The sequence below is a fragment of the Schistocerca americana genome, chromosome 5, assembly GCF_021461395.2.
Source record: "Schistocerca americana isolate TAMUIC-IGC-003095 chromosome 5, iqSchAmer2.1, whole genome shotgun sequence".
Lineage (NCBI taxonomy): Eukaryota > Metazoa > Arthropoda > Insecta > Orthoptera > Acrididae > Schistocerca > Schistocerca americana.
Window position 1 is genome coordinate 109,449,362 of NC_060123.1, and position 72,089 is coordinate 109,521,450.

The following is a 72,089-nucleotide window of genomic DNA, read 5'->3' on the forward strand; positions in this document are numbered from 1 at the left end:
CAGCATTCCAGAGTCTATCTGGCAAACAGGAAGAGAATTTGTTTGCGAAAGGACTTGAGGAAGTGCGACAGCAGTTAGGTGCTGATTTAGAGCATTGGAAACAAATGATAGAAGAGTCCATGCGCGTTTCACAACAAGGCTCAGAACAAATGAATACAGGCCAGCAGCAGAAGTGGCCGGCGACTAAAGAGCCAGTTACTGCACATTCGCACACGATACCGACTTGTGTAAGTAACTCAAACATTAAATTGCCTCGAGCTAGTTGTTCGCGTGAAGTCTTATCTAACGGAGATTACGAAAGCCTTTGCCATGCCGAAGAAAAAATGATAAAGCATCGGCAATTCCAGATTTTTAACACTGACAAAAGGGGGGTCCATCCAATTGTTTTTATTCGAAGTTTCAGAGGAGTGCTACCCAGAAATTGGTCGGAGTGGCAGAAGATCAGTTTTGTTACAGGATATATACAAGGTACGGGGGCGATCTGGGCTTCGGACATGACTTCTGTTTGCTCGACATATGACGATTTTGAGAAGGCGTTTTTAGCAAAGTTCTGGTCAGAAGGGGTGCAGGAGCGCCTGAGGCAGGTGGTGCTCTATCCAGAGCCTTTCTCCTTTTCAAAAGGAAGCCTTAGGAAGTATTTTGAAAAATATATAAATAAAACAAGATACTGGGACAGACCTATGCCCTTGCCAGATATAATAAACATACTTAAGGCAAGACTACCAACCAGCATCCGGAATCAGTTGATTTACGGCAACGATAAAGACTTGGAGTCGTTCCTCACGACGTTAGACCATATAGATATTATCGAAGAGAACAACCAGAAAGCCCGTAATAACAGATTCCAATATAGGGAGATAGAACCTCCGCCAAACGATAGGCAAGGGAATGCACAGAGATCGTTAAATAGTGGAGAAACCCCTCAAAATGTCAATAGTAATACCGGCTATAGTCTTGCGAGGGGCTATCCAAGGAACCACAGGAATGGGAAAAGATACAATCCCGTGTGGGGGAACGAAAGGAATTTCAGACCCCAAGCCTGGAATAATAACAGTAATAGAAAGTGGAATCAACCGGGGGGAATGAATTCAAATAATCAACATCAGTGGGGACGGACATCTACGAATCAACCGGTAATTACCGAAGTGACGGACGATGTCAACCAGCAAACAAATCAAAATCCAACAAACTTGTAAGGACCCACTCGTGCCCCAGAGGAGCGGTCAACAATTGGTTGAGGGGCAACAGGATATGTGTACCCATGCTAACGTATAATGATGGACGATTGCTGGCAGATGAATTGACCGAGGACTTCAGGTGGCAGTAGCCGAAGTGCAAGTCATTTTGGAGACTGTACCTATAGCGGCGGTTTTAGACACAGCTGCAACCACAAATGTTATTTCGGAGGCACTATTCAACAAGATCAGAAATATAAGACGAGTACCAATTTTTCCAGTTCAAAATTGCAGAATAATAGGCGCCGTTGGGGCTAGATCGGCTAATGTAAAAGTGCAGTCACTACTTAGTGTAGAAGTCGGAAATGTATGCAATATTAAGCACATTCCTTGTTGTGAAAAATTTGGTGGTAGATTGCATTATCGGAGTCGACAGCCTACGCCAATACGGATGCAAAATAGATTTTAAAACAGGAAATATTTGGTTGAATGTTAATAAACAAGAAATTGAGTTGGAGTTGTTGAAAAAAGAAAGCCTCACGAGAAAATATAATTGTGGGATCAGTGTGCAAGTAATCAGGACGGCACAAAATTCTAAACAGCATGCAATTAGTGAGTTCCAAGTCAAAGGAGATTTCGGTCAATTAATGTACGACAAGTTAAATGAATCCGACTGCATTACTGAAGATCAGAAGAAGCAGCTAAATGAATTATTATTAGCGTATAAAAACGTGTTTGATGAAAGGCCAGGAGTTATTAAGGGATACATATGCCATCTCTACGTTAAGCCGCACGAAATGTATTGTAGAACTTTCTATCCTGTTCCCTGGAGGTTAAAGGCTCAAGTTCAGAAAGAAATAGATTGCATGTTGAAATGGGGTTAAATCGAACCCTCTACAAGCCCATACTGCTCCCCATTGTTGGTCGTGCCAAAACCAAATGGGACTGTGAGACTGGTACTCGACACCAGAGAAATAAATAAAATCATAATTCCAGTGAGAACACATCCGGAAAACATAGACGAACTTATACAACGGTTCCAGGATGTCCAATATTTGACGAGCATTGATTTGCGGAGTTCTTATTGGCAAGTCAAGCTGGATGAGTCATCAAGGAAATATACAGCTTTTATTTATTCCGGAAGAAGTTACCAATTTACTGTAGTTCCTTTCGGACTCAACATTAGTGCTGGAATTTTTATAGCAGCTGTAGATTATGCACTAGGCCCAGAACTCAGAAGCAGGATAACAGTGTTTGTTGATGATTTGCTTATAGCATCGAAGACTTGGGAGGAGCATATTACCTTACTGAGTCGGGTGTTGGACGTGTTCAAAACCATGGGAATAACTGCTAACCTACAGAAATCCCATTTTGCACTAAACAGAAACAAGTTCCTTGGGCATATAATTGACGCAAAGGGAATTTTACCAACCAAGGAGAAGCTAATTGCGATTAGTAAGTTTCCAACACCCAGAAATAGGAGGCAATTAAAAGGGTTTATGGGTCTTGCTTCATTTTTTAGAAGATTTATAACAAATCAGGCCATGAATGCAGCAGCTCTAAATAGTTTGCTGAAGAAGGATGTGCCCTGGCTCTGGACATTAGAGTGTCAAGAAGCATTCGAAGAGATAAAGAAGCAATTAGTAAATGCACCGCTTTTGTACCATCCGGACATGCAAGAAGAATTTTACTTGTCAACAGATTCGTCGAATGTGGGTCCTGGAGCGTGCCTTTTCCAAGTACGCAAGATAAATGGACAACTTAGCTTCTGTCCTGTTGCGTTTGCTAGTCGTGTTTTGTCCAACTGTGAACGAACTTACACGACGACAGAATTAGAGGCGCTTGCGGTCGTCTGGGGTTTTAAAAAAAATTCATTATTATCTATATGGGTCAAAGACTATCGTATATTGCGATCATCAATCATTAACGTTTTTACAAACGTGTAAACTGTTACACCCCAGACTGGCTAGATGGACTATCGCTCTGCAACAATACCAATTTAAGATCGTGCATGTCTCATGGCAGTAAAACATTATTGCTGACGCTCTATCAAGGTCACCGCAGGGTTTGACTAAAGAGATTGAAGTAAATAATAACTCTGGATTCCCTGTATTGCTGCTGCAGGAAAATCCATTTAAGACGTACTACGTCAATTTGTGTGCGCATATGGCACAGTTACAGAAAAGAGATGCTCAATGGGGAAGTGTCATTCAAAGGTTACAACACCAACCTTCGGATCAGATGGCAAATTATTACAAACTGGTAAATGGCGTATTATTTTTCCGCTGTGGGAGGCAAAACAAAGTCCGTTGGTGTGTTTGTATACCTGAGGCCCAAATAGAGAAACTCATATGGTTCACCCATTTAACCTGGGGACATTTCGGTGCGACAAAATGTGCAGACAAGATAAGTGGGTACTGTTATTTTTCCAACATAAAGCGCAGAGTGCATGAGGTCTTAAAGAAATGCATAATCTGTCAAAAAACAATACCGGATTCAAAAGGGAGTAAGAACCCATTATGCTCTATATTAGCCCAAGAACCAAAAGAATTAATTTCGTGCGATCTGTGTGGACCGTTACCTACTTCAAGAGGTGGTGTTAAATATGTGTTGGCATTTCTCGAAGTGTGTACGAAATACGTAAAGCTATACCCGATAAAGGCGGCTACAGCAAAAGTAATTGTATTAAAATTGATAAGGGATTATCTTCCACATGTTGGTACACCTAAGGCGATCATAACAGACAATGATAAGATATTCACGGGACTCCGATGGAAACAGGCTTTGTCTCAAGTCGATGTGAAACACATACTAACATCATTTTACCACCCACAAGGCAATTTGGTTGAGAGAATTTTTAGAGAGTTCAATCGATTTATGAGGACGTATTGCCATAATACGCTGACTGCGTGGGCAAATTATGTGGAAGAGTTTGAGCAGATATACAATAACATGCCCCTCTCCTCAACTGGATATACACCTCATGAATTGATGTTCGAAGCAAAAGAGGAAAACTTCTAGACTGAACATATGCCCAAAACTCAGGAAACTGAGATGCCTTGGGAAGAAAAAGTAAGACAAGCCATCATAAATATGATGAAAAAGGCTGATCAGAGAAAACAACAATATGACAAATTAATCAAGAGGGTACAGACATACCATGTCGGAGAGAAGGTACTAGTCAAAAGACATACCAAATCATCCTTAATGAAGAAAAGTATAAAGAAATGGGAGTTACTATATACTGGCCCATACATTATCCTGCAAATTCCGAATCCTGGGGCTTATCTATTAGCATACCCGGGACCGAACAAAATAAAAGGGTTATTTTCCCATAACGACTTGAAAAAATTTAATGAAGATTAGAAGATAGGGAGGAATGGTGTTGCGAGTGACAGAGATGAACGCTCGTAAAAAACATAACAATAAACTGTGTGTGTAGTGTTAGAAAACTTTAAATTGAAATAATTCATCAGAGACATAGACTATAGAAATAGTGACTAACTATTACTATCGAGTGTTGCAAAGAAGATAGTGGAGATAGGCTTCACCTGTGTTTGGGGGAACATGGAACTTTAGCATTGCTAATGTCATCAAGATTTATAAAGGATCTAACTGACCTTCAAGAACAATGAAATGTTTCCCGTAAATGACGCTGATTAATCAAAAGAGGTTCCGAATGAAGGTTCATATATAATTTCAAGTGCACGTTTAGATGTGTAAACGTGTGAAGGGATGTGTTGAGGCAGTGAATCATGAGTGACGGTTAACGCCGCAAAGATAATTTCCCGCGCAAAACAGTTGACGTCGGCGCGAGAGTTAAAATCGATATAGACGACACAGATATGCTTTGTAAGAGACTCGCATTAAACGCGAAGGTAAACTGATTCATGTTGAACTTTAAAAAGAAAAGGTGTTATAATTAGAAGTTAAGAGTTTTTAATTTATTAATGAATGATTAAAGAAAGTAATATTCATAGAATTAGTAGTTATTTAATGGTTCGTGCTCGTTTGGGAATTTTGTTTGAAAAATCCATTTCCATATATGTGCATGTATGAACGCCGTATGAATCAGAGAATAAATGAAAGAAGTGAATCCGCATTCCTCAATGCTAATAACTTTTACATTACAGCAATCAAGCGGAGAAATATATGTATTTAGAATAAAAAATTGAGTATAGATAAATTATATGACTTTTCAAGGAAATGATGGATTATGTTTTTGTATAAAATGAACTACACTTTCGATTATTCGATGATTTGAGTCCAAAATCTATTGTAAGTTGCATGAATCCATTAAATTACGAAGAACAAATCAGTGATAGAAAATGTGTCAGAACTTTTGGACTTATGAGCACAAGTGGGGATGCAAAGTCAAAAAGAGTAAATATGATGATGCTTTTGGCAACTTCATTAGTTAATGGCTAAATTCCTTGAAGTACGTCGTAACAAAAAGGATGCATGAAGCCATAAGGATTTTGCTTTCAAAAAGGAGAATCTTGGACGGTGCAACCTAACCAGTTCTCTTACAGGAAGAGTTTCCCTTTTGGTCATTGCTAATTCTTTTGGAATGAATGTTGCATGTGAATTCGAGTATCCCTGTCCCTTCTATTCTTCCCATTGTGGGCCGCGTAGAAGACCGACTACAAAGTGGGCCGCGTAGAAGACCGACTACAAATGTGGACGTCGGGGACATGCAAGACCCGGGGGAGTTTTAGCACCGCAAGATATTGTCCTAGGAACAAGATTGTAAAACGAAAATTCAAGTTATTTATTGTAAAATGTGTTTTTTTTTTTTTTTTTTTTTTTTTTTTTTTTTGCTAGAGGCACAAATCACTCTTCTCCAAATCGTGATATAAATTGATCCCTGTCTTCCCTTTAGAGATCTATTTCAAAAATATTTTTTTTTCTTCTATAGGCTTTCCTATCTTCTATGTACCGTAGGCTGGGGGTCTAGGCTTAAGAGGTTTTCCAAGGTTTCCCTGCTGAAGAAAGTTCCCGAATGGGTAGACCCTGATAACAGTTGCATTAAAGATCATCTTCCTTGGTTGTGCACAGCAGACTTAACACCTTGATGCTCGTAAAAGCAATACAGCCGCGGTACCTGTCTCTTCATTTCTTCCGTTTTCAATATTTCTTTTCTTCGTCTGTCTTAAACACAATATTCTTTTTCAGTCGGAGGACTGACAATTATCACTTCCGGGTTATCCACAATAAGAGATAGCTCGCGAAGTGTGTTCGGTAAATCAAAATTGAGCTCACAAACTTCGCTCGCTGCGAGGGGCATTGTAATCTCCCCACGGAAAATTACCCTCTACCACGCAATTATTAATAATGGTCAATCAAATCATCCACAATTATTCGCTTTTGAAAACCATCTGATCGGATTTCCTAGTAATATATGCGCCGACAACTCGTCGACGCCAAGGTATTTTCCAGTACGTTTATTCTTTGGAATAACAGAGAGACATATATGTATTCTCCATGGTTATTATAGACGGGTGAGGAGGACAGCTTCGGAAGTATCTGTTGGAAGATTGTCGGGTTTCTAAAAGAGACATATTTGCTCTTCTTCTTGCTAAAGCGAGCTATTAACGTTTGTGCCACTAGCGGGTTATTCGAAGAGAGAGAAAAACTGTAAATGCAAATTAAGTAAGACTTGGAATCAACAGAAAACGGAATATGTAATGGAGAGGGATTGAATATACAATTTTCCTCAGAAATAAGGTTTGTGACCCTTTTATTCTAGAGTGAATGACGAATGAGTTCTTTGTCTGAATCATTGATTATTGTCTTGGCCCTGTAATTAGTGGGGAAGTTTCAGCTGTGACGAAGAGAGCCTGCAATCGACAAGTCTTTATAAAATAGTCCAAAAAGGCTTCGGACACATCTGAAATTCGAAATCTGTCGTAAAAGGAACGAATTGTTCAAACGATCGATTTTCCCAACTGAATGCAGCGCTTAACAATAATAATAGATATAAAGATCTTTTACAGCAGCCATCCGCTGAATGTTAAGACGAAGGGCTCCACCAGAGATTCTATTGGGCTGATTTCACGTAATGAAATATTATATTTAAAATTGTACATAGATAAAAGAGAGAGAGAGAGAGAGAGAGAGAGAGTGAATGAAATTAGAGAAAATACTCAGAATCCTCCATTAGTATAATTGTTTGCCTGTCTTATCACGGATCAGCCTAAAGACAAAACAGGAGGCCCTTACTTTACTGTACAGATTTATGTGTGAGAGTGAAGGAATCATAAAGGCAACAAATACACGTCTTTACAGACAAAACATTACACCAAGTTAGCGGCAAGCTGTATTCCCAATAACATTATATAATTCACTATAACCCGCTTAACAGAAAATGAATCCAAAGACATTAACTCGTATTTCCTTAAGTAATATCCTAGCTATAATTCTATCATAATCCATAACATCATAATTATCTTTTATAGCATATTACATGTGTTTAATTAGGGTGGATGACTGCTACAAAGTTACACTGACCGTTCGTTTGGGATGGGCCTAATGAAGAAAATCTTATTACACAACCATCACGCAATGGCATCTTTGCACAAAACATGCAGTTGTTATTGCAAACTATTAATACTAATTAGGATGAAAATCTAAGAGCATATTAGCAGGTAATATGAGAAAACGTTTAAGCCCATTCAGGCAGTTGGGAGATGGGCGATAAGATTCTGGTACCCAAATAAAATAAACTAACACACAGTATGAATTTGTCAAACATATTCTATATCTTAACAGGTTACCGAGGTCCCTGATTAAAAATTTAGCCTTATGTACAACTCACAGGCAGTCTAAGCTTAGCTAAATTTAGCTGGACTTATTAATCTACAGTCATGAAGCAAAGATTATTCTACCTTCAGATATCAGTAGTAGTGGCTGCCTTGAACTTTATACAAAGACATGCATTCGGTTACATTCAAATGGCATGAAATAACAATGGAAAAGTGAAAAATCATTAATTTAAAGAAAACCAAAATTTAAAAGGATGGGAAATACACATTTGACGGCTGCTCCAAAATTTACATCAGGCTTGTAGAAAAAGAAATTCTTAACACAGCAACCGATAGCATAAGATTTACTAGTTCAAAACCAATAATATGAAAATGCCTTAACGAGCAATATGGAGACACTGATACAAGTAAGTTTTGCCTACAAAAGCTCCTTCCGCCCTAAGAGCTAACAATAAGCGCTTATAATCATTACGTTTTTCAGGTGCTTTAAATGGTTTTTAATAGGTGAATGATTATCTGGAGAGTGATTTCCAAACAGAAACTGAGGGAATTGAGTCAATGTAGAACTTTCCACTGTAGTTTTGTGTACGACAAAATTTTGCGGGATTGACAGCTGATTTAACTAAACAGGGTAACATTTAATTTTAGAAGTGAATTAATCACTCAATTGGTAAGCGTAACTAATGTATTAACATTAATAAAAAGATACAAGTGAATATATGAAACGAACATGTGGGAAGCAGGAGGTTAAGCCTCAACAGAAAGTATAATACAATCAGACAAAGTATACAAATATAAGGCCTCCGTTTTCCGCTTCAGAAACGCCTGGTGGGATGTATTAAACATAATATCACAAAAGGGAGTGGGTTTGCCTGAGAAACAATTATCAGTGTTTAACACGGTTTATTAAAATAAACCGTCATACTAAAAAATTCACAAGACAATTGTAAACTACGATCTGTCGTTGCCTGTTTCGTTGCTGTTGTTGTTGTGGTCTTCAGTCCTGAGACTGGTTTGATGCAGCTCTCCATGCTACTCTATGCTGTGCAAGCTTCTTCATCTCCCAGTACCTACTGCAACCTACATCCTTCTGAATCTGCTTAGTGTATTGATCTCTTGGTCTCCCTCTACGATTTTTACCCTCCACGCTGCCCTCCAATGCTAAATTTGTGATCCCTTGATGCCTCAAAACATGTCCTACCAACCGATCCCTTCTTCTAGTCAAGTTGTGCCACAAACTTCTCTTCTCCCCAATCCTGTTAAGTACCTCCTCATTAGTTACGTGATCTACCCACCTCATCTTCAGCATTCTTCTGTAGCACCACATTTCGAAAGCTTCTATTCTCTTCTTGTCCAAACTGGTTATCGTCCATGTTTCACTTCCATACATGGCTACACTCCATACAAATACTTTCAGAAACGACTTCCTGACAATTAAATCTATACTCGATGTTAACAAATTTCTCTTCTTCAGAAACGATTTCCTTGCCATTGCCAGTCTACATTTTATATCCTCTCTACATCGACCATCATCAGTTATTTTACTCCCTAAGTAGCAAAACTCCTTTACTACTTTAAGTGTCTCATTACCTAATCTAATCCCCTCAGCATCACCCGATTTAATTTGACTACACTCCATTATCCTCGTTTTGCTTTTGTTGATGTTTATCTTATATCCTCCTTTCAAGACACTGTCCATTCCGTTCAACTGCTGTTCCAAGTCCTTTGCTGTCTCTGACAGAATTACAATGTCATCGGCGAACCTCAAAGTTTTTACTTCTTCTCCATGAATTTTAATACCTACTCCGAATATTTCTTTTGTTTCCTTTACTGCTTGCTCAATATACAGATTGAATAACATCGGGGAGCGGCTACAACCCTGTCTCACTCCTGTCCCAACCACTGCTTCCCTTTCATGCCCCTCGACTCTTATAACTGCCATCTGGTTTCTGTACAAATTGTAAATAGCCTTTCGCTCCCTGTATTTTACCCCTGCCACCTTCAGAGTTTGAAAGAGAGTATTCCAGTTAACGTTGTCAAAAGCTTTCTCTAAGTCTACAAACGCTAGAAACGTAGGTTTGCCTTTTCTTAATCTTTCTTCTAAGATAAGTCGTAAGGTTAGTATTGCCTCACGTGTTCCAGTGTTTCTACGGAATCCAAACTGATCTTCCCCGAGGTCCGCTTCTACTAGTTTTTCCATTCGTCTGTAAAGAATTCGCGTTAGTATTTTGCAGCTGTGACTTATTAAACTGATAGTTCGGTAATTTTCACATCTGTCAACACCTGCTTTCTTTGGGATTGGAATTATTATATTCTTCTTGAAGTCTGTGGGTATTTCGCCTGTCTCATACATCTTGCTCACCAGAAGGTAGAGTTTTGTCATGACTGGCTCTCCCAAGGCCATCAGTAGTTCTAATGGAATGTTGTCTACTCCCGGGGCCTTGTTTCGACTCAGGTCTTTCAGTGCTCTGTCAAACTCTTCACGCAGTATCTTATCTCCCATTTCATCTTCATCTACAGCCTCTTCCATTTCCATAATATTGTCCTGAAGTACATCGCCCTTGTATAAACCCTCTATATACTCCTTCCACCTTTCTGCCTTCCCTTCTTTGCTTAGAACTGGGTTTCCATCTGAGCTCTTGATATTCATACAAGTGGTTCTCTTCTTTCCAAAGGTCTCTTTAATTTTCCTGTAGGCAGTATCTATCTTACCTCTAGTGAGACAAGCCTCTACATCCTTACATTTGTCCTCTAGCCATCCCTGCTTAGCCATCTTGCACTTCCTGTCGATCTCATTTTTGAGACGTTTGTATTCCTTTTTGCCTGTTTCATTTACTGCATTTTTATATTTTCTCCTTTCATCAATTAAATTCAATATTTCTTCTGTTACCCAAGGATTTCTATTAGCCCTCGTCTTTTTACCTACTTGATCCTCTGCTGCCTTCATTACTTCATCCCTCAGACCTACCCATTCTTCTTCTACTGTGTCTCTTTCCCCCATTCCTGTCAATTGTTCCCTTATGCTCTCCCTCAAACTCTGTACAACCTCTGGTTCTTTCAGTTTATCCAGGTCCCATCTCCTTAAATTCCCACCCTTTTGCAGTTTCTTCAGTTTCAATCTGCAGTTCATAACCAATATATTGTGGTCTGAATCCACATCTGCCCCTGGAAATGTCTTACAGTTTAAAACCTGGTTCCTAAATCTCTGTCTTACCATTATGTAATCCATCTGATACCTTTTACTATCTCCAGGATTCTTCCATGTATACAACCTTCTTTTATGATTCTTGAACCAAGTGTTAGCTATGATTAAGTCATGCTCTGTGCAAAATTCTACAAGGCGGCTTCCTCTTTCATTTCTTCCCCCCAATCCATATTCACCTACTATGTTTCCTCCTCTCCCTTTTCCTACTGACGAATTCCAGTCACCCATGACTATTGAATTTTCGTCTCCCTTCACTACCTGAATAATTTCTTTTATCTCGTCATACATTTCATCAATTTCTTCATCATCTGCAGAGCTAGTTGGCATATAAACTTGTACTACTGTAGTAGGCATGGGCTTTGTGTCTATCTTGGCCACAACAATGCGTTCATTATGCTGTTTGTAGTAGCTAACCCGCACTCCTATTTTTTTATTCATTATTAAACCTTCTCCTACATTACCCCTATTTCATTTTGTATTTATAACCCTGTAATCACCTGGCCAAAAGTCTTGTTCCTCCTGCCACCGAACTGCCTGTTTCGTAATATATTAAATCACTTCTATCATTATTATATTCAGTGCTATGCTACATTGCTGTGATAAATGAAAAGCAAATCCCAGGCGCGCATGTGAAAAGATCATACAAACATGCACGATTCACATACTAGAATAGAAATTATGAGAATTCGCTCCATCACAATAAGTAAAATTCTGAGAGGTCATCCCTGTCGCTATGACTGGATTGCTTTTAATACTAATACAATGGGAAACTTTCGCACGAAGAAATTTTTCTACATCACCTTGCACGTTAAACTAAGGAATCCTAGCATGAAACACCAGCAAATACTGTCAATATTCATGAAAAAAGCCAACTTGCTAAGACTGATGAAGACCTCAAGAACACAAATGTAAACCGTACACACACAAGTAGCAATGAAATATCACGCGGAAGTAAAAGTGAATCATATTCAATATGGTACTGAAACTACACTGGTGAATCACCACCAAGTGGTGAAAAAAGTTACACGATCTTTAAACTGAGTTGAAATGAGAAGTAGAAGAAATAACGCACACATACGCATACACACACACACACACACACACACACACACACACACACACACACACACACACACACACGCGCGCGCGTACTTACACACACGAGGAAACATCCCTTAACCTTTCATAGCTCGGTCGATGAGACAGTTTGTAGTTGCAATACAGTAGCCAAAATCATGACAAGTCGCTCAGTCCTATCGAGTTAATGTCCTAGATTGTTGTTTAACAAAGACACGTGCTTAACCGGTATAATGCTCCATCAGAAGGCTCCAGATCTCAACTGTAATTAATCATCCTCCCAAAACAAAACGAAACACTTTGCTTAAAGAGAGATTAAAACAGTAGACCAAGAAACATACCTTTGGTCAGGCTACCACCCACTGGAACTAATTCTTACACTGTCTCGTATTCACGCCACTTAGATAATAAAGCGTTAACAACGAGGCTGTTGTCTATCTTAGTGCATTTAACACAACTTAGCCGTAATTGAAACATACAACATGGCAGTTACCGAACTATTCAAGATATAACGGTACACACTTGTCAAATCCAAAGGAAAAACTTAACAACAAATTGTCTAACACCTTAGGATTTTTATCACTTCCTGGAACCTCACAGCTCTATAACCGGCTACCTTGCTTGATCCTGATCCGTACCAAAACATTTGACTAACAGACATAATACATGAAGTTAGATTCAATGGCGCGACGCACACCTCGTTACATAGAATAATGTAGAAACTATAACCGGTACACAGTCTGCCTACAACAGAAACAGAAAGAACGTTAAATCTCAGTAGTTCAATACACAAATTCAAATGCACCAATTGGAAAGCCTTACTTGTGAACTGCCACTGACATAAATCAGCGCACATGGTAAAGACAATTACAATTATTAACTACCTCCCCCAATTGACAGGAAATTAATGCATCACAACAATTACCAAATACAAATCCGAGCTCTGAATTACAGCGTGCGCGATCTGCCGAATCATTCATCATTCATTCCGATCTCACTGAATAAAAGCTCAGTAGGCTTGTGGTAATTTAACAGGTACTGCCAAGGGCCAAAATGCACTCACTCTAGCTGAGAGCCTAATGAACACAACCCAACACAAGTGCCTCGGCTACAAAAATACCAAAATTTGCATAATCTCTATGGAAGGCTGCAACTCAACGGTAAATTAACGCTCAACTGCCGTCTGTTGTAAGACGGCTGTACCGTGTGATTGTAACGGCGCGACAACCGTCTGCCTATTCCAGTATCCGCCGCCTCCTTACGAACTCTTTTGGTCGATATCTCATGTGCTGCGCTCTGCCTGGCACACTACAATGTCCCTCTATATGTGTCGCCATACGTAAACACAACTTCTCCCTGCTCACGCTGCTTGAGCAATCTATATCCATGTTTCCGTCAGCTCACGGCCGTCTCAACTCAACAAATTCCAAGGGCAAAACCAGGAAACGGCACTTGATCCACCGACCGCCGGTGCTTCACCAGAGAACATGCGTGCCTGGCAGGCACATGAATAGTAAATGTGTTTACTTTGCTCTTGATAGGAAGAACAAATATAATAAATAATGTCTAAAATATGTTACAACCTATCCCCTCCCCAAAATACACTTCTGGAAATGGAAAAAAGAACACATTGACACTGGTGTGTCAGACCCACCATACTTGCTCCGGACACTGCGAGAGGGCTGTACGAGCAATGATCACACGCACGGCACAGCGGACACACCAGGAACCGCGGTGTTGGCCGTCGAATGGCGCTAGCTGCGCAGCATTTGTGCACCGCCGCCGTCAGTGTCAGCCAGTTTGCCGTGGCATACGGAGCTCCATCGCAGTCTTTAACACCGGTAGCATGCCGCAAAAGCGTGGACGTGAACCGTATGTGCAGTTGACGGACTTTGAGCGAGGGCGTATAGTGGGCATGCGGGAGGCCGGGTGGACGTACCGCCGAATTGCTCAATACGTGGGGCGTGAGGTCTCCACATTACATCGATGTTTTCGCCAGTGGTCGGCGGAAGGTGCACGGTGCACGTGCCCGTCGACCTGGGACCGGACCGCAGCGACGCACGGATGCACGCCAAGACCGTAGGATCCTACGCAGTGCCGTAGGGGACCGCACCGCCACTTCCCAGCAAATTAGGGACACTGTTGCTCCTGGGGTATCGGCGAGGACCATTCGCAACCGTCTCCATGAAGCTGGGCTACGGTCCCGCACACCGTTAGGCCGTCTTCCGCTCACGCCCCAACATCGTGCAGCCCGCCTCCAGTGGTGTCGCGACAGGCGTGAATGGAGGGACGAATGGAGACGTGTCGTCTTCAGCGATGAGAGTCGCTTCTGCCTTGGTGCCAATGATGGTCGTATGCGTGTTTGGCGCCGTGCAGGTGAGCGCCACAATCAGGACTGCATGCGACCGAGGCACACAGGCCCAACAGCCGGCATCATGGTGTGGGGAGCGATCTCCTACACTGGCCGTACACCACTGATGATCGTCGAGGGGACACTGAATAGTGCACGGTACATCCAAACCGTCATCGAACCCATCGTTCTACCATTCCTAGACCGGCAAGGGATCTTGCTGTTCCAACAGGACAATGCACGTCCGCATGTATCCCGTGCCACCCAACGTGCTCTAGAAGGTGTAAGTCAACTATCCTCGCCAGCAAGATCTCCGGATCTGTCCCCCATTGAGCATGTTTGGGACGGGATGAAGCGTCGTCTCACGCGGTCTGCACGTCCAGCACGAACGCTGGTCCAACTGAGGCGCCAGGTGGAAATGGCATGGCAAGCCGTTCCACAGGACTACATCCAGCATCTCTACGATCGTCTCCATGGGAGAATAGCAGCCTGCATTGCTGCGAAAGGTGGATATACACTGTACTAGTGCCGACATTGTGCATGCTCTGTTGCCTGTGTCTATGTGCCTGTGGTTCTGTCAGTGTGATCATGTGATGTATCTGACCCCAGGAATGTGTCAATAAAGTTTCCCCTTCCTGGGACAATGAATTCACGGTGTTCTTATTTCAATTTCCAGGAGTGTATGAAACATCCGACTGCTGGTGCATATGAAGATGTAGGTCAGAACAGAAACTGTTAGAATATCTAGGTATATTTTTAATGTTAACACTGAGAAGGTTGAAGAAAATTACCTGAACTTAGAAGTAAATGTGGAATGAGATGGCGATGCATTACAGGAAACAATAAATATAACGTCTAACATACGGAAGAAGTATACTCGCGTAACTAGGAATATGAGGACTCAAGAAATGGTAAGAATAAGTTTTACTTCCAATGACATGGACCTCATTGAAATGAAATGAAAGTTCGGCGTCATCGGCCGGGAGGCCCCTTGCGGGGCGGGTCCGGCCCCCTTGGTGCAGGTCGTATTACATACGACGCCACATTGGATGACCTGCGCGCCGGATGCGGATGAAATGATGATGAAGACAACACAACACCCAGTCCCCTAGCGGAGAAAATCTCCGACCCAGCCGGGAATGGAACCCATGCCCATAGGACACCAATCCGTCAGCGTGACGCTCACCACTCAGCTGTCGGGGCGGCCATGGACCTCATTGAGACGTGGGGTCATGTATGCCTCAGCAGTACAGATTGTCATACCTTAGGAGCAACCGCCATGAAGGGCCAGTCTAATCGATGATTCTTGAAGAGAGGGCGGTAGCTATTAAAGTAGTTCTTGAGGCTACATTCGGGATTATTAGCTGATATGAACTTGTAATTTGAACAAACGATTCCTCACTCTGCTGAACAAGCGAAGCGGAAACGACAACTGCTTTTTGTCGCGAGAGCATACTGTTCTACTGCGTGACTTAATAATGGTGTCAACTTTTTGGGTAAAATATTCCGTAGATAACATAGCCTCTCATTCGGAATTTTAGGCCTGGACGATTCAGCAGGAAAAACTGAACTGGAACTATGCGTCCGAGCTGGGAGTATCAGATTCCGTCATCGGTTAAGAAGGTTAGCGAATTTATAAAGCAAAATGTAAAGGTTGAATTTAGAGACCGTGAGTACTAGTGAAGTGCGTTGTCAGAAAGTTTGGGATATCTGACCAATTCATGACAGGGTTATCACCACAAAATTAAGTAAAGTTAATGCAGGACGAAGTGTAATAATGATTAGGAAAATAGTATTCCAGAAAAGCTACTCTGAACACCATAGTGAACGTAATATTATATCCAAGGTAGACACGAAGCCAACATCCACCACCTTAGTACAAATTTATATCTCAATTACTAGCCAAGAGTAGATACGTAACAACTCTTACACTGTTGTTTACAAATATTGTAACTTTTCCAACGACGGCAGTCAGTTAAAGTTGATGATGGTCATGTAAGCCGAAAACTGGTTAAATCAATAACATTAATCCTATAGAACATACACTAAATTGTATTTGCCTTTTATAATTATTTTTTTTCTAACGTGAGGCGATGAAATAATAGGTTAATGTTATAACCTGTGCTACTACAGCACAGTTACCTATTTTTATAGCAGACTACTGAAACAAAAAGCAAAGCAACCCAACACATTTGGATTAGCAAACAGTGTTTGCAACGCACAATTTCGCCAAAGTACTTCACCAAACATGCAAGAAGAATATCTGCCACTGAAAGTAAAGCCACTGTGGTTACAAGATATGTAGAAGACGGAAAAAATTAAGAAGTACATCTGTGAGAACAGGGAAACTCATCTAAATGTGGTAAACATAACTGTCACATAAAAGAAATACTCATTAGAATTTAATGTTCTCGACAGTGAAGCTCTCCAGTGTGTGAGTTGTCTTATTCTCGACATGTTCTTGCAACAGAACAAGAGATGAGCTGTTATTAGTAAACTGTGGGGACCTCTAGCATCAAATTGCAAACAAAGTTTGCACATTGTGTCAGTAATCTCTCAGAGTTGGTCCTTTTTATAAAAGAACACAATGAACTTGAGAAAGTATTTAAATCTGCTCCCTCTCATGTACCATCCAAAAAACAACTACATGTAATGAAGATTGATACTGAATATGATTTATCTAAAGACTTTACTGCAAAACATTTGACTGCTCATGAACTAAAGTAAGGAACTACAGTGCAGTGTAACACCTCACAGGCTATGGATTTTCCCGTCCTCAAGACATTTAAAATGAAATAATATCGGTAAGACGTCATGGCTACGAAGTAGCATAAAGTAATCACTATTATACTTTCGAACAAGCAAGACTGTCTGAAGAAAGTCAGTGCTTTCCTCAGTCCCCCATACTTCCTAGTCCTTTCTAAAGACCCTTCTAACATATTCAAAGACAAGATTGAATGTACTACTAATTCTTACAATTGTATATTTCGTTGGGAGGAAACCGGTAAGCTGACGTTTGCCCACTAAAAATAGAATAAAATAATTTGTGAGATGGTTAATTAAATCGTGCTCAACTGTCTGAGACTCGCATTGCTTAAATGACGAGAGGATTTGAGAAAAATTTCAGGTAATATAAACTGGAAGACGTCAATGAAGAAGATGCCGCACCTAAAACACTAAAACTTTGGTTTTAAGCAGAGATTAAGCGTATTATCCAGCGCGTTATGAGGAATGAAATGAGGAGATATATTGATGTAACGTATGTCACGCGCTGCACAGTGATTCATAGTTTATGGATGTAATGCATGTCTAGAGATAGAGTACGTAGATATTCAGATACATTGACAGCCTCGGCGTAGTTGTTTTCAAAGAAGCTTGCGCGGATTGGTCTGGCTGAATATTTGAAGGGGGTGAGTTAGTTAATTTATAAGTGGCACGCTACACTTCAAAACAGCCTCCTCATGCTATACTGTTGAACGAAATGACCATTTACTCGATTTCTTGTGTTACGTATTTTTTACATGTATACAGTGATACACAAACATAGAAAAAGTTTTGCATCTCCTCGGTTCCTATCGTTCCGGAACCTGTACAGAAAACTGGAATACAGATCAACATAAACACCACTTACGCACTTTTTATGGCTCATGAAATCCCCACACATTGCATGTTGTACCACCATACAATGAGACCTTCAGAGGTGGTGGTCCAGACTGCTGTACACACCGATACCTCTAATAATCAGTAACACGTCCTCTTGCATTGATGCATGCCTGTAATGGTCGTGGCATACTATCCACATGTTCATCAAGGCATTGTTGGTCAACATTGTAACACTCCTCAACGGCGATTCGGTGTAGATCCCTCAGAGTGGTTGGTGGGTCCCGTCGTCCATAAACAGAGCTTTTCAATCTATCCAAGGCATGTTCAATAGAGTTAATGCCTGGATAACACGCTGGCCACTCAAGTCTAGCAATGTCGTTATCCTGAAGGAAGCCATTCACAAGATATGCACGGTGGGGGTGCGAAGTGTCTTCCATGAAGACGAATACCTCGCCAATATGCTGCCGATAGGATTGCACTATCGGTCAGAGTACGGCATTCACGTATCGTACAACCGTAACGGCTCCTTCCATGACCACCAGCGGCCCACGTCGGCCCCACATAATGCCACCCCAAAACAGCATGCACTCGCTGGGCAGTGTGTCTAAGGCGTTCAGCCTTACCGGGTTGCCTCCAAACACACCTCCGATGATTGCCTGTTCGAAGGCAAAAGCGACACTCATTGGTGAAGAGATCGTGATGGTAATCCTGAGCGGTCCATTCGGCATGTTGCTGGGACCATCCGTACCGCGCTGCATGACGTCGTGGTTGCAAATATGGACCTCGCCATGGTCGTCGGGAGTGAAGTTGCGTATCGTGCAACCTTTTGCGCACAATTTGAGTCGTAACGCGACGTCCCTTGGCTGCACGAAAAGCATTTTTCAACATGGTGGCGTTGCTGACAGTGCTCCTCTGAGAGATAATCCGTAGGTAGCGCTCATCAACTGCAGTAGTAGCCCTTGGGTGACCTGAGCGAGGCATGTCATCGACAGTTAATGTCTCTCTGTATCTCCTCTATGTCCGAACAACATCCCTTTGGTTCACATCGAGACGCCTGTACACTTCCCATGTTGAGAGCCCTTCCTGACACAAAGTAACAATGCGGACGCGATAGAACCGTGGTATTGACCGTCTATGCATGGTTGAATTACAAACAACACGAGCCGTGTACCTCCTTCCTGGTAGAATGACCGGAACTGATCGGCTGTCGGATCCCCTCCGTCTAACAGGCACTGATCTTCTATGGTTGTTTACATCTTTGGGCGGGTTTAGTGAAATCTCTGAAAAGTCAAAGGGTCTGTGTCTGTGATACCATATCCATAGTTAACGCCTATCTTCAGTAGTCCTGGGAACAGGGATTTTCTTGATGTCTGTATTTAACAACTGTTACAGCAACCCCCAACCTACCTTCTTCCACACACGCACACACATACACACACAAACACACACACACACACACACACACACACACACACACACACCATATTACCATTCAGTAACAGTTGCCATACTGATAGGTTTTCAGTTTCCTTTGTTGTAGTTTTTTCTGGCATATTTGCTCACTCATTTTTGTACCTTTCTAGCGCTGGCTGATAGATACCGTGAATAATTTCTCCACGTAGTATTAAGTATCCTCTTCTTGATCAAAAGTATCCTCATAACCCCCAAAATGCACGTTTGTCATGTTAGGTGCTTTGTGCTGCCACTTACTGCCAGGTATTCCATATCGGCTGCCTCAGTAGTCATTAGACATCGTGAGAGAGCGCAATGGGGGTTCCACCGAACTCACGGACGTCGAACGTGGTCAGGTGATTGGGTGTCGCCTGTGCCATATGTCTGTACGCGAGATTTCCACAATCCTACACTTCCATAAGTCCACTGTATCCGGTGTGATAGTTAAGTGGAAACGTGAAGGGACACGTACAGCACAAAAAGCCTACAGGCTAACCTCGTCTGTTGCCTGACAGAGACCGACGACATTTGAAGAGGGTCGTAATTTGTAACAGGCACACATCTATCCAGACCATTACATAGGAATTCCTAGCTGCATCAGGATCCACTGCAAGTACTATGACAGTTAGTTGGGAGGTGAGGCTGTTGATAACATTCTGAATGTTTTAAACAGCTGCTTTTAAGCAATTAGTGGCTAGACATGACAAATTACCCCCATTTCTCTTTTCCGTCTAACAAAGACCTATTTCCTCAATGACGAGGAGACAGTGGGTAACCTGAATCAGGATGACTGAAGGTCAGTTAGGTTCAGTGAGTCTATCACTGCGCCGCCTCACTCGGTTCAAGCATTGTAAGAAAAAATTCTCTATTAACTTCCAGAAACTTAAGTCTTTTGTCATTTCTTGACCTAACCAAAGCCTTTGACTTACAGTGTTATTATACTCCGCTTGTATACCTGTTACCGCGTGTAATGGCAAGTAATGGCGAAGAAGAAAAGCGACTGGAGAACCGTGCAGTCTTCACCGCTGTTGTTGGCGGTGGAAGTGATAGCTCCCACGGCCGGCCGTGGGCCAATAAATCCCGCGGACTCTGGCTCGGCCACAGCCGCAGCCACTACCTGTTGGCACGGCGCTGCGGTCGATCGCTGCCCTGGCCACCGGTCCGACGCCGAGTGTCGACTCGCAGTGATCGATGGGTCGCGGTCGCCACCGTGGAGCGCTCCACTGCAGGCGAACCACGGGAGCATCCCACTTTGTAGCCGACGGTCTTATCGACGAATGCCTGACGGTGCCCTTCACTACCGCAGACATCTATTCCAGCGGATTCTTAGTACATACCCAAGAAGCTTGTCTACATTTCAACCCTCTAGACGGAAATTTTATTAACATGTGATTATCTCTTCTGAATGTGCAATGTAGAATAATTAAGTGATAATTCTTTGTGACTAAAATTCTTCTGGTTATTATGCCACGTCATTGCTTAAAGCTAACAACAATAATAAGGTAAAAACGACGGCCTTTCTCAAGGCACGACTGATTTTGCATGGGGATAGGTGCTTCTATTTATTACAGACTGTCGATGTCTGACGTCACAGATGTAAAACTTTTAATTTGCACTTTAATATTGTCATTTATGTATGTGGAAGTATACAGAAATGCCGAAGGTAAACTGAGACACAAAGTGTACCGGAAACCAACGCACAATAACCGGTATCTGCACGCGGAGAGCCACCACCACCCAGCTCAAAAGTATTCTGTTCTCCATACGTTAACTGCCCGAGCCTACCGCATAAGCGATGAAAATGACATTATAGAAGAATTAAAGGAGCTACAACACACGTTTCGTGCCAACGGCTATTATAACATCATAAGAAAGGTAGCTAAAACCAAAGGGAGCAGAACACGAGAAGAAGGCAAAGAAGAGAAGCTTCCACTGGTACACTTGCCATATGTAAAAGGCGTCAGTGAACGGCTAGGCAACATCCTCCGCCGACGAGGTTGCAAACCGATTTTTCGAAGCAGTCACAGGATCCACGAAATGGTAGGTTCCACCAAGGATGTAGTCAACAATTTTAACACTGTAGGTGTTTACGAACTACGGTGTGAATGAGGAGCTACCTACATAAGAGAAACAGGGAGACCTGTCAGCTTACGAGTAGCAGAACACGAACGCTATGTACGATTACAACAACATAATAAATCGGCGATAGCGGAACACCACCGTGACTGTGGACAACCTATCAGGTTCCAGGAAACCCGAGTACTGGCGAAAGAATCGTGGATGCGAGTACGCAAATTACGGGAGGTGATCGAAACTATCAAGGAGCCTGACAACATCAACAAAGAAGATGGCTACAAACTCCCGGCGTCCTGGCTGCCGGCCATCCCAGTCCAACGGGCTGCGAGTGGTCGCGGGTCAGAAGCTACACGGGACACGGACGTATCTGCACAAACAGCTGTAGAGCAACTGTCAGTCCACTTCCACGCACACCAGGAGGAAAACTTGCCGACCAGAAGCCGAACGCTGATTGGCGGACAGCTATCAATCGTTGACGACATGGACATCCACGAATAGCCTCCTTCCTTTAATCTACTCTTACGTCATGACTAGCAAACAATATTAGAGGGCCAATTGAAAGTTTTACAACAGTGGCATTAGACATCGAGAGTTTGTAATAAAGAGAAGCACCTATCCCCATGTAAAACCAGTCGTGTCCTGAAGAAGGCCGTTGCAATTCAGCCGAAACGTCGGTTTTAGTTTATTATTGTCGTTAGTTTTAGCAATACCCAGAAGAATTTAAATCACTATGACACCGACCGCGGAAGCCTACGTTCTGATAATCCTTTGTTTTGCGTGTGAAATCATTTTCATATGCAATTCTACCTCTGTCATTAAAGATGTGAATTATTCATCAGTCTATTTTCTTGGGTAAAACTGTTGGTTTTGAAAATATTCTTAGTATCAAAATTTATGCCATATGATAATGTCTTGCAAATTGATTCACTTTTATACACAGTTAAGATTAAGTGTAATCTACATTTTAAGCGAAAGCGGAAGACAATTAACAGACGGATGGTGTTTTGGAAAGGAGGTATGCTATAACTCGTTGATTTTATAACATTATGTAAAGCGAAAACATGGAGGACCATTATATTGTTGAGTGGTACTTAAGATAGGGAAATAAATTAGTGAAATCAATGTGAAGTGCAGTAGAAATTAGAAAATAAATGTATAAATTAGTTTAGTTTAGAAGAATTACACACAGGCAAACAGCGGGCAGAGCAACAGTGACAGAAGAGCCAATGACCATGAAGTCAGCACGTTCAGGAGAAGCCATCGCCCTCCCCACATAAGCGGAAGCTGTCTATTCAGCCTTCAGGGCATCGTCCGACCGGCTCACGTGTTTCTCAGTTGTAACATGTGATCAAAGACCCTCGCCTACATTCCAAGAGCCAATGACCGACGTTAAGAAGATTCATCGAGAAGCTTTTGAACGTGACAGAAGAGGCTATGACCGTGAAGTCATTCACCTCCAGTGAACTGAAGTAAATAAAAATGCGAGGCGCAGTGGACCCGACAGTAGTTTTCAGTTCAGTTCCAGTGCAGTTCAGTCGGTCCTGAAGACCGTCATGCAGGAAGAGACTACATCGTACCCAGAAGCACCAAGTCAGCCGTTGTAATGGAATAGCCAGCAGCAGCCTCGTCGTCAAAAGACAAAAGCTAGAAGGTATTTGAAGACTGATTTTTACGCACCCGGATGACTCGTGAGGACGTGAAGGAGACGGCCTCACATTAACAGTCAACTGTGAGCTGGTGATGAAGATCTGACAGCTGATGACTGGCAAACCGAAGCCCGTTGTTCGAATCCGGGACACGGGCCTTTCCCCGCCGCGCCGCGCCGCTCCGCTGGCCGACGCACAACACGGCCAGACGTGGCCGCTTAAAGAAGAGAAACACTGGGGCGCCACATCCAAGGTATCACCATCTGATGCACGACTTCGTTCTCAATAATTAAATGGGCCATCTCACGATGCGTGTCTCCAGTCAACTGGGCGAAACGGCGACACGAGATACTCGCCGCCAGGCGTAATCAGACGCCGCCGCCCACGCAGAAAGGCTCCGGAAACAACACAGCTGCCGCCCTCCCAGACAGAACAATCCAGTAAGGAAACCATTGTACAAATCTTTAAATAAAAGTTATGTTATGTAAAAATGATGTTTCATTCTACCTCATACCCGAGCCAAGGAAGAACCCACTCTGCCCACGTGTTGGTAAGAGAGAAAAAGTAACTTATTTTGTGTTTTTCACCCTGACATAATGCTTTAGAATCAAATGCCCTTTGCAGTAATGCTTATTCTAACAACTCACTAGCATCAAAAGAGGTTGCCGAGTTACAATATAGACTTTGTCAGTAAGGGCAGTACTACACGAAGTTTCTATTGTTACATTACGATGCTAAGTAGTATTCGAGGGGGTTATCGCCTGTTGAAATTGGTCGTGGTGTCGCCGCAATACGATGTAGAACTGTTTAACGAGTTTTACATCGAGCTACCGTTTATTTAAAATACACCTGGACGGTGGATGTGTTGAAGAAAGGTAGAGTAGAGGACTGAGAAACTGAAGTATGGCAACAGATATTTTCGTTGGGAAGATTAATTGTCAAGAAAAGGCGAGATGAAGATGATTTGGAAATTTTAATCGTGGGCAGCACATGTATTGAGTTCGAGATGTTTCACAGCTGATTGGCACAGAATCAAGATGTACAGCTGGACGAACTGCAGACTGATGATAACCTCAAGAAAAAGGAAACTGTGTGCACTGTGATTGCACTGCGTAGTTAAAGGGTTAAAAGTAAAGCTTCCAGTTTTATTGACTGTAGGAGCATAGCACTAACGCCCAGTGAAGTGAATTTCAAATAAACGTTCATTCTTTCAAGCAAATTAACTCAGGCAGGAGTGTACTCTTTGTCGGCATGTTTGTGTTTCTTGTGGATTATGACCTCAAATCTAAACCAGTGATATCCTTTACGTTATTTAAATAATTTGTTTTTGTATCTGATGCCACCTAGGTACCAGATTTTGGGTTTCGTTTGTTTCAACGAAATTTGTTCATAAATGGTTGTTAAGAGCCACCATTTGTAGCAGATATCGACCCTTACCATTACCCTTACCATTACCCTTACCATTACTTAAGAGGAACAGAGGCCGCTTAGCTGCCAAGAGCGCAGCCGGAGCGGCGCCATTGAGGTAAGAACATAATAACATACATCACTGGTCACCAGCGCGAAATAGTAGCAAATGAGTTTTGTACGAACAGCGAACTGTCGGGGCATTGACACAAACATTGCCGTTACTTATCCTATTGACAGTCACTATTAAATTTATTAGAAAATGAGAAATGACTTTATGCTACAGAAACTGTCTTAATGTACTCGCCTAACTATTTTAATGAGAGACTTATAAAGGAAGGTATCTAACGAAGGTTGCCAGGGGTTCGTCTTAAGCCGGACATGTCCAGATTTTTACGGTCGTGTCCGTCAAAGTATGTATTAGCGCAGCCTGTCTGCCATTCTTGTCGATGGAGTAGAAAACACACAACTAAGGCCTGTTCCAAGCTAATGATGGATAACGTCTGCTGTACCATTAACTCTATACGTAACACGCCTAGCCGATATACATCAATGAATGTACGTCACAGTGTTATATTTCAATGTACGACCCATAGTTCAGGAAATATGACATCTTAAACACTGAGGTACCAGAAAAACCAGTTTTATTGTCAAAATAGAATACAAATCACCCACATTATGTTCGTCCAGTGTTTCATAAAGGGAGCGCTTACCTACCCTCAAAAAACGCGGTCCATAATTTAAAATCTTCCTCAAGCTTGAAGTCTAATGTTTAACACATTAGCCGACTTGTAACCAGACGTATCAAGCTGTTTTATAAATGGCAGCTTGGTGTTTTAATGAATCAGGTATACAGGATGAAAGGCAGTTGTTGAGTAGGAAATTACTCAGAGATATCTGTTTGCTGGCTTTGAAATGACAACATAAAATTGTCTGTGCAAATGTATGTAGTTCATAAATTTGCCTAAATTTTGACAAATGTGACATACTAATTTGTAAAATAGCATTTCTCTGTAGCTAAGGAGAGGTACTAGTGGCGAACCGCATCGAACCAGTCGTAAAACATAAAACCTTAAGGGAAAAAATAAATAAAGAAGTTTAAATACGTTCAGCCTTTGTGACTGTTATTGATAAGTAATGAAACAGGTTTACTGTTCTCAGACATTGTCTATTTATTTCTACATTGCGTTTCGAAGGTTGAAACCTCCATCGTCACGTGGAACTGTCTGTATTATTATGGAATGCCTGTCTGGATCATGCATTCTTCGGTGAATTCTTGGTAGAGCAGTTCCATTTTTAGTGTTGTATAAAAAGTACACTGTTTTCGTTCAAGTGATTTTTGCTTTTTTTCAAACTATTTTTCAGGTTACTGGGCCATCTTGAGCGTCTGAGAGGGACACTACTTCTTAGGTGACCAAACATTACAATCCACTTGCATAGAATGTTGCGCATAGAACTTGTTTGTTAACTTCGAAAATAAGTCAAAACCAATGGACAGTGTTTAGAACAATAAAGAATTAAACTACACAATACCACAGGTTGAATGGGTTTGATGCAAAACTGTATAAAGTCCTGAGATTGGCTGAAAAACTGTTAAGCTGAAGCTGAGCATTCTTCTTTTGTATTGTGCAACAAACAAGTTTTGTAACAATGCAAATTAAGCTTCAATATATATATATATATATATATATATGTGTGTGTGTGTGTGTGTGTGTGTGTATGTGTGCGTTTGTACATATTTTTCTGGCTGCTCTCAAGAACAGAGATGATGCAGATGTAAAAGTTGTCATATTTGTCCTTTCGGATGGCCCTAGATTATTTTGTTTGGTGTTTCTATTCTTGGAGCGTTTGAAGGATGGCTAGTTGTGCCCCTTGAGGGTGAATATGTAGGGTATTGACACTTAAGTTATTCATATGGTGTTTAGTTTCATGCCAGGAGATGGCTATTGGTGACTTGATGTATTTCTCTTTTTTTTTTTTAGGGGTACCATGTGTTCTGAAATCTAATGTAAAGTGATTTACCTTTCTGACTTACGGAGAAACAGCAAAAGTACAGTGAGAGAATTTCTATCTGGTGTCGTTGGAAGTAGTGAAATATTTATTCATGCATTTCTGATACGAAATATCGTCCAGAAATTGGATTGTATGTAAAATCTTATTTTCTGTTTGTTTTTGTGATGTGGTTCCTTTGCCATTAATTGGGTGCTTCAGGTGACCTACTATGGATCTGTTATGTCTATGCAATGACTATTTATTTCATTATTTCCATTTATAGCTCGCATTTAACTTCAGAGAGTGGTTGCAGAACTGCCCTTTCACCAAATACTGGAATGCTTTAATTTGGTAGATTGTGGTGTGACAAGAGTTGTTGTGGTTTGTAGTGTGTGTTGTGGTACGTTTCTGATAAACTTCATTTCGTCTCTGTCCGTTTCGGCCCTCATCTCTTGTTCAATCTACTCCTCATTCATTTCTCTGCCAACCGCCTCTTCCTCCACTCTCTTAGGTGCTTCTGCCGCCCCCCCCCTGTTAGCTGTCTATCTCCTCCTCTACCTCTCTCAGTCAATCATTCCATCCCCTCCTCCAGCCTCTCTACATCCATTTACTGCTCCCCAACCCGCCTCTCTGTCCACCACCCTTTCACCCTCTCACAGACATTGAGCTTTGTTTATTTCTTTTGCAAAGGAAAACTTGATTGAGAATTGGAATCATTTGAAATTAATGGTGTGTAAGTTGGAATCATTGTGTGAAACAAACCTCTCCAGTTGCTGTATCTGTGAGGATAATAGCTCCAATTACAGTATCTTGCACGGATTTTGTCTGTGAACATGTAGGATTAAAAAGTTTCGCACGGTTCAGGGTCTACAGTTGTGTTCTAATTATAAGCCATAAATACAGCTCCCCCGTTTTCTGTTACAGCCTACTGCGAAGAGTAAACCGAAAAAAACAGTGCTGTACAAACACATGTTGTTTATAATTATTTGTAAGAAGGAAGAATATATGCAGGAGAAAACATTTAAGTATTGATTCAACTGGCGAGATATCATATTGTAACTGACAGCAATAAAGAAACCGGCTATGTATATTTTCACAGCACTGTACGACACAGGATTTTTTTCTCACATTTCGATATTTTTCCTAGCAACTGTTCCTGCCTGTAAACTACACATATTTACAGAACAAGCTGTACGCAGCCACGCTGTGTTGCGGCTAAGTCTGCTGAAATGGTAAAGAAAGAGAAGAAAAAAAAGGATTGTTTCTACTCTGGATATACCTCCTGATCTCCATGACTTCCCTGTCTCCGTCCATCTCCCTCCCCCATCCCCGTTTCTTTGTCCATCTCCTCCTCCTTCGCTCCCTTCTTACTCACCTGCTCCTCACCCCCTCTTTCTCCATTTTCTCCTCTCCCCTCTTCAATTCCTCCAACCCTCTCTCCCTCGCTCTCTCTATCGCTGCAGCACCTCCTACCCTGTTTCTCTGCACATCTTCTCCTCGCCACTCTTTCTCCGTCTCCTCCTGCGCCCTCTTTTGTCCATCTCTTGCTTCTTGTTCTCTATTTCCACTTCCTCCCAGCCCTTAGCCCATCTCCTCTGCGCCTCTCTCTGACCTTGAGCCTTGCTTATTGTTACTGCAAACTCATATTCCGTATTCGCATTCTAATCATAAATAAGCTCTAAAGACAACTTCCCATTTACTAACAATGTTGCACTAGTCCATATTCTATAACGTTTCTCCATTATTCAATAGATTAACGTAATACATGTGTTTAAGCAATACATAAAAAAACAAGTGCGTATACCAATGAAACGTAATTTAAAAATTAAAAAGCAGTTGTTCAAGGACGTTCGGAGGTTAACCATTCCAAACCAACCAATATCCATATTTTTATCATGTTTCCACTTTTGTTACATATATATGACATATACACCAGATGGCGTTCCGGTAGATGTATAAAAACACTTGATTATTCGAATGCAACGTTGTGTAAAAATTTAAAAGCAGTCCACGAAAAACTTTCGGTATTTTGAAATTTTGAAGAAACAAACGTTTACATTTGTACCCGTGGAGAGTAGTTGTTCCTAATAGCAAATTTCCGAAAGTGTTTGACCGATTGCTTTGAAAATTTGACATAACGTTCCCCTAGCATATTCCCCTGTCTCTATTTATCTAATTTTTAAAAGCACATAATCCAAACATTTATATAAATTTAGCGATAAGAACAAGGTATTACAAAAAATTCTCGAAAAGTTGTGTAACAGATAAGGAGCATTCTAAAATACATGTATGAAAACGAGGAGATGGTAACACTGCCACACTATGTAGTGCTTAGGAATGTATACACGAACATGCACTACTATACCAGCTGTTGTGGCTCACTGAGTATACTTTCGGGACGTCATACCCACATTTACCAGGGAGTTTTATTTTTTAGCCGTCCATTCCGTGATTCTCTTCGTTTATTGGCACAACATAATTTTATCACGAGACAGCTAATCAGTTGAAAGTGGTATCCACTAAGCAGCAAGCGCATGCCTACTAACCGAAAAGATTACAATCACAACTGGTCCTCTCAAGTTCATGTAGGGCGGCTGTCTGATGGAGTACACAAACGACAACTTCGTCGATATGTTTCTAGCGCAGGTAGCATCCGATACTAAAGCTGTTTCTGCTGCTCGTACATGTGTTGCACGATACCTTCTGTATTGTATGACGATAGTATCGTACTCACGAGCGCCTGTTGATTGGTAAGGACTATTTCTTCAATTACACAAACACCACGCACGACATAGCGATTGCTATTGCTTTCAGTCTTCTGCAGCTTGAACTCGAAGTTATTAGTCCTGATGGTTCTCTTCCTATTAATGAAAGTTACCTCTTCCCTCTCACAGTATGACAGTGCCGATGGCTATGTGGCGGTCGCCTTGTTAAGGATTACTGCCGTACAACCGAAGACCTGCTGCGGTGGTTCAGGATCCTCATAGACTAGAACAGGTGCACTTGAGGATCGTAACAAGTATTAAAACAAGAGACATGTTGTACAAAATCTGAAGGTACATCATATTTAATTTTTCCACCGCCCGCTCAAATTACATTAACTAGGCGTGATACGAATTAATGTATCTTTGACGTATTGAAATGGCGTCGGTGTCAACTAACACATTTCGTTTGTCTATGCAGATAAACCGTGCAGGTACCTCCACAGCTACCCCCCCTCCCCTCATTCCCCCCCCCCCCCCCCTCACATACTACATATTGACTTGGTCCACTAGCTTTGGTTGACAGTATACAGGAGCGGTGCAATGTTTGGATTTTCTATCTTTAAACATTGACCATATTTTTAATTTGTTCGTTGCCCAGGGCTCTTCAGCGTTATAATATGTAAATTTATATTTACAAATAATTTACAACAAGCGCATTCGAAAGTCGACATTTTTGATCTCCTTATTGGTGTATAACCGTTGCCTAGTACCGGCATTGTTAACCACATGCAAATCACATGGTGTACGCTGCGAGTGCACTTCGTGAGTTCATTGGTACCGCAGCTACGATTACGCTGTCCGACTTCTTGATACCATTTCACTTTTCATCACGAAGTTTTCTGGGAAAGTGTTCATTACGTTGCTTTAAAGTGGTGTCCTGTGGCGTGTGCGTACTTGGATTATCGATGCTGCGATGTTCAGGTTCGTCATTTACGGGGCTGGGCAGTGATTCCCTTTCGAAGTTCATGTATTTCAGTGATCGACCCGAACTCGCACGTTCAACATATTTTCGACCCTTGGTCAAGGTCAAGGTAAGTTTACAAAGTCTACTAATTTATTCTGAACCCCCTCCTTTGAAGAAAGACTGACGTCCCACTACTCTATCTATGGTCGAGATGTTTTGCTTTTGGCAAGCATTCGGATTTGATTTTCAGTTCGACACACAGGCACAATAGTTTGCTGCATTTGGTAAGCGTCCGTATAACCTCACAGTCCTTTTATGACATACGATCTTCGAATGTAGATCTGGTCTTACAATGGAATACTTACACATGAATTGTACGTATATTTAGGTGTCAGTTATATTTCTTGCCATATCAGCACCACTCAAAACTGTTACTACTATATAGATTATTCTATACCCTCTTCGTCCCAATGACGTTTCCAATATTTCATTTCGATTTAATAACATTTGGGCAGAGTCGATACAGTTTATTTTAAATGTTCTTTACGAGCAACTCGTGTTTTTAAGTTTCACATTCACATAGCTTTGCTTTACGTACCATATTAGTGAACCAAATTTGGGTATCATTTTTCAGTATTAACAGGACACCATGTGTATAAAAGTTTCATATGATGTGCATAAAACTCCCTTCATACGTCCTATATGACACGGATGTCTGTCATTCCAGATGCTGAAGAGAAGAAAATTGCAAAGCATGTAAATCGCAATAAGCCAAATAGCTACACTTAGGTACGCTGTTTGCAAGTCTGTAGAAGGGGTCTACTAGTCTACAGGAATTGTTATAATGAAAGGAGGAAGTATCCCTTTAGTTCTGTTACTACAGTACTTCGTTTATCTGTAAGAGAAACATTTGGTACACCCTTCACGAACTTTTACTCGGTTTTGTATTAACTCACTTATGTACTTGTTCCTACCTACAAGTAAATTCTTACAGTTCGAACTGTTTTATACAAGTCATCAACATCAACTGCTTGAAAATACCTGCAATGATTGTCAATCAGGATTTGTAACTTTTACCTTCTCCATTTAAGTATATCACTCTCGTGTACTATCATATGGATAAATATGTCGCTAAGGAGATGTGTCAGTGAATAGCTTTCAGACAATGTCTGAGTGACTTGTGATCGTGCCCAAAAGCACCATGAATACACGTGGTTGGCGTTCTTATCAGTAGCATATAGTATTTGGTCTGACCCCTTGTGGGTTGGTAACAAAAGGATCTCAATTTAACTTTTATAGAGCTAGACGAACTGTGGCCTTTTAATAAGTACACATTCACACTGTCACATTCTCACATACATTTTTATACTTATAATACCTTCAATTACACTAGCGACTCTTGTCTTTGGTATCTAACACACAATCATTGTGTTCCTTATTTATATTCAAGGACGTGTGGATGCAATATTTGCTGGATGGAAACTTGGTAGTAACTTAAAGCTGGGGGCGTTGTTGCTCGATTGCAACATACACATATTGATTTTCCATCAGCACACAGCTGTATTCATCAGTCTTCTTATGTTACAATAGGGCAAATATTTATAGTGCATCTGTTCTTTTGATTTACCTTTTGCACCTGAAAATAAAAGAGGGGCACAAAGTCATTATTTTACGTAAAGATTTACATCTCTTCCTTACTACACTGTACATAGATATCCTCCTACAGAGTTTAGTGTAGCTTGTATGTTGTCACTTGTTAATGTGTATTACTGAACGCGATTATACTGTGTGTAGACATTTCTTCAGAAATTTTTTCGTCCATTGTAAATAATGATTAGACTAATTCTTCTCTCCCTTTAGTTTTAGCTTTGTAGTGTAGAGTCTTCATTTCTATAGTAGTTAACTTATATTGTAAAGTCTCTAAAACACAGTTTGTTTGACGTTTATTTGCTAAGCTGCCAGAAATTCAGTGCGTTGGAGTACGCAGTGCTCTGCACATGCGCAGCGGCTGTTGACCGGTAAGCTAGCCCCACTGCATTTGCTTAGTGTCTCCGTCTTTTCACTACATCTCGTGCTTTGTGTCTCATCCATATTAACACAGTGCGTTTAGAGAGGGTACAGATTATTAAAATAAATTTCACCCTCGGCGATTGACCATTTTCAGAGGTTTCTGTAGCTCACGGACATTTAATCGAAATGTTACATAACGAAAACTTACATTCTCTTCAATTAACCAATTTGAAATAAGTGTTTGAAAATGTTTACTGAGTGTAAAGCATAAAATTGTTATGTACAAGTTCAAATGAACTGTAACATCTGGTGTATATATACCCCACTTCTTGGTTTTTTAACCTAAGCTAATTTCATTTATTGCACAAATTCCTGCAAATCCTTATATTGATAGATTTATTTGTACTTCCAATTGTTCATGTAGGCTAACGTATAAGCACATAGATGTGGGATTTTAGGTATGACAAATGACCCTGTATACAGAAATTGTCATTTGCCGTTTAACTTCCCACACTTTGTAGATTTTGTGCCTTTTCTTGTGAGTATCTGTTGTTCTACATGGAACTGAACAGTGCATCGTAATCTCTTATCATAAGATCTTCTTCTTTGTTCTGCCTTTTCCTCAAGATTGACCAACACCTGGCGTATTGTATCTTCAAGTGGCTTTTCGTTTCTAGGACATTTACGCCAGTAGAGGTATATGGAAGGTTGTTGATTTGTTAAAATGGTGTAACATTCTCAATCCATTTAGTGTGTTTCTGATAGGTATAGGTGCTGATGAATCTATTGAATTCCTGAAATATTCTCTCTATCATGCTTCCCTCTGGGTGGAATCGGGAGACTAGTGTGTGTTTAATTCTGTTAAGGTTAATGAATGCTTTCCGTTGGTTACCTAAAAAATATGATGCGTGATCAGTTAATAATATTTTTGGCTTTCCTACCACCGAGAGATAGTCCTCTGTGATCCTTCTGATGATGTTACTTACAGTCAGCTACTGCCCAGCATTCGGTTCCACATATCTTAGAAAAACATCGTACAGAGCAGCAATATATTTTATGCCTCCCATCCTTGTTGATATGGCCCAACCACACCAAAAGGTACTATTCCTAAAGGTCTTTCCTGCAATGTTTTGCAGTGTTTCGTACAGCTCAATTCAATTGGGACTGTTTCAATGTTTTGTCTTTTCACATATAATACACTTTTGTATCACCTGAAAGGAACTACCGTAGCAAATTAGGATAACAATAGCAGGTATTGATTTTCCTAGTACACTTGGAAACGTCATAGTGGCCCCAAAAATTGCGAGTCTGCAATAAAAAATTATACATTTAGCCTTATGGCAACACACCACTGTCTTTAATCTGGATGGTGTTGGTGAAACAAGACCCCTTTTAAAATCCTAAAGCAGTTCTGTAAATTATCATCGCCATTTATTAATAGTTTCGATCATACGTTTGGCCATGTCGGATCTGCTTTTTGCAGTTGTTACATACTCTTACACATCTTAAAGTGATATGACTTTTGTGTTTCATCTTGCATTAACAAAACCTTGATTTCTGAATTCTGATCCATACGTCCAATGAAATCGTCAAGTCCCTGAGGTAGCCTTGAAAAAGCATCTGCAGTTACATTTTGACTGCCTTTAATATGTACGACCTCAAAGTCGAACTGTTGCAAATACAAGAACCACTCGACTATTCTTTGATTTAGCAGTTTGTGCGTTAAAAAAGAGAACACGGACTGATGGTTGTATTGAACATTATTGTTTCTAACTCATAGGTAATATTCAGACTTGGTAAAAGCCCATATTACCACGAGAGCCTCGATTTCTGTTACGGAATATGACTGTTCAGCCTCGAATAATGTTCAATTAGTGAAATTAATCACCTTGGGGCTGAACTCTCCAGCGTCATCAGTGATCTGGAATGCACAAGTATGTAAACATTAATCTTGAGCCATATCAAGGAGATGTAAAATATCGGCATTCAATAGGGCTTCCTTTACACTGTCAAATCAGTTTCACACTGGTTAGTTTATGTTCGCAGCTGGTTCTTGTTTAGAAGATTTAACAAGGTGTCACTGTTAAAAAGTTGTTTGGGTACTAATTTTCTAAAAAATGATTCTAGGCCTTGATATGACTTCAGCTGCTTCTAATCCTGACATGCAGGAAGATGACTGCATCATGTTTATGTGGGTCTGAGAGAATAGCTTGTGGAGATATTATGTGACGGAGGAATTTAACCTTTTCTTTTCTGAAACAGGATTTCATTAGATTGGCCATGTTCTGAACTGTAAAAATCTGTATAGAACTTGTGCTAGCAGTCTTACAACCTTGGCCCAGGTCAGGGTGGCTATTAGTAAATCATTCACATAGACAGGGACCCTGCTAAGTAATTCAGGCCTCAGGATTCAATCCAGGACAGAAATGAATAGGTCTGCACTTACATTTAAGCCGAACGATAAGGGGCAGAATTCGTAATTTTTGCTTCCCACACACAAAGGCTATTAGCATGTAAGATGATCTGCCTCAGATCTATTACTGTGAGATATTTGAAATTATGGATTTTCAATAATTGTTACATTAGGATGTCAGAATGCATCCTCACTGGTACAACAATTTTAATTATCCTTTGCGTGTCAGGAAATAGGTGGAACATTCTGTCTGGCTTACCAACAGCCAAGATAGGACTAGAGTATGGGGAGCAAGAAGGCTGTATTAATTTCTATTCTCACTGCCTCCTTCTTCGCACATGGAATGGGGTATGAAGAGAAACAGGAAGTTTCCTGATGATACACCTCCGTTTTATGTTTATATCCTTTTATTATACCAGTGTGTCTCCCCAAAAATGTGTTGGTATCTATCAGTTCCTGAAGCTCCTTTGTGTGGTATTTGGCCGAACATGCTGATTCATTTACTTTGTTATGTATGATATATGTTTTCTTCTAGTAGCTGTTCAACCCCTTGTGTGTTTAAAAGCTGTATAAAATAATTGTATCTGGATTTTTAAAGTGTACTTTTGTTTATTTTCATTGGTGTTCGTTTTAACCAAATCCACTGAAAATTATTGGCTGTTTATTGCAAAGTGACATTTCCCTTTTCCTATATCAATTTGTGCCTGATATTTTGTAGACATGTCCATACCAATAAGGCAACTTACTCAGTTACTCAACCACTAGGAAAAGAAAAATGTAAAGAAAACTTGTCAGTTTCAATAGGGATTCCTGCATGCAGTTTGACTCCCTTATACTTGCTTCCTACACTGTCTGTGTTTTGCAGCTGTGAACTGGAAGTGGTGATACGCAGCCTCGCTTTTGCAATTCATCAAATAGTTCCTGAGGTATCACATTACTTGTGGTGTTTGTATCTAGTACCATAGTTACATTTAATTCTAATATTGGGGCTTTAACTATTGCTTGCACTGATTTCTCACCTTCCCTTTCATGGTTAATGGTATATTCCTGGGAAGTTTCATCTTTGATATCCCTGCTCTGATCGTATCTAATAAAACAATTTTTAATTAGTTTTATGTACCCACTCCCTTCATTGGTCGTCAAACGGGGGCCCATAGAGCTCTGTTTCAGTTTTCTTGGCTAACTGGGGTACTGACCACCTCATTGGCGGGGACACCACCTAAGTGTAAGCTTTGGGTTTGGTTCCTCCAGTTGCTGTCTCGTGCAGCTCTTGATTGATAATCTCGATGGCTTATAATCAACTGTTGGCGGATTGTTTTATTGTCTGTTTGCGTTTTGTCCTTACTAACTGCCACACAGGTTATTGCCACTATTAGGGCGAAACTACTGGCTGTACCCTCTCTGATCAGCATAGTGCGATCATTTAAAATTCTGGCGTTGGTTGCTCTTGTGACCTCGTTTATATTTTTGGCCCTCTCCCTTGTCAAAGTGGTTCCTATTACCATTGTTGCCAGGTGGCTACGGTTGCCAGCCGTGTTGGTTATTGTTACCATTTCCACCTTGTTCTTCGCTAAATTTGCGGATGAAACCTGAGAGTTCAGATTTTGTGTTTGCACCGACCTTTCCTCATAAATAAGGTCAATGGAATCGCGTGCTGATATATAATACACTGTGTCATGTTCTGCAATAGTAATTAATTTTTCATGGACGGGGCAGGCAGGTGGCTTTTCCAAGTCTTTAACACATCCATATGGGAGATCGGATTTGTGTAGTATCGAGTTTTAATCAGATACTCCTCAAAGTGTTTTCTTAGCTCCCCATGTTTGCTACTGAATGGTGAGGAATTAAGAACTTCGCAGCCCAACCACTCCTGTACCACGGCGGACCAAAATTTATCCAAAAACGCTCTCGCGCACTGTTCATAGGTGTGGCGTCTCTCTGATATGTCCACGGCTCATAGCAAGACATCGTCTTGTGTGTATCCTACAGCAAAACGGATCTTCTGTGTTTCTTTCCCATTTCTAGACAATGCATTAGTAAAGGACCTTATGAACACCATAAGGTCGCTCTTTTACCTTCAGATGAAAAATAGTGAACTGTCTATGCAGTAATAAATCTTTGTCGCTAATAAGGTGGAAAGACATCCAGCACTGCCTGTTGACGGTGTAGTATTGCTTTGGTACAGAGATTTATATACTGAGTACGGCTGCGCCGCAGGTACAGTAGTCGGCAGCGCTTGCTACATCTTGTGACTCCTGTCTACTTCGTCTGGCGAGCTTGTAGCAATCTGCGGAAGGGTACTAGGATTATCTATCCAGTCTAACGGCACTTGACTGCTTGGTATCGGATTTTATTTTATTACCTTTGCAGCAGTGATTAAGCTACTCCGCAACTTTTCCTCCGCTGCTTTAATGCCTGTATGTATCTTAGCTAATAGTTCATTCTCTTTTTTCCTTCATCATATCCTCAACAACTTCCATGGAAGTTCTATGTTCCTTAACTGCTTTTTACTACGGGATATTACCTTGTCTAGCGCACCTGCTTCGGCCCTATCCTTTAATTCTTTTACATCTTTGTCAATTCTTTCCTGTCCCTTTCCCGCAAACTGAGTGTTTCAATTATCTAGTTGTAATGACAATTCTTATACCTTTTGTATTAAACCCATACCTTCTGACTGCAACTCGTTTACACAACATGTCAGGGTGACCAAATTCTTACGTATTTCTTATTGCACCTGTTGCATTTTGGTCTGTATATAGCTTACACCCTTTTCTTACCTGCCAATTGTACTTGGGTCTCACCTATTGATGACACTCTTTGACTGAAGTTGTTTATATCCTGGGATAAGTCAGTGAGTAACTTTGCTTTTAGTTCCTCTCCGATGTCTACGAGTTTACACGTTAATTCATTGGAAAGGTGCATAAATTTCGAAATCGTCGAACTGCTGTGTTAAATTAATTTTTAGTACTTTAAACGCCTGTTTTTGTTCATTTTTAATAGTGTTAAAATTTTGTGTTTGTTTTTCAGAAAATTTTCAAACGTTTGCTTTCCTTCCTTTGAAAAATCATTTTTTAAACTCATTGAATTACTGTGCTTGTGTGTTGAATCCCGCATCGAAGTATCTCGTTATGTCTAGCATTTATTGCGTCATATTCGGGGTACCGAGTGCGCCCAACATGTTTTGTTCTGTTTACTTCCCATTAGGCATCTGTGTCGCAGGAAAAGTATAATGTAGCGAATCTGCTTTATATTGACTTTCATTCTCATCATGGGAGAAAATGCTTCTCGGTGGAATTTGAGAAGTCGATTAGTCTACCGTAATAATGGCAGCATCACGGATATCAACGTAGCTGTCGCCTGCGTCCATAGCATTTGAAGGGTATAGTCGGCCGTTGTCACAGCGACATTTTCATATTCACTGTCATCTGTTATATCCGCGTCAGTGACACCTCGTGTCAGCATATTCGCCTATGGACTACTAGCAATGGACCTATATGATGTACTCATTTTTTCCTACTTTCAACAAAATAATTGAAAACTGGGAATTGTGTAATAAACGTCCTTTTGGTGCGATTCGCATGATACCACTTCACAACCTTATCTTTAGTGCGTACTGGGATATACTACAACTCACTGTTAGCGGGACATAACTGGACGCACACTCTTCTCGACATAAAAATAATTTCCTAACGCAAACATCTACGGTTGTGAAAAGAATGCTTCCAGTAGGGTTATAAATTGGAAAAAGTGCTATGACTATTCTTGGAAGAATCGCTGCTAAGCGAAGTTATGGAAGCAATACATCGTAAATTTTCCTATCTTCAAGTCGCTCTTTTAGGTCTTCTCGACATTCATTCTGCAGATAATCCTCTCTGGTTTATGCATACAATGTACCAGCCTCTCCATTGTGATGCAAACAATATTTCAACCATGAAATGAAAATAGACAATGATATTTAATGCAATGAAGAATTACAAAATATACAATGATGTAACATTTAAACTGGCCGTGCGGTTAAAGGCGCTTCAGTCTGGAACCGCAAGACCGCTACGGTCGCAGGTTCGAATCCAGCCTCGGGCATGGATGCTTGTGATGTCCTTAGGTTAGTTAGGTTTAACTAGTTCTAACTTCTAGGGGACTAATGACCTCAGCAGTTGAGTCCCATAGTGCACAGAGCCATTTGAACCATTTTTTCTCTCAATAGCACCGCCCTAGGAGCGGTCGCCATTGCATTAAGATAGAATTAATATGCTTCAATAAGGCGCGGGAGGAAGGTATGGTGATAGTATTGTACTCACCAGCACCTGTGGCTTTGTAAAGATTTTTTTTTTTTTTTTTTTTTTTTTTTTTTTTTTTTTTTTTTTTTTTTTTTTTTTACAGAAACGCCATGTAAGACAAGACGAAAGGTACTGCTGTCTGTCTTCTGAAACATGAATTGGAAATCATTAGTTTTGATAGCGCTCTTTTTGTTACTGAGACTTACGTCTTCTCTCTCGTAGTACGACATTGCCGATGGCAGTGCGGCAGTCGTGTTCTGGAGAATTATTCCCGTGCATCCGAAGACTTGTTGCAGTGGTTCATGACGCGCATCAAGGGAGACAGATGTACTTAAAGTTCGTAGAAATAAAGTACTTTTCTTTCACGATGATCCGTAGTAGAATTTGCTGTTTTGAAGAGCGCGCCGCAGCGTGTAGTGTAAAGCAGTCGCCCTCCGTTTCTGGCGGTAGCGCCGCTGTGGCAATCGCATCTTTGGTGTCTCCCTCTGGTGGGAAAGCGGAAAGGTTGCCTGTTCACGTGCATTTAAGGGCTGCTATGAGCTCGGCAGGGAGTTAGTCTGTCAGTCTGAGAATGGGAGGCCACCAATTGTGAAATTCAGATTCGATTCATACTGCGCATAATAAAAGCTCATGGCCGGAAGTGTAATGTGGCAAAGCACCAAGATGCACTTCTCAGCCGTTGTCGAGAAAATCGACAGTTAAAAGAAACCGTTGCGGTGAAACACTCTCTACGAATAGGAATTTTTTTATTATTAGTTTTTTGTAATTCAAATATATATATATATATATATATATATATATATATATATATATATATATATATATACGTGTGTGTGTGTGTGTGTGTGTGTGTGTGTGTACATTTGAATTACAAAAAAACAAATACTAAAAAAAAAAAAAATGGTTGCTTGGCGCGAGTTTCGAGCCGGCGACCTTCAGATTACGAAGCCGTGCGCTTACCGCTGCGCCACGACGCTGTAGAACATTTTTATTCGTGGAGAGTATTTCACCGGAACGGTTTCTTTTAACTGTCGATTTTCTCGACAAAGGCTGAGAAGTGCATCTTGGTGCTTTGCCACATTACACCTCTGGCCATGAGCTTTTATTATGCGCAGTATGAATCGAATCTGAATATCACAATTGGCGGCCTCCCCTTGTGAGTCTAGTTAGTTGGTCAGCCGGCTCAGTGCCGGGCAGTAAGTGTCTGTCTGTCTGTCTGTCTGTCGGTCTGCCGTACGTTAAGAAAGTCAGTCGGAGGCAGTTGGTCAGTCAGGGCAGTCTGTCAGTCTCGGCGAGTCTAGTCAGTTGGTCAGCCGGATCAGTGTGCGTCTGTCTGACGTCCAGAGTGCTAGTATATGTTAGGCCGCCAGTCTGCTCGAGTTTGCTCAGGCAATGGCCATTGGCGGTTGGATCGATCGGTTGGTCGGTCGCGCACTGTGACACCAGATGACTTGTCCACCTGGAGCGTCGGCGCATGTGAGGTCGCCACGTGAGGCCAGTGGGCAGCGCCGTATAGCGAGGCGTAGTGGCTTCGCGGCTGGCACGAGAGCGACCGGAGCCAACCCACCATATCGGTCTGACCGGCACGAGGTGCTACGCTGTGAGACAGGAGATCGGCGCGCCTTCCTGCGTCCGTTGAAGTGGTTGGCAACGGACGGTTCGGGAGAGCGTTTTGAGGGTGCTGCGCCTTGTCTTCGCCAGACATCACCGTATATTAGAAGTTAAGTGATGGCTCATATGTTGTTTCATTTACTTGTTAAATTCTATTGGTTTTCTTGGTCAGTCTCTTGTCCCCAGCTTGCTCGCCTGTCTGTCGTCCGCATTTGTTAGGCAGTTAGTGTCTGTCTGTCTGTCTGTCGGTCTACCGTACGTTAATAGCTTCCTCTGTCACTTTTGTCGGATTCGGTGTCAGCGGATTTATTGCTTAAACGCCGATATCTTGAAATATGTGTCTATTTTGCTTATCACCTTGCGAGGTGGTATATGTGTAATGTAGAGCATGTTGTACACTTTATGTAAGTCTGCATTTTATGGGTTTCATGTAAATAGTCATTTTAGGTTATAAGCTTGCCAACCTTCCACCGTAAGAGTCCTGTGGCAAATAATTTGAGGGCTGTACCATATCCATTCCTCTTACGGGTTGCATAGTTTACATGTTTGTATGAGTTATTAAAAATTTTTTGTTTAATGTAATCTGGTGTGTTGCAGATTTGCACCAGTGTACTCTTTCAGAGTTTGTTGTGAGCGATCATCACTACAGCCGGGTTGAAAGGGAGCAGGCAAGCTTCTCAGCCCGAAGGCTCCCACTGTTAATATTGTTCTTGCCTCTAAATAAAGCTGTAACTTGATATTTCGAGTGTGCTTTTCGGCTTATAATTTTAAATCTGTTCTGAAAAGGCTTTTAGGAATAAAATTCACATTTGTTAAATTGTGACTTGATGTTTCGAGTGTGCTTTTCTGCTTATAATATTAAACCTGTTTTGAAAAAACTTTTAGGAATAAATTCACATTTGTTAAAGGTACTTTTCCATCAGTTACTTCCTGGCAACTACTTCCACCTTCACCTAGTGTGATTAAATGTGACAATGTTCTTGATGAAACGCAAGTAAATAAAGTAAATTCTTTAAGAAAAAAATTTTGATAATAAATTCACGGTTCACACGAGCTATCCACTTCCTAGTCAGACAGATAGAGAACAAATATACGCCGGTACACTATGGCGCACGAGAACAGAAGAGCTATGTTACAAGCGTTAAAACGATAGAGGTATTGAAAAAAATCTGTAGGTACATTGTTCTTAATTTTTCCGCCGTCCTCTCAGATCACATTAATGTGGCTTGCTACGAATTAATGTATCTTTGGTGCATTCAACTGGCGCCTGTATGAATTAGTAAATCTCGTTTATCTATACAGATATGCTTTATAGGTACCTACACACATCAGAGAAACCATCCTGATAAGGATGTATTTCGTGGCTTGGAGCAACGCTTTCGGGAAACCGGTAATCTTCTTCCATAAACAATGACAGAGATCGTCCAAGGACTAGACGTACTCCAAAAATATATAGAGCAATTGTTGACTTTCTCACTTCAGCGAAGCACTCACGTCACTGCAAGGCAGCTCCATAGATTGGTTGTTGAAGTGTTATGTGATGAAGAACTGCACCCGTATCTTTACACGTTAACTCAGTCCCAGTAGCCAGAAGGTCGCACTCACCGAGCACAGATATGTGAATGGCTTTTTCCCCAAGTGGAAGATAACGTACGTTTTATAAATAGCGTGATATGGTATGACGAATACAGCTTGTTGCTCGAAGGTATTTTCAATCTCCACAACAGCCATAATTCGTCGGAAGACAATCCACATGTCACCCGTGAAATTGGTTTCCGGGCACGGTTTGACATAAACCTAAGGGCTGAATCGTGGAAGGAGTAATTTTAGGTCCTTGCGTATTGCCGGACAAGTTTAATGCGCCATTGTATCGTGAGTTTCCCTGCTACACTTCGCCTGTCGTACTAGGAATTGTTCCACTTAGTGTTCGACGATAGCTATGGTTTCATCATGATGGTGCACCGTGACAATTTGGATGAACGTTTGCAACTGCTTCAACGAAACGTTTGCAGGGAGACGGTTTGATAGTGAAGGTCCAATGCTCTGGTCTCCAAGTTCCCCGAACCTAAATCTACTACAAATTTTATTTGCGGGGACACGTAATGGGACAGATTTATAGCACCCCACCCATGGATACACACGGCCTAGTAACTTGTGTGCATGCCGCTTCGACAGCGTCGTATGCGGGTGTGTTGCATAGGCTCCAGAAAAGTTTTATCCAGCGAGTGACGAAGTGTTCCCAGATGCGAGGTCGTCACTTTGAACATCTTCTCTAAAGTGAACGTTGCTCGTTCCTGAATGTACCGGCCTGTGAAGATATGCTTAGACGTCAAACGTACGGAATGGGATTATTGTGTGCAATATAGTGTAGCCTGTCTATCACGTTTTTTGTACCTCATTGCCCACAGACGGTGTTAATGTATCCACAGTTATTTTCTGTTGGCCTTATATGTATCATTGACGAAACGGAGAGACCGTTTACGTCTGTAGGTTTTTCATGTTATGGGTTAATGTTTAAATAAAGGTAACAGTAATAGAATGAACTAAATAATGTATCACATTGTTAATGTGCAAACTTGATACAGTTTGACACCTTTACTGGAAAAAAATGGCGGGAACGCAAGTTGAATATCGGCGAGTTTGCGTATCGTCCCCCACGGGAATGCCTTGTCTCACTCAGCTAATGGGGCACCTGTGACCTTTTCTGGCCGCACTGCATCTAGTTGCAACACTGCCAGAGCCCCGTTTTTAAATCGCTTTTCTATGAAATCTGTCTGCGGGACTAGCTTTCATTAGGTACAGTTTTGTCGTGAACTGTGATGGGGAATGAAGTGCTGGCCGCCAACTGCGGAATTTTTAATTGAAAATGTATATATTGAAAAGTATGTTGCCTATGCCCATCCATATGTTTACAGAGTAACACATAAAGTTTGTAGTAAATCGATGAAGAACTTCCAAGTTTTTTGCTAGCATCATTTCCCCTTTATATATACACACTATGTACATATAAAATTTGCACAGTTTCGGTCTAAGCATGTAGTAGAATATTATGGAAATATATGAAGTAAATTGGCCTAGAGCTTTATGTATTTATTTATATGATACACATGCATCAAAAACGGCCGACATATACTACCGTTTGTGGAAATTGCACACCTAGAAGGAAACACACGAATTCAGTTAATACCACAGGTTAGGTACAAGACATAAAACAAATGATTACCTTCCCAAATCTGTACATGTGCGCTGCAATTAGGGCTGCTATGCGACGTGGCATTGAATGAGTAAAGTTCTGAATACGTTCCTGAGGCATTTCGCTTCACGCAGTTTGCATTCGAGCCCAAAAAATCCGTGAAACCTGTTACTGGAGGACCGTGACGCACCAGGTGCCGATCAACCATATCTCAGAGATGTTCGATGGACGATTTGTATGGCGAACGTGCAGGCCAGGGAAGCAGTGGTACCCGTCGCTCTTCGAAGATGGCGTGTACATTCCTCTCAATATGTGGCCGGCCATTGGCCTATTGAAATGTGTACTTTGGACAAGCTTGAAGCAAGGGCGGTACATCAGGCTCCACAACCTCCGTTAGGTACCGGTTGCGGTTCAGAGTGCCCGCAATACGTACGAGGTGAGATCGGTTGTTGTAACCAATGACGCACCTAACCATCACACATGGTGTTTGTCCACTATGCCACTCCACAATGATGCCCTCCAGGTTGCCCTCACCACGGTATCGCCGGACACGTATGAGGCCATCACTGCAGCAGACGTTGAAACGGGACTCAACCGAAAAGATTACATGTTGCCTGTCAGCTCCCCAGTGACGGTGTTCACGCGCCCATTGCTGTTGGAGGAGCTAGAGGGTTCTGGACAGTGGAAGCCGACCTAATGGTATGCGTGCAACGAGTCCTACCTGCAGCAGACGGCGACGAACCGTCGATGCAGACAAGTTCACTACTGATGCAGTGCTCCAGCGACGAGCCAAAACTGTGGATGACGCTGTATGGTCAGTAACGGCCATGCGGAGAAGATAACGGTTATCCCGTGTTGTGGTCATGTTCCGTGGTTCAGTTCCCGCTCGTCGCTGCCTACGAACTTCCTCTATCCAGTGCTTCCACACACGCATCACTGTAATAGCAGCATGCCCTGTGCGAGCCGAAATGTCACGGTATGACAACCCCGTTTCCCGGTGACCTGCATACTGCCCCGTTCGAACTCGCTCACATGCCGATCCCTTTGACGTCGGCGAGGCATACTGGCACTCACTGCATTGTTTCCACCTTGTGTGACAGCTCTGAATCGACTATACTAGCCGCAACACTGACCCTGTCGGACCGACACGAGAGGGCTCTGCTCGGCCTACGTGTACCCCATCTCGCTGCAAAACGTATCACGTACTGCTTGCACACCCGCCGCCACTTCTAAGTGTGGCACTATTCGGGTAATTCCTTCTCTGTGTTGCAATAAGGTGGTTCGAATGGCTCTGAGAGCTATGTGACTTAACATCTGAGGTCGTAAGCCTGCTAGAACTTAGAAGTACTTAAACCTAAGTAACCTAAGGACATCACACACATCCATGCCCGAGACAGGATTCCACCATCGACAGTAGCGGTCGCGCGGTTCGAGGTTGAGGCGCCTAGAACCGCTCGGCCACTACGGCCGGCACGGTGTTGGACTCAACACATGTGTGTGTGTGTGTGTGTGTGTGTGTGTGTGTGTGTGTGTGTGTGTGTGTGTGTATGTGGCTGTCCAAATGGTTGTTAGAGTATTGTGTAAAATTTTTAACTACATCGTTCAAGAAATTTCGTGTTTTTTGCTAATAACATTAAACAAGACCTTCTCTTTATATTAAAGGAGATGTGTATATACCTGTATTAAAAATACATACCCTTTCGTCTATCCAAATCCTTATTAGAGCAATGTGTAAGAATTTAGAGTAAGTTAGTCAGGAACTACCGAGGTATTTGTTAAAAAATTATCTCCTCTACATAGTACCTTTATATTTGTCTAGTGCATATATTATTTTTTAAAAAAGTGAAGCTTATGACTGTCTGAACGCTCAATAAACTATCGTGTAAAAATCTGAAGTAAACTGGTCAAGAAATTTTCAAGATTTTTGGTAATCACATTAAAATACCACTTGATTTTATATAACGGTTTAGATTATTGAATTCCAAATACTATAGTGAGAGCGAGAATTGTAACAGGTCTATTAGTTTATAATGAGAGTGGTAGGGACTTAATGCGTTGTTTTTAGTGTGGTATTAATTACCTGTTGCGATGGTTGTATTGTTACACAGGAATAAAGATTTTGTACATCATATGTATATAGTGTGTGGCTCCATCAGCAGCATTTCTGATTTCGACACGATCGATAGACACTGTTGTCTTTCTAAATATTGTATTATTATTGAAGAACTTTAGAGAGTTTATTGTTCAACTTAATGTTCGAACCTTCCTAAAATTCAGTATACACCTGATCGTTGTTCAGTTTTTGCGTGTTTTTTTATGTGATCTGAGACCAGGTGCTTGTGGGTTCATTATAACAATGTTTGTTGCCTCTAGGATGGCGTGAAGGAAGTTTACGATGTTTGAGATGTATTTCGACTCTCTTTGGAGTCTAGATCTTTGGTCTATAGGTATTTCTGTTATGTTGCTGGCTTGGAAGAAGTTAATGGAAATTGTTACTCCTACATAAATTTTTCTACCGTTGAGAAAATAATTACTACGCTTAACGTTTTCTACGAGCTACCAGTTTACATAAAGGTGCACAAAGTGTAAGTTATATGAAGTCGACACAAAAAATTTGTGTGCTACTTAAAATATATTTGGCTAACGTATCCATTCACCTACATTGCCAAAAAATGTCACACAGCTTTCTGACTTATTCTGCTATAGTACTTTCTCCATATGTTCTTTGCATTTTGAAATAGTGTTCCTGGATTCCTATATATTCTTTCAACGTACTATCTTCTAGAAGCTATTATTGTTTACTAAGTGTGACAGTGTGTATTCGATGCATATGAGGGAGTCCTTGACCACTGGAGGTACTCTATGTGAGTTACTTTGTTTCCACATTTTCATTTATATTTGGTTATTTTCCTCTAGACAGTCCAACAAGTTACCCGAAAGTTGTAACACAACACTTAAAAGTCACAGTGATACACACAAATCAACGTGATGATTGAGTTTTAAACCTATGCAACACGTAGTCGAAATAAATAAACAGTGTCTGTTAACAGTGAAAGTTTTGTTTTATTCGATAAATGACTAAGGTCTTGCTACACTCCTAGAGATGTGTTCCTTTACGTATGTTCTCAGACACTTGATCTGCCTGGTACAACATTTGTTTAGTGTAATTCCAATGTGTTTGAATGGAGTATTTGCCTGTGTATTTTTATAAGACTGCTAAGAACAAACTGGTCTGGTAACTCGCATGAAGAAGTCGGAAGGCGGAGAAATCCCTGTCGTCCAGCACCCATCAGCACTGTTACAGTTTCTCTCTACTTCAACGTTTTATGCTTCTTTCTAGTTCGCGCAAGGTTTGACAATTAAGTGGGTGATCTTTTCTTATGACATGCAGATATGACTCTAGGCGTTACACCGCCATACTGATACCTTGCGTAATGGAATAAAAATCCTTAAAGAATCTCATTACTACTCAAAGTTAAGACCACTCTTACGAGGGAATAAACGTGACAGGTGCTTAACTAATCCTGCTAATCACGTCTCTCAGTTCGTAACAGAAGTGAACAGTCATTCTGTGTACGATTTAAGATTTCAGCAAAGAACTGTCTTTCATTTTTTTTCATATAGACTACATATGATCATTTTGTGATTCCACAGAACGTAATAGTAATGAAGAAATTTGGCGAGTACATTAATAAAGGAAATTACACCGACGCTACAAATTTAGCGGAACAGCTAGTGATATAAAGCCGAGTAGAATCTGACTTCTCACTTTGGCTGATTGCTTCTACCTAAAACACTGATGTAGGGCGGAAATTAAGCGCCTTACAGGAGGCAAGTTTAAGGACTTTCGATCTAGTTACTGATTATACCTTCTGAGAACTACACCGCCTGATGAATCTTCTATTATGAAGGTGACGAGCACTGCAGAGTCCCAAGTGTTGCGTTGGCGGTTGCAGCGGCGCGAGTTTCTTGGAGCCCACTCCTTCACTTCCTCCGTGCTTAGGATGATGAAGCTCCCAATTAAAGACACCACCAAGACCCTGTAGTATCGATTACAGGACAAGACATTCATTAGCGAGGCGAGACTTGGCCTAGGGCTACAAAATTTTCAAAGTAGATCTTGTGGAAACTTTTCAAAATAAGTATCAGGTAATAACAACAAAAATGTATTTCCTAATCACAAAAAGTTAATAGAAATGTGGCATGTTGTCTGTAATGAGGGTCAAGAGATCTGTCATTGATAATCCATTTCTCATACTGCGGGCATGTGGGCGAACCCTCGGATGAAGGGCTTCAAGATATCTGACCAATTCATCACTAGAATTATTTTCTGGATTCATATTTGGGCACCTATCCGGCCACTTCTATCAGATGGTCTCTTCATCTTCGAGGAGGTCATCTTTTATAAGTCACTACAAGCAGTGGGAGGGCTGGAGTGGAGAGTAACAAGAGTGGAACATCATCTCCAGGTGGAATTGAAGGTGGTAACGTACCATTAGTTACAGAATTATCATACATTTCTATGATTGTCTATGACTGTACAAAAAAAAGTAAAACCAGCATAAACGACGAAGACAGGAAATATTTTGACCTTAGCGACAAACGTACAAAGTGGGTTGTTTTGGATGTAAGATTGTGCACGGTTAATTGTGCATGTTCCTAGGCGGAGTGATGGTGTCACCACTATCTGGGAGTCAAGGCGAATGTGAAGATTTGCAGAATATCGGCAAAACAGTACTACGTCTAGTCTATATACCTAACTCCCGAAAAGGACCTCTTCAACATAGCAACACGCGGTTTCAGCCACCTATACAGTGCCAGAACAACTACCACTTTTGTATATCAGCAGTTAAATCCGTCCCCAGTCGCCTGAGGACACCTCCTCCACACGCAGTTTAGGCAGAACAGTTGTTTACGATTTAACTTTGCCAAACAACACACGTCGCGGATTGCCAAGAACACACTTCGTTCTTTCAATTTTGGATCGATTTTAATAGAATCTGAAGAACACGATGTAGCTATACGTAGCTGTGGCCGACTGTACTTCAAGTGAGGACCTCATGGAATCAGTCTAAAAGAGAAAGTACACTTTTAGCCACAGCAGCACAATACTATACCAAAATGTGAAGACCATCTTGTTTCAATTGTAGGCTGGTACGACTCGGTCGTACTTGCCATATTCACGTTATTGTTTTAGGTTTCCCACGTCCGTTTCGTCGATTGCTCGAATGAAGTATGCCTTAACGTAACTGACCCAAAAATGCACCTTCCAGAACAAGTTAAATTTAATTTCAACCGCGCCAGTCATAGTTAGAAGAGAGGAGGCACCAAATTGGGCAGGTAATCCGTTAACAAGATCAAGTGTGAAGTTTAGGTCAGGCAGAAAATTTGAAATGGCAAAAGCCAGGGAATAATAACATTTAAACAATACTAATAATTAACTTCTTTATTTTGCCTCAAAGGCGTTAAATAATATAAACTGTGGTAAGCGATTATGTTATAGAACTTTGCTACAATTAAACTTACACAGAGTTATTTAGTCCAATTCAGTTCAGGCAGATTCTTAAACCCCGTAGAGCTTATAACTTTGCTCCACAGGTACTCAGGAAATTTTTAACAATTATTCAATTAGTGAAGAAAAACTTTACGATGGCAAAACTTTTCACTCAGGGATTCTTTTAAATTCAATAAGAAAATGGTCGTCAGCAAAATGCTCGAGATTGAAAACAGTAAATTCATGTTTTCTTGTTTTTTGTTCTAACTTGTTGAACATGCTCGCTTAAATCATACGGCGATCACATTTCACATCGTTAAATGAAAGATATGGAATCCATATTCCTCTCGTTCAAACTATGAAAATTGCATATAGTTAGTTAGTATATGCCAGTTTTGTACTTCATAGAAAATTCTGAAGATGAAATTGAGTTTCACTTCACATACATTCCTCTAAAATTTACTTCTGGAGTATGGTACTATTTAGAATCGGATAAATATCTGCAAGTGCCCGTGACATTTGCAGAAATAGTTCGTTGTGTGTTACCTTTAAACTTAATCGACCCTGGAAGAAGAATCTAGGTGAATTTCATTGCTGAAAATCGGCACATTAGACTGCAGTAACATGTCTCTGTATCTCAGTACCTCAAAACGAAGTTGCGAAACTCGGTGTGCAAATTAAGGATGAGGCCTCCCCATAGAAGGATTTAGAAAGATTTCAGCACCACTAAATATACAACTACCCAAAGTTTCACTCTGGATATACTGGTTTCAACGCCCCCCCCCCCCCCTTCAAGTAGATACACCGACAATATTTCTGCAAACTGGAAAGTTGTTAATGCGAAAAGAGTAGATTCCTGTGTTTGCCCGTGTTTGCTGATTGCACGTTACCAGGCCTGCTGTCATTGCCAATGACGTAATTGGAAGAAACGCTCCCACATGTCTGCCACTCAGGTAACTCCTGTGAGCCTCCAGTACACTCATTTCGAGGAGAAGCTGTAGCTTCTGAGGCATCTGTGCGCTTTTCAGGTAGTTGTCTTTCGGAAAACGTAGGAATTTCTCATGTAACTCAGACAATATATCACTCCTGTTGTGGTGTGGTTACTCTTGGTTCATACTCGCAATGGCAGATAAAGAACAATTTCTCTGACTTATAACAGTTGCAAAATATCAGTTTAACACATTGTAAGCACATTGAATCTGTAGAGGCTGCACCGCGCGATGCAGAAGCATCAAGGAGCCCAGTTATCGTATGGTTATGAACAGCGTCAAGATGATGAGACTGTATCGTAACTTCATCAGTTTCCCTTGGCGCTAATGGAAGTACATAAACGCTTGTGGTTGTGTCGAAGCTATACGATGCTCTCTTATCATTAAATCTTGTACTGAATTCGAAAACGAATCCTATGCAGGAACATAATTCTCAATATGCGGCTATATTTCTGACATTTGCTAAGACTGCTACTGTTTTCGAATTCTCTCTCCTTATTTTCTTGGAAGCGCGCTGTTTTCTTTTTTGCCACTAATTTCCATTTACTTTACCAAATAGAATGCTTACTGTGTTCTCGTGGCACTCCCTCGCACTATTGCACAAAAATTTCCATTACTTGAACTATTCCCGATACTCGACCTGTTTTGGCCTCCAGTGACATGGCTATTACGCCATCAACATAGCCAGCTATATAGTTAACATTACTAACTGAAACTGCCTGTGAGGGCAAGGAAGTATAAATGACTTCTGTAATAGTTACACTGAAAGAAAGTGTGGTGACAATTCAACCCAAACATGGCCCTTACAGACTCAGTAGGTTCGTTGTCATGAGGCCTGACAAACACAATTAATTTATGTTACTAAAATTCATAAATATTTGGGGAACATATACGCAAATGTCAAATTTGCAGTAATAAGGACAGTCAATGAATACAAAAGAGGTCGAACGTGGAAAATAATTTATGCAGTCACAAGTTATTGTACAGTCATTGGAGGAAACTTCGTGAAGAACATACTAGAAATCATGACAGTTACGGCAGGATGTCGTAGTGGGAGTGCTCTGGAAGCTCACTGTTGTACGTGTTTCTTAAATAACTCGAAAACAACGGCCTCTAGTGATAACGTATACCAATGCAAAATTTAACTACAGTGAAAATCTCGCACCTGGTATCAGAAGGCATTGTGAGTTGCATAAGCACCACTGGTAGGGGCATCGGAATCACACTGTGTTGATATTACGACACAGAATAGTAAGGGTACTAATAAGAAAAAGAGATCTAATAAATCTTACTCAGATTGCCTAGGGCAAATTCAAGTCATGGAATATCAAAGAAAGGCAGGTAAGCATACTCGTTTAGTCGTAAGGCATATTGCAAGAATCAGTATCTATTTCATAAAAGCGGATAGCGGGAGAGGCAACGGCCTTGCCGCAGTGGGTACACCGGTTCCTGTGAAATCACTGAAGTTAAGCGCTGTCGGGCGTGGTCAGCACTTGGATGGGTGACCATCCAGTCCGCCATGCGCTGTTGCCATTTTTCGGGGTGCACTCAGCCTCGTGATGCCAATTGAGGAGCTACTCGACCGAATAGTAGCGGCTTCGGTCAAGAACACCATCATAACGACCGGGAGAGCGATGTGCTGACCCCACGCCCCTCCTATCTGCATCCTCCCCTGAGGATGACACGGCGGTCGGGTGGTCCCGGTAGGCCACTCGTGGCCTGAAGACGGAGTGTCCATAGCGAGGGACCAACACTGCAGTTAACAGACTATTAAGCGAATATGGGAGAATAAGGAGGAGATATTCGGTCGTTACATACCGAGATTTGCGTCATGGCCTCACGATAGCTCCCTCTAAATACTCCATTTTTCCAGCTCACGTCATGTGTTGACCACTGGGATCGATATTATTCACAATAATAGCACTGTTTCTACGATTACGATACTGTAGTAAATCTATGTCCTAGCTGTTCCAACACAGTCTTTGAACTAAACGAACATGTTCTCAAGATGATGGCCTTCCCTGGATTCACTTCTTACTCCTCGCCTCCTACCATCTACTCATACCGAAACTGACTTTTATTCCGTCAACACCACACCGCAGAGTTCTGCCAATAACGGACTTCAAAGTGGAAGTCAGCATCAGGGCCTCTCAGGGTCCACGTTTCTGTTGAATACTCAGGCGCCTTCGGGTGCTGAAACCTACTAAGGGTAGGGAGATCAACCGACCACACGACTACTGGCATCAGCTACGCCGGGGATGGGTTATCAAGGGTCATCATAGAATTTTAAGTGCGACCGAGTACACTCTGAAGCCAACGCGAGAACCACTTGGCGCGGGGCAACCGCCGTGCCGGCCGCCGGCAGCCGCCGCAGCGCCACTGTCGTTGACGTCACATCCTGGACGTGCAGACACTGAACTGACTTGATGTGCGTCGACTAGAATCCTACATACAGAGGAATTAGCAACAGCCGAGAATAACGGGGACTCGTAAACACTGTGAATAAACTACTGAAATCTAGTAATGTTTCACTGGCGTCGTTGACGTTTCAGGACCTCCCGACAACTATCGTGACTCCACGCTTCCGTTTTGACTGAACAAAACTGTTTATGGCAGTTTAAGCATAGGATCGAGGAATGAATGTACTTTCAGCTCGTCTTCGTAATTTGAACTAGACCATGCTGTAATACGCTGATATGCACTGTGCTACCGACGAAGTGATTATTTATTTCCTCACTTCAGTTAGATGATACAGCTTCATCGGTGTAGCACTGCGTCTACATTCGGCAACGACCTATACTGTGACATTTAGAAGAGAGAATACAAGAGAGTGAAGAAGAATAGGTAACATATAATGACAAAAATGATGCATTTCCAGTCCGGAATAGCCTCAGAATACCAAAGCTTTTGCTATCGCCAACAGCAAAGATCTTCCATGCCGTGCACGTGCGATACATGATGAATAATATAATGAAAAGTTATTTCTGATAAAGTTTGGCTGGATATAAGGGTATCACATTTTTGTAGTGCATTAAATCAAAATATACATCCGCTTCACAAAAAAAAAACGTAACTTCTTTTAGAATTCCATTAAAACACTAGAATGGACCAGATACGTACCGACTTCATACAAAGTTACGGAAGTCCTCCCACTCCAAGATAGTTTCACAACGGGATCAGCGCATTGCCCCAAGAGAGTATACGTTTTGGATATCATGCAGATGCAGTTTCTGTTGCGGAACGGATAACAGGTGCGGTACTATGTAAGCAAAATGGCCTGGCAACTGAAGAAATATGCAGAGTTTGATGTACACGGGACGGTTCGATTCTTGTGTCCAAACCGTCTAAATTGAACACAGAATCACGACGATATTTTGCCTCCATATGGACCAAATGCAATTTCACCTCCATCCATAACGACAAGGTCCCAACAATTTGATCAAGATCGCACAGATTTGAGTAATGCTGATCTGGAAGGACGGGTATCGACTATCGATCTCGCCCATGGACTGCAATGTTCAGCCATCAGAGGAGCTAATTCGATGCAGTCAGCGATTTTCCGGCAATGAAGACGTTCACACAGCACTTCTCGAATGGTTCATGACTAACGAGTGAACTTATATCGTCGAAAAATTGAACGATTGGTAAAACGTTCCCACCGCTGTTTCCAGAGAGTTGGTGACTGTGTGGAAAAATAGGGTCATATTATTGTGTCACTTGGAAGTGTAGTGCGACATTAAATAATAGTTACTTGGATTGCCACAGTAATGCGTATCATTTTGAAGCTTCCGCATATGGAAAATTTTATCATTATATTTTCTGGAATAGTAATGAAAAGATAATATGTTGTTGTACTCACTTAACACAGGTTGTCTCTGAAGGTACACTACAAGATCAATGCGTTTTGGCACCCAGACTAATTAAGATAAGCACACCACGTTTCGCTCATATGAAGCAGTCAAACTCACAAAAATTTGCTGGTGTGTGTTCCAGTCGTTGTGAGTGAAGCATAATGATAACGGTTTTAGAAAGGGCTCAGTGTGTGGAATGGTTTGTTCCAGCCAAATCAGAAGAGCAGTTTGGAAGAATCGTCGAAACACAGCATATGGAATAACCACTCTTGCAAAAGTCGATCCTCTGGTGGTACCAAAATTTTATGGAGAGGGTTGTAATTGATGCGAAGCATCATACTGGATGACTTAGAACAAGTGAAGCCGACAAAGATCGGTCAAGGCTGCTTTTCCGTTGCTCACCGCAGAGGTCATTTCAGAGGGCGTCACACATGCAGCAAACGCCTAGGATGACCGTGCATCCGAACCTAGGATACTTTTACAGATGTGACCGTACAGAATGCAACTGTTGCACACACTGAAACTAAACTTAACCTTACACAATGAATTTAAAACATTGCTAGGACCAAAATCATTTAATAGAACAACATTCATCTTCATTTCAATCTTTATTATAATACTATTTAATAATTTCATAGGATAATACCCCTTATATCTTTACTAGAACAAGACATTTACCATTAACATTTGCAATCGCTCTACCTATATGATTAAGATTTATATTATTTGGATGAATTAATTATACAAATCACATATTTACACACCTTGTTCCCCAAGGAACCACACCTGCATTAATGTCATTTATAGTATTAATTGAAACAATTAGAAATGTCATTCGACCAGGTACACTAGCAGTACGACTAGCAGCAAATATAATTGCAGGATACTTACTATTAACTTTACTAGGAAATACAGGACCATCTATAGCAATAAACTTAATTTCACTATTAATTATTGAACAAATACATGTATTAATTCTAGAATCAGCAGTAGCAATAATTCAGGCCTATGTTTTCTCAATTTTAAGAACTTTATATTCTAGAGAAGTATACTAAACTTATGTTAACAACTCACTCAAACCACCCATTCCACTTAGTAGATTACAGACCTTGACCATTAACAGGAGCAATTGGAGCAATAGTTCTAGTATCAGGATTAGCAAAATGATTTCACCTATTTAACATTAACTTATTTATAATCGGATTTGGAATTACACTTCTAACTATAATCCAATGATGACGAGATGTAGTTCGAGAAGGAACATACCAAGGACTACATACGGGATTTGTATCAATTGGATTATGATGAGGAATAATTTTATTTATTGCATCAGAAGTACTATGTGTTGAATTTAGAATTCATTTATGTAGATTTTTTATACAAATAGTATTGATACTTTATGATTTATTTATGTTTCTTTTGAATTTTCTTGTATTAGTCATTTGTGTTTTAATTAGTGTTGCTTCTTTAACTTTATTAGAGCGTAGGGTTTAAGGTTATATTCAAACTCGAAAGGGTCCAAATAAAGTAGGTTTTGTTGGAATTCCTCAACCTTTTAGTGATGCTATCAAGTTAATTTGTAAGGAGCAGCCAATTCCTATTATATCTAATTATTTACTTTATTACTTTTCTCCTGTTTTTAATTTAATAATTTCCTTGGCTGTTTGAGTGATTTTCCCCTACTTAACTTATATATGTTCTTTTTCTTATGGATTTTTGTTTTCTTTATGCTGTACTAGATTATGTGTTTATACTGTTATAATTGCTGGTTGGTCTTCTAACTCAAATTATTCTTTACTAGGTTCCCTTCGTTCTGTTGCTCAAACAATTTCATATGAAGTTATTTTGCCTTTAATTTTATTATCTTTATTTATTTTAATTGGTAGTTTTAACATGTTTGATTTTATAAATTATCAGCCTTATTGTTGATTTATTATTATTTCTTTTCCTTTAGCTTTAGCTTGTTTTGCTTCTTGTTTAGCTGAAACTAACCGTACTCCTTTTGACTTTGCCGAGGGTGAATCTGAGTTAGTTTCAGGTTTTAATATTGAATATGGTGCAGGAGGTTTTACTTTAATTTTTTTAGCTGAGTATACTAGAATTGTTTTTATAAGAATGTTATTAGCTTTAATTTTTTTAGGTGGTGATTTTTATTCTTTTATATTTTTTATTAAGCTTGCTGTTATGTCCTTTGGTTTTATTTGAGTTCGTGGCACAATACCACATTTTCGTTACGATAAGTTAATGTACTTAGCTTGAAAAAGTTTTTTGCCATTATCTTTAAATTTTTTAATTTTTTTTGTTGGTTTAAAGATTTTATTTATTTCATTTATTTAGTGAAATTTTTTAAGAAAAGTTAATAGAAGAGTTAAACTTCTAGTTTTATGTTTTCAAAACATATGCTTTTCCTAAGCTAATTAACTTATTATTCCTTAATTAGTTTATCTCATGCGTTTGCAACATGCACATTAATTAAGAAGTATGTAAAGTAAATAATTGTTAAGATTTGTCCTGTTATAATGTAAGGTTCTTCAACAGGCCGTTTCCCAATTCATGTTAATAAGCATACAACAACTACTATAATTCAGAATAAAATCTGGTTGATAGGATAGAATTGAATACCTCGGAATGGTGTTTTATTATAAAATGGTAAAATTATTAAGATTCTAATTGATAAGAATAATGCAATAACACCTCCGAGTTTATTAGGGATTGACCATAGAATTGCGTATGCAAATAAGAAGTACCATTCTGGTTGAATATTGACGGGAGTTACTAATGGGTTGGCAGGTACAAAATTATCTGGATCTCCTAGGAGGTAAGGATTAATCAAGCACAGTATAATTAATAATGATGTTATTAATACAAATGTAATGGAGACCTTGAAAGTAAAGTATGGGTGAAATGGGATTTTTTCAATATCTCCATTTAGCCCTAGGGGGTTATTAGACCATGTTTGGTGGAGGAAAAATAAATGAATTGCTGCTATTGCAGCAATAATAAATGGTAGTACAAAATGAAATGTAAAGAATCGATTTAATGTTGCATTATCAACAGCAAACCCTCCTCATACTCACTGAACTAAATCTGTTCCTAAGTATGGGATTGCTGATAATAAATTAGTAATTACTGTTGCACCTCAGAATGATATTTGACCTCAAGGTAAAACGTATCCTATAAATGCAGTTGCTATAACTAAAAATAGGATTACTGTACCAATTATTCAGGTGTGTATGTATATATAAGACCCGTAGTAAATTCCTCGTCCTACATGTAAATAAATACAAATAAAAAATATAGAAGCTCCATTTGCATGTAAGGTTCGAATAATTCAGCCATTATTTATGTCTCGGCAGATGTGAACTACACTACTAAATGCTATTTCAATATTTGATGTATAATGTATAGCTAAAAATAGTCCAGTTACAATTTGAATTACCAAACATAGCCCTAGTAGGGACCCAAAATTCCATCAAAATGAAATATTTGTTGGTGCGGGTAAGTCAACTAAAGAGTTATTAATGATTTTAATTAAAGGATGTCTCAATCGTAAGGGTTTATTCATTAGTAAATTATCTTATTTTACGAATAGGCCCCTGGTTAATGTTGGTGATTTTAACAACTGCTAGTAGTGCTAAAAATAAATAAATTATTATTATTATTGTAATAATGAATGTTGGTCTATTATATAGTTTTTCTAAAGATATTGTTATTTCTTGATAATTGATTGAATTATCAATATTTATAGTTTCAGTATTTTTGAAAAAGTCTATAAATATTTTTATATCTAAAATAATTAATGTTGATATGAAAAATATTCATATTGTTAAGGTAATAATTATTGTAATTGATTTAGGTTGAAATATTTCGTTTGATGCAATTCTCGTAATATAAATAAATAGGGCTAATATACCACCAAGAAATGTTAAAAATAAAATATATGATAACCAATATCTTTCCATTATTGTTCCTGTTATTAGTCTAACTAGAAAAGTTTGTAGGATAATGAAAAGCATTATTGATATTGGGTGTCTTAATTTAATAAAATTAATATTTATTACGTTTGATAGTGATATAATTATTATTTTGATCATCTCAGGGGTTAGTTTATTTAAAATATCGGTTTTGGGGACCGATGATGGAAAGCTTTCCACCTCTGAAGTTTTAAAAGCAGGGGCCAGACTTATTTCCGGTTTACAAGACCGGCGTTTTTTTTAAACTATTAAAACTAATGTTTATATTCTCTGTTTTTACTTCTTTATTGATTTATTTTGCTGGTGTTTATGTTTTTTCTTCTAAACGTAAGCATTTATTAATGGTTCTTTTGAGATTAGAATATATTGTTCTTTCTTTATTTATGTTGGTTACTGTTTTTCTTATTGAGTTTGATTATTATTATTTTTTTCCTGTTATTTTTTTGGTTTTTTCTGTTTGTGAAGGTGCTTTAGGTCTTTCTATTTTAGTTTCAATAATTCGTTCTCATGGTAATGATTTTTTTAATTCTTTTGGTTTATCTTTATGTTAAAGTATTTATTTATAACTATTTTTTTGATCCCTCTTTGTTTAGTTAATAATTGTTGATGGTTGGTTCATTCTTTAATGTTTCTGTCTAGTTTTGTTTTTATGATTTGTGTTTATTCATATGCAGATTTAAATATGATTAGATATTATTTTGGTATTGATTATTTTTCTTTTAGTTTGATTCTGCCTAGTTTTTGAATTTGTTCTTTAATAATTACTGCTAGAGGTTCAGTTTATTTAAGTTCTTATCATTCTAATTTTTTTGTTTTTATAGTTTTAATTTGAATGATTATGCTTTATTGTTCATTTGCTAGATTGAGTCTTCTTTATTTTTATATTTTTTTTTGAGGCTAGATTGGTTCCTACTTTACTTTTGATTTTGGGTTGAGGCTATCAACCTGAACGGTTGCAGGCTGGTGTTTATTTAATTTTTTATACTCTGGTTGCTAGATTGCCTTTATTATTAGTGTTATTTACGGTTTATGATTTTTCTAATACTTTATACTTTCCTTTATTGGTTGATTTTGGTTCTTATTATTTTATATTTTATGTTTTTATAATTCTTGCTTTTTTAGTTAAGATGCCAATATTTTTGGTTCATTTGTGGCTTCCTAAGGCCCAGGTTGAGGCCCCTATGTCAGGTAGAATGATTCTTGCTGGTGTTTTATTAAAGTTAGGTGGTTATGGTGTTTTTCGTGTTATAAAGGTTATTTCTTATTTGGGTTTAAAGTTTAATTATTTTTTATTGTCTTTAGGTTTATCTGGTGGCGTTATTGTTAGATTTATTTGTTTTCGTCAGGTTGATTTAAAGTCTTTAATTGCTTATTCTTCTGTTGCTCATACAAGAATGGTTATTGGAGGACTGATAACTATGAATTGATGAGGTTGTATAGGTTCTCTTTCTTTAATGGTTGGTCATGGTTTGTGTTCTTCTGGTTTATTTTGTTTATCTAATATTATTTATGAGCGTTTAGGTAGACGAAGATTATTAATTAACAAGGGTATATTTAATTTGATGCCAAGATTGGCTTTATGATGATTTCTTTTGAGATCTTCTAATATAGCCGCTCCTCCTTCTTTAAATTTGGTAGGTGAACTTAGATTATTAAATAGAATTATGTCTTGATCTTCTTTTAGATTTTTTGCTTTAATTTTTTTGTCTTTTTTTAGAGCTGTTTATACTTTATATATGTATTCTTATTCTCAGCATGGTAATTATTATTCTGGTGTTTATACTTGTTCTCTTGGTTAATTTCGTGAATATCATCTTTTACTTTTACATTGATTACCTTTAAATATTCTTTGTTGAAAGGGGGAGTATTTTTTGGTTTAGTTTGCTTAAGTATTTTAATTAAAAATGTTGTTTTGTGGAATCAATGATATGAATTTTTTCATCTTAGGCCGTTAATTTGTTTTCTATTTGTTCTTTGAGTTTTTTTTCTTTATTTTTTTCTAGAACTATAATTTTTATTTTAGATATTTATTATTTAATAATTGATTATAGAGTTTTTGTTGAATCAGAGCTTTTTAATTTAAATGGTTCTATGGTTGTTATGACTTTTGGATTGAATGTCTCTTATTTTTATATCTTTTGTTATGTATTTTTCTTCTTTGGTTATTTATTATAGAGAGGATTATATATCGGGAGAAAAGAATATAAATCGTTTTATTATTATTGTTTTAATATCTATTCTTTCTATAGGCTTTTTAATTATTAGTACTAATTTGATTAGAATTTTATTAGGATGGGATGGTTTAGGTTTAGTTTCTTATTGTTTAGTTATTTATTATCAAAATGTGAAATCTTATAGTGCGGGTATGTTAACTGCACTTTCTAATCGTATTGGTGATGTTGCTATTTTAATCTCTATTGCTTGAATATTGAATTTTGGCAGTTGAAATTATTATTATTATTATGATTTTATTTCTAATTCTTTTGAAATAAAGCTTATTACTATATTAATTGTTTTAGCAGCTATAACTGAAAGAGCTCCAATTCCCTTTTCTTCTTGACTTCCTGCTGCTATGGCTGCCCCTACTCCTGTTTCTGCTTTGGTTCATTCTTCTACTCTTGTTACTGCTGGGGTTTATTTATTAATTCGTTTTAGACCAATATTAGATACTTATAATTGTGGTTGATTCTTACTTTTAATTGGTTGTATAACTATGTTTATGGCCGGTTTGGGAGCAAATTTTTAATTTGATTGGAAGAAAATTATTGCTCTTTCTACTTTAAGACAACTTGGTTTAATAATAAGAGTTTTGGCTATGGGTTATCCAAAACTTGAATTTTTTCATTTATTAGCTCATGCTTTATTTAAGGCTTCATTGTTTATGTGTGCAGGTTCAATAATTCATAATTTAAAGGATTCTCAGGATATTCGTTTTATACGTTCAATTGTTAATTTTATGCCTTTAACTTCAGTTTGTTTTAATGTTTCTAGTTTATCTTTGTGTGGTATACCATTTTTAGCAGGTTTTTATTCAAAGGATTTAATTTTTGAGATGGTTTGTTTAAGATGAATTAATTGTTTGATTTTTTTCTTTATTTCTTTTCTACTGGTTTAACTGCTTCTTATTCTTTTCGTCTTTTTTATTAGTCAATATCTGGTGATAATAATTTTTATTCTAGATTTTCTTTTGACGATAAGGGTTATTATATTTCTTTTGGTATAATTGGTTTATTGTTTGTTGCTGTTTTTTTGGTAGTCTTTTGTCTTGGTTAATTTTTCCTGTTCCTCATGTGATTGCCTTGCCTTATTATTTGAAGTTTTTAACTATTACTGTAGTTGTTTTGGGTGCTTATTTGGGTTATCTTATTTCTAATTTTGATTTTTCTCAAAATTTATTTTCTTTAAGTATGCTTTCTTTTGTTAGATTTGCTGGTTCTATGTGGTTCATACCTTTCATTTCGACTAAGTTTATTACATATGTTCCTTTAAAATTGGGTTATTATTCATCAAAGTCATTTGATTATGGTTGAGGTGAATTATTTGGTGGTCAAGGTTTATATAGACTATTTATTTATTTAATTAGTTATATACAAGGTTGATATGATTCTAATTTTAAGATTTATCTTTTAACTTTAATTTTTTGAATATTTATTTTGGTGGTATTATTTTTCGTTTACTTAAATAGCTTATAATTAGAGCGTGACACTGAAGATGTTAAGGAAGTATTTTTACTTTTAGGTGTTTATAAATATACATATATTATTTTTACAGTGAAAATGTAATGTTTTATTTGAACTATATAAATTTTAGAAATGTTAACGGAGTTTAACCGCTAATATAAAAAGTTAGCAGCTTTCATATTGGCTTTACATTTCCTTAATTGGAACTTTATAGTTAAATTATATTATTAACAGTAATACGCCTCTTTTTGGCTTCAATTAATAAGAATAAGGGTATTTTATTTACCAACCTTCCAGGTCGAAACTGACTGCAATACTTCGCTTCTTATTCTATTTAAGGTTGATAGATTATATCAATACTTTTTGAATGCAACCCAAATGTTATAGTTAACTACAACCCTTTATTCTGCTCATTGCAAGGCTCCTTGATTTCATTCATGGTATAGTCCACCTAATAATACTATAATAAAAAATATTGTTGATACTGTTCAGATTATAATGTCTGAAGTTTTAAAAATAATTACAATTGGAAGGATTAATGCGATTTCTACATCAAAAATTAAGAAAATTACTGCAATTAAGAAGAATCGAAGTGAGAACGGTATTCGTGCTGATCTTTTTGGGTCAAATCCACACTCAAATGGTGATCTTTTTTCTCGGTCATTAATTAATTTTTTTGATAATGTTGTTGCAAGGATTACAACAATTATTGGAATAATAAATCTAATAAAAATTCTTGTAGATAAAATTAGGATTGTTTTTCTTGATTTATATCAAGCTTTTTGATTGGAAGTCAAATGTACCATTTATACTAGAAAAACAATTATCTACCTCATCAATAAATAGAAATATATAAGAATAATCATACTACGTCTACAAAGTGTCAGTATCATGCTGCTGCTTCAAATCCAAAGTGGTGTCTTGGTGAGAATTGGTTTATTGAATGTCGAAGTAGACATGTTGATAAGAAAATTGTTCCAATAATTACATGTAGACCATGAAATCCTGTTGCAACAAAGAATGTTGATCCATAAACTGCGTCTGCAATGGTGAAGGGTTTTTTTCAATATTCATATGCTTGATGTATAGTGAAGTATAGTCCTAGTAGTACTGTGAAGAATAATCCTTGTAATGCTTGAGTATGATTAGATTCTATTAGACTATGATGTGCTCATGTTACCGTTACTCCTGACGCTAAAAGAATAGCTGTATTAAGTAATGGAATTTGTATAGGATTGAAAGGTTGAATTCCTATTGGGGGTCATAATATTCCTAGTTCAATAGTAGGCGCTAGTCTTCTTCTAAAAAATGCTCAGAAAAATGAAACAAAGAATAGTACTTATGATGCAACAAATAAAATTATTCCTCATCGTAATCCAATTGATACAAATCCTGTATGTAGTCCTTGGTATGTTCCTTCTCGAACTACATCTCGTCATCATTGGATTAAAGTTAGAAGTGTAATTCCAAATCCGATTATAAATAAGTTAATGTTAAATAGGTGAAGTCATTTTGCTAATCCTGATACTAGAACTATTGCTCCAATTGCTCCTGTTAATGGTCAAGGTCTGTAATCTACTAAGTGGAATGGGTGGTTTGAGTGAGTTGTTAACATAAGTTTAGTATACTTCTCTAGAATATAAAGTTCTTAAAATTGAGAAAACATAGGCCTGAATTATTGCTACTGCTGATTCTAGAATTAATAGAAGTATTTGTCCAATAATTAATAGTGAAGTTAAGTTTATTGCTATAGATGGTCCTGTATTTCCTAGTAAAGTTAATAGTAAGTGTACTGCAATTATATTTGCTGCTAGTCATACTGCTGGTGTACCTGGTCGAATGACATTTCTAATTGTTTCAATTCATACTATAAATGATATTAATGCAGGTGGTGTTCCTTGGGGAACAAGGTGTGTAAATATGTGATTTGTATAATTAATTCATCCAAATAATATAAATCTTAATCATATAGGTAGAGCGATTGCAAATGTTAATGCTAAATGTCTTGTTCTAGTAAAGATGTAAGGGAATAATCCTATGAAATTATTAAATAGTATTATAATAAAGATTGAAATGAAGATGAATGTTGTTCCATTAAATGATTTTGGTCCTAGCAATGTTTTAAATTCATTGTGTAAGGTTAAGTTTAGTTTATTTCAAATAATATTAATTCGTGATGGTGTAAGTCAAAATATTGATGGGATTAATCATAATCCTAGGAATTTTCTAGTTCAATTTAATGATAAATTGAAGATATTAGTTGATGGATCAAATGTTGAAAATAAGTTTGTTATCATTTTCAATTCAAGTTCTTTATATCAATTGTACTTTTTTCTGCTCCTTTAATAAGGTTTGGTTTAAATGAGAAAAAGTTTATTTGATTAAATAAAATTAATGTAGTCGAAAATATAATAAATAGGGAGAATCATATGAGAGGGGATATTTGAGGGATTTGGATTGAATTCCCCATCAGAAGTAGTCGTTAATTTACTATTTTTTGGTTTAAGAGACCATTACTTACTTTCAGTCATCTGATGTATTTCAAGGTGTACTAATTATTTAGTTATTTTAGATTGACACTCTAATGTTATATATTTTAACTAACTCCTTAGATTATCTTAGATAATCACTTGATAAATAAGTTTACTGAAGTTCTTTCAATTACAATTGGTATAAATCTGTGGTTTGCTCCACAGATTTCTGAGCATTGTCCAAAGAATAGTCCAGGCCTGTTTATTGTAAATGTTCCTTGGTTTAGTCGACCTGGCGTTGCGTCAATTTTAACTCCTAATGCAGGCACTGCCCATGAGTGTAGAACATCTGATGCTCTTGTTAATACTCGTACTTCTGTATTTATTGGTAAAATTGTTCGGTTATCTACATCTAGAAGTCGAAATCCGTCGTTTTCTAGGTCTTGTTCTGGTGTTATATAAGTGTCAAATTCTACATCTGTAAAGTCTGAGTATTCATATCTTCAATATCATTGTCGTACAATTGTTTTAATTGTAATTATTGCGTCTACTGAATCATCAAGTAAATATAGTAGTCGTAATGATGGTAGTGCAATAAAAATTAGTGTAATTGCTGGTAGTGCTGTTCAGATTGTTTCAATTAAATGTCCGTGAAGTATGTTTCGGTTTGTATAGGCAATGAATAATATGTAACTTAGGGCATAGCCTACAATTACTGTAATTAATAATAATACGACCATAGTATGATCATGGAAGAATGATAGTTGCTCCATTAATGGTGAAGCTCCATCTTGAAGGGATAAATTTGATCATGTTGCCATTAATTAATTTTTCTAATAAAAGGTCAAACCTTTATTTGTAGGGCTTAAATCTACTGCACTAATCTGCCATATTAGAATCTAGAAATTAATGGTAGCTCTGAGTAACTGTGTTCCGCAGGTGGCTTATTTTGTAGTCATTCTGTTGATCTTCTTATATTAGCTCTAAATATGATTGCCCGGTTTGTAACCATTCTTTCTCATATAATTATAATGAATATAATGATTCCTACAATAGAAATTGTGGACCCGATTCTTGATACTACATTTCATGATGTATATGCGTCTGGATACTCTGAATATCGCCGTGGTATTCCTGCTAGTCCTAGGAAGTGTTGAGGGAAAAATGTTAAGTTTACTCCAATAAATATAATTGGAAATTGGATTTTTAATCATGTATTATTTATAGTTAATCCTGTAAATAATGGGTATCATTGAATAACACCGCCTATGATTGCGAATACTGCTCCTATGGATAATACATAATGGAAGTGGGCTACTACATAATATGTATCATGTAATACGATGTCAAGTGATGAATTTGCTAATACTAATCCTGTTAATCCACCAATTGTAAATAGAAAAATAAATCCTAAAGCTCATAATAACGGTGGACTGAATTTGAATTTAGTTCCATATAGTGTAGCTAATCATCTGAATACCTTGATTCCTGTAGGTACAGCAATAATTATTGTTGCTGATGTAAAGTATGCTCGTGTGTCAACATCTATTCCTACTGTGAATACATGATATGCTCATACAATAAATCCTATTAGTCCAATTGATAATATAGCATAAATTATACCTAATGTTCCAAATGATTCAATTTTTCCTCTTTCTTGACATACAACGTGAGAAATAATTCCAAACCCCGGTAGAATTAAAATGTAAACTTCTGGGTGCCCAAAGAAACAGAATAGGTGTTGATATAAATTTGGGTCACCTCCTCCCGCAGGGTCAAAGAATGATGTATTTAAATTTCGATCTGTTAATAGTATAGTAATGGCCCCTGCTAATACTGGAAGCGATAAAAGGAGGAGAAGGGCTGTAATAGCTACAGATCCGACAAATAAAGGTGTTTGATCTAGAGTTATACTTTCTGATCGTATATTAATTGCTGTTGTAATGAAGTTTACTGCACCAAGAATAGATGATACACCTGCTAAGTGAAGTGAAAAAATAGCTAGGTCTACAGATGCCCCCCCATGTGCGATAGCTCCTGCAAGAGGAGGGTAAACTGTTCATCCTGTACCAGCACCGTTATCTACTATAGAAGATGTAAGAAGAAGGGTAAGTGAAGGCGGTAGTAATCAAAAACTTATATTATTTATTCGTGGGAACGCTATATCTTTTGCACCAATTATTAATGGGACGAGTCAATTACCAAACCCACCAATTATAATAGGTATTACTATAAAAAAAATTATTACAAATGCGTGGGCTGTAATAATGACATTATAAATTTGGTCATCTCCAATTAGAGATCCTGGTTGACCAAGTTCAGCACGAATAAGTATTCGTATTGATGTTCCTACTATTCCTGCTCATGCTCCAAATAAGAAGTATAAAGTACCAATATCCTTATGGTTTGTTGAGAATAATCATTTTTGCGGTAAGATGGCTGAATTTAAGGTGGTAGACTGTAAATCTACTTATGAGATGTTTCTCTCTTACCATACTTTAGGTCTTATATTCAATTATGATTCTAGACTGCAATTCTAGAGGTGTAAAATTTTACTAAGGCCTAAAAGATTATTCTTTTAATTATAACTTTGAAGGTTATTAGTTTGTTTAACTTAAGTCCTTAGTATAATGAGATTACGGTTGATGTTGAGATTAATCCTATTGTTGAAATTATTACTGTTATAGGAAGAATAATTCTTGATTTTTGAGACTTTATTTTTATAGATCACGAATTTTCTGTGTATGATATAATTAGGGCTGAGAATCTAATACGTATATAATAATAAAGTGTAATTGTAGTTAATACAACCATAATTGTTATAATAGTTGTTATGTTATTTTCCATCAATGATTGTATTACAATTCATTTTGGTAGAAATCCAAGAAATGGTGGTAAACCACCTAAGGATAAAAGGGATAAAAATATTATGAATTTAATTTCAGTTTTTATATTTCTGGCTGAATAGATCTGATTTATAAAAAATAGATTTATTTGCTTAAATAATAGGACCATAATTAATCTTAATAGTGAATAAATAATAAAGTATAGTTCTCAAATGTTTTCTCTAACTGTTAGGGATCTAATTATTCACCCTAAATGTCTAATTGAGGAATATGCTAGAAGTTGTCGTAGCGATGTTTGATTTAAACCACCTATTGCCCCAATAATAATTCTTAGAATAATAATTGTTCAAATGAAAGTTCTTAGTCGAATACAATAAGATAATACTATTATTGGGGCAATTTTTGCCATGTTATTAGTGTTAAACAGTTATTTCATCTTGAAGCTCCTATTACTTCTGGAAATCAGAAATGAAAGGGTGCAGCCCCGATCTTCAATAATAATCTAGATCTAATTATTATTGATGGAATAAATTCAGTTTCTCATCCCATTGGATACTTTATTTGAATCAGCAAAATTGAAAATAATAGTATTGTCGATGCTATTGCTTGTACAATAAAATATTTAATTGATGATTCATTTATTATTATATTTTTATTTCTTGTTAGGAGCGGAATAAATGAAAGTAAGTTGATCTCAAGTCCTATTCAAACTCCAAATTAGGAGTTTGATGAAAGGGACAGGATCGTTCCTATCATTAATGTTGATAGGAAGAGAAGTTTTGTAGAGTTGTTGGTCATTAAAATGGAGAGGATTGATACCTCTATAAATGGGGTATGAACCCATTAGCTTGTTTAGCTTACCTTTTTACATTAAGGTGTATGATGCACATTAGTTTTTGATACTAAAGGAGGTAGTTTAATACTGTCTTATGTAATTTTTAATGACGGTAATTTTATTTACTTGATTGACCCTATCAAGGTAACCCTTTAATCAGGCACTTCATTTATATTTAATATATAAATTAAAAAATTTTTTTAGAAATTTGTTTATGTATTATTTTGGTTATTTCTAATTAATTTATCTCGGTTAGGATAATCTGAATATATATTATATATAATAAATAATTTATTTTAATATATTACATTGAATTAAATATAAATACCTATAATGTTATTTTATAATTAATTAATGATTATTTTAATACATTTATTTACCTAGGATTATAGCTACTTATGTTTTTAGCTTAAAATAGGTTATTATATTGGAAATTATATAATAATATGTAAATTAATATTAAATATTATTATAATTGGATATAATAAATAAAATTAATATAATTAAATATAAAATTTTATATTAATATAAATAATTATATTAATTATAATAATATAATTTAATATATCATCTATAATTAGATTATTTAACTAATTAATATATAAGTTTACTTAATATAAAGTTAATTTTATATTAATAACATATTACATTAATTTACATAATTATATTAAATATATTTATTATATTATTTAATCTTTCTTTATTATTAGTGAAAAGACAGATTAAATAAGAAAGAATATAATACATTTATCGGTATACATGTTCCATATTAATCTTTATTTATATATAATAGAGAAGTTGTTGTGGTCATTCTAGGGTGTGTTTCTTTTTTTTTGTCATTTTTGCGTTTCTTTTCTTTTTTTTTCTTTAAATATTTGAATCTTTTATTTTTTCTTATTTTTATAAATTTTTAAATTTCTTATTTTGTTTCCAAAAGTTTTATTCTTGCTTATTTATTCACTTTTTCTTTGTATTATATGTAAGTTTTGTTAAACTAAATGTTCTATTTTGCAGTAATTTGATTTAATTATCAAGTGATTTTCGATTTAGCAATTGATTTAGTATCGGCATAATTCATGCCAGCAGCCGCGGTTATACGATTGATACAAGTGAATATTATTGGTTAAAACAGTTATTTATATTTTTAGGGTTAAAATATAAATTTGTAAGGTGAAATGTTAAAATTTATTTATAGCTCTTTTTATGAATCTGTGAAATTTGAATAATAAATTAGGATTAGATACCCTATTATTTTAAATGTTAATTATATTTACCAGGGTACTATTAGTTAAGGTCTTTAAACCCGTTCGATGGAGACATTGCTCACCATTTAAAGGTGAATGGACATTTCTTTAAGCAATCTAGCATATTTTAGCGAAGCAACATTCCACTTGTGGGGTAAGGTAAACAGATGCAATTTTCGTATCTGGAGCACATAGAATAAGCAAACTGCGACGGCAGAGATACTTAGCAGCCAGTAAGTGAATGTGTGTTGTTGACTGATAGTTCATATCACTGTGGGATTGTTTTTTTCTCATGTAAACCAATTACATCTGATTATTACATTGAGATGCTAGGGCTGTTTGCGTTGTCACAATAGGCTGACAGCCAAGATACAGTCGTTCTCCAACAAAATGGTGCACCACCGTGTTGGCCTCAGGCTATGTGAGATGACCGGGTGCTCATGATAGGTGGATTGGTAGGGGCGGTCCAGTTCTCGGCACGTGACTGTATGTTGATATACTTCTTTCTATGGGGGTATGTCAGGCACAGAGTCTACCAAACGTGTGTCAATCACGTCAGTGGTTTAAAGAACCGAATCGTTGCTGTCATTGACGCAGGTTTTGCTGATATGTAGTTCAGAGTATCGACAGAGCTTGAATACCGACTGAATTTTATGCGTGCCTCTAAAGATGCACATGCTGAAACTGATTCAACGACATTAAAGTTATGTGAGATAGCGTGTCACTTAAGTCAAAAATGGTGTGTATATCTTCAGTAGTGTAGATACTGTGCCTCATTAAGTTGTAACGAAGTTTTTGTATGTAGATTATCATTCAGTAAATGAAAGCATTCAAAGGCGTCTCAGTAAACAAACCATAACTAGTACAAAAACCTTATTGAGTTCAGATGTAGCATATACCATAAACTGCGTAATATATTGGTGAATCACAACTGCTTTTTAAATTTGGAATTTAGTCTTTTTAATCACAGAACAACGCACTGATCACCAACATAAACTTCTTATTCACAAGATCTAATCTCAAGATTGTGAAGGACATAGCTGAATTCAGAAACTTACTTTTCGGTCCTGTTTTAGGATGAAGACGTCGGGAAATACATCTTTAAAAAACAATTAGATTGTTTTGAATCGTTGCTCAATTTTATATGACGTTTTGCCATTGTATGTCCCAGGAAAGTATTTTTAGATTTCAGTTAACATTCGTAAAAGTTTACATTCGTTGCTCTTTGCTTATCACCTCGGTTTTATTCTACATTTGTTTCAATAAGCGTAAGCTGCAGCGATTGGTTTGAGAATATCAAGTTTTTTATTTATTTTATTTTGTTGTAATGGTAGAGGTACTGGACAGTAAATCATGCAATTAAAAAGTACCCTCTTAGAAGTGGTGACAGTGACATAAATGATGTTTCTGTAAATTCGATGTGTTTATTTTTTATCTGGATATAACCAGGGTCTGGTACTTATTGCTGTTGACATGTAGCTTAGGAGTAAAGGTAAATAGAGTTCATGGTTTTGCAAGGCTATCTGTGCTTGCCTGAGCGGCTTAAACGAAGACAATCTTCTATGTAATGTGTGTAGCAAGTGATTTTGAATTATAAATCACCGTGTTTGTTAAAAAACTGTTCTGTTGCTCGATTGTGAAAGTTTTATTATTGTGCCAAAGAGGCAATAGACCAGCGCAAGACTTTTGCGTTAGAGGTCAAATAAATGGAAGATGAAAGCAGTTTTAAATGCCCTACCAGCTCAAATATGTCTGTGGCGCTGACCTTGTTGTGCATTAGTCAAACTGTTTCCATGACGTATTGCTGTATATATTAGCAATGATTAAAAAGATGCTAACAGTGAATTATTATATTCTCGGCTCCTGTAGTATAAAAAAAGTTCTTGGTATATTAAAACTGTGTGCCAGATCGAGACTCGAACTCGTGACCTTTCTGGTACACAGTTTTAATCTGCCAGGAAGTTTCATATAAGCGCACACTCCACTGTAGTGTAAAAATTTCATTCTGGAAACATTCTTTAGTACATTCGTAATTGTTGTACTGAATGCTTCATGAAATTAATTGCAGACTTTAGCTCATTATTCAAATGTTAAGTTTATAAAATGTACTTTTCAAGTTATTAAATACAGTATTGACAGCTTTCTCTTCCTTAAGGATTCTAATCTAAGTCTCTGTTCTGGAATCCAAGCATTCTTTGCTCTATAGGTTCTCTCTCAAATTCTGAAAGCAAAAAATTTGTATTCTCAGTTTTGCATCGTTCGTAAAATTCTTTGTTGGACCTACTTCAACTTTAGGAGTGACATTCTGAGAGAAAATATTTTCCGTTTTCTGTATACAGAGTGAGTCACTAATTATTTCCACCAAGAATAACTCCGAAAGTAAGGTAGTAGGTGAAAATTTTGTGGGACAAATTTTGCATGGGACAACGGGTGCCATACTATGACGTAGGTTATTTGTTGCTTGGTGGGGTCCCGTCCGAGGTATTAAGGTCAATTTTGTTTTTTTAAATGGAGTGCTATAGTTTGGTACTTATTTTCGGCTATCGAGACGAATCTAATGAAATATAACATTAAGGTCTTTGAAGGTCAACGAAGGTCAAAAAGGTAGCATGAACGTGAATTTAACGAAGGTTTTCGAAGTGATGTCCATTGGTATCAGTGGATTGCTGCAATCTCCTTATCATGGATTGAATGGTATTCCTTATCAGCACGGCACTTATCGAGGCACATGCTCTGACAATTCTCTCAACTATATCGTGCAAACAGTAAACATTTGCCAAATACG